The sequence below is a fragment of the Anomaloglossus baeobatrachus genome, chromosome 3 (genome assembly GCF_048569485.1).
Source record: "Anomaloglossus baeobatrachus isolate aAnoBae1 chromosome 3, aAnoBae1.hap1, whole genome shotgun sequence".
In the NCBI taxonomy this organism is placed as follows: Eukaryota; Metazoa; Chordata; class Amphibia; order Anura; family Aromobatidae; genus Anomaloglossus; species Anomaloglossus baeobatrachus.
Genome location: NC_134355.1, coordinates 98,469,050 through 98,540,642, shown reverse-complemented (window position 1 = coordinate 98,540,642; position 71,593 = coordinate 98,469,050). Strand labels below are relative to the sequence as shown.

Below are 71,593 nucleotides of genomic sequence, written 5' to 3'. Positions count from 1 at the left end.
TTAGTTTTGCCTAGTGTCAGCCTCCTGGCAACGGCAGCATACACCCATGGTCCTGTGTCTCCCATTGAAGGCTCAGAGAAAAAGATTTGACGGTGAGTACACAAAAATCTTCCTTTTCCCCACTGTACATTAAGATTCCTGTTGTCCTTTTGTGATCAGAGATAACATATGGTCTGCATTTTCCCCCTCGTCATAGTATGCCTGTTGTAGGAAAAAAGTGTTGTTGTCCACTACAGTAAATGTTCTTTTAACTCATCTTGAATATCTTGTTGTTTTTGCTTTGAAGAGCCAACAATTTATTTTTTTCAGAGCTGGAGTGGTACCACTAACCTAAGGTTGTTAAGCCAAGTATTATACTTACCAGCCTCCGTCTTCAGCTCTAATTGACGTCACTCCAGTCCCGCTCTGCCTTCTTGTAACTACAGCTTCTGATTGACCGGAAGTCAGAAGTAACGGTCACAAGCTCTCAATGCAAGTCTGAGAGCCTCGTTCTGGCCTCCTTCTGACTCTCATAGATTTATATTGAGTTGTGATTTGCGAATCGCTCAGCAACCCATGGAGCGATGCGGCAGCTCACACTGTTGAAAACTGACCAGAGCGGCGCCAATAAAAGATGAAGACGGCGGCTGGTAAGTATGAGACTAAGTGCAGGGAACTTAGATTAGTGGAACCAATCCAGAGGTAAAATGTAAAAAATGCTGGACTGGTTGGTGCTTTCAGAGTTCAGAGGTGTTTTCTATACATTGAATTTCCACTGATTTGGATTTCCATCATCAAGAGTTTTCAAATCTTTAAGGCTATGTGCGCACTAGCGTTTTTACTCACGGTTTTGCTGCGAAAATTTCTTGAGAAATGTTTGAAATCGTTCTGCAGACATTTCCCAGCAAAACCTATGAGGAAAAAAAAAATAGCTGTGCGCACACTGCGTTTTTTTCTCAAGAAAATTCTTTGTGAAGATTTTCTTGAGAAAATGTGCATGTCACTTCTTTTCCGCAGGTACCTGCGGTATACCCCCGGTATTTCACTCCATTCACTGTAATGTAATTGCGAAATTCCGGGGGTATACCGCAGGTAGCAAATGATGTGCGGTATACCCCCGGTATAGCCGCGATTTACCTGCGGTAATGTTCTTCGCTGCCTGCGGTTTTGCAGGAAGTGATGTCATTATGACAGAAGAGGAAGCGCAGCAGAGTAAACACACACGTCGCACTCCCTGGACGCCGCACAGAAGCACTTCCGTATGACCTCCAGGTGCCCGTGCAGTCTGTGTCCCGCTCCGACCCCGCGGCTGCCCGCCTTGCAGTGTCAGTGTCTGCCCGCAGTATCAGCAGCTTGTCACCCTGCAGCGCAGGCAGACACTGACACAGCAATGCGTGCAGCCGCGGGGATGACGGGTGCTGCTGTCAGGAGGTGAGATGAGATCTCCTGACGTCACCGCGGTCACTGCAGTCTATGCCCGCGGCCCGAGACTGTCACTACCAGTGACGTCACGTGCTCTCGTGATACTGCTGAGAACGCGGCGGGCATAGAAGGCAGTGACAGTGCTGATGGCAGGACAACAGGTAATGATCTCATCTAACCTCCTGAAGCAGTGCTCATCATCCCCTGCAGTGACCTAGGCTGACCTATTGATGTTAGCTCAGGTCACTGCATTACTCTCCCAGCCAATGGGGAACCTTCTGTTCTTCATTGACTGGGACAGTAACTATGGTATGGATCGTCGTGGGACACCCCCCCTTCCTTATTGGATTACGCCGGACCCGGATTTGATTGTTCTTGTCAATAAATTGGTGAAAGAGGGAATGTGGGGAGTGTTTTTTTCAAATAAAACTTTTTTTGTTGTCTATTTTTTATTTCTTACTGACTGGGTTTGTGATGTCGGGTATCTGATAGACGCGTGACATCACTAACCCCAGGGCTTGATGCCAGGTGACATTACACATCTGGCATCAACCCCATATATTACCCCGTTTGCCACCACACCAGGGCAACGGGATGAGTTGGGGAAAAGCGCCAGGATTGGCACGTCTAATGGATGCGCCACTTCTGGGGCGGCTGCAGCCTGCTATTTTTAGGCTCGGGAGTGTCCAATAACAGTGGACCTCCCTAGTCTGAGAATATCAGACCCCAGCTGTCTGCTTTACCTTGGCTGGTGATCCAATTTGGGGGGGACCCCCACGTTTTTTGTTTTAAATTATTTATTTAATGTAAAATAACAGCGTGGGGTGCCCTCTGTTTTGGATTACCAGCCAAGGTGAAGCTGCCAGCTGTGGTCTGCAGGCTGCAGCCATCTGCTTTACCCTAGCTGGCTACAAAAGATGGGGGGACCTCACTGCATTTTTTTTTTAATTATTTATTTTTTGGCTAAATACAAGGCTAGGCACCCTTTAGTGCCACATGAAAGTCACTAAAGGGTGTGGGACATTATATAGGTCTTTATCCATCTATCTATTCATCTATCCATCTTTCCCTCTATCCATTATCTGTCTATCTATCGATTATCTATTTATATTATTTATTGTAGTTCAGCATAAAAAAACCGCAGGGACCACCCTGCGGCAAAAACGCATGCGTTTTTCCTGTGGTTTTGGTACGTTTTTTTACCGCAGGTGCGGTAATCTTCAACTCCCAGAAGTTTCTCAAGAAATTTTCTTGAGAAAAATCACTTTTCTAGTGCGCACATAGCCTAAGATGTTTTAACCCCATTTACTTCTTTAAATATTAAGCCCCTTAAGAAAAGCTTTCATAGCCTCCCAAACTATTGACATTGAAGCTGACCCATTATTATTCCCTTGGAACCCATGCAGTAACTCAAGGATTTACTAATGCAGGGGTGGGGAACCTTAGGCTGTTTGCGGCCCGCGATGACTTTTTCTGCGGCCCCTGGGCACATTCTCGGGGACCACAGTACTTAGGCAACAGCCGCACTTTTGCTGTCTGCAGGGCCTTTAAATCCCACTGCATGATGCGAGGACGGGCACACACCATACATGCGCATACTGTTTGGTCCTCATGCTGGCCTGTGCCAGCATGCTCTGGGCTTACCTTGCGGGCGGGGTAAGCAGTGTGACATGCGCTATCCTCTCGCCCCACAGAAGAAGAGCAGCAGTTTTACCAGCCTCCCTGCTGCACATCCCTCCCGAACCTGTGCTGTGTGACTCCTACCCCTCATTGTGAGTCCGCAACCCAGTGCTGTGTGCGCCCTAGTACTGTGTGTAACCCCCTACTGCTATCCGTGCTCCCCCTGTCCTGTCTGTTCTCCCCTAGTTCTGCCACCTAATGCTGTCTGTGCCAGCGCCAGTGCTGTCCTTGTCCCCCTAGTGATGTCTGTGCCCCAGCATCTGGTGTGATATATTTGACCCCAGACCCTCCTGTGTTGTATATGCCCCCAGCCTCTCCAGACCGAGACAAAGCTGGAAAAGCAGTTGTGAGAAACCATATGATCAACATCACAGCCGCAACATAGAGAAGCAGATCCAGCCACCACAATAGGGGTGAGGTAATTAATTGTTTGACCAAATATAGCACGGTAGTTTTCAAGTTGATAATTTTGTGCGGCCCCCGAAGGATAGTAGAAAATTTCAAATGGCCCCGGCTGTAAAAGGGTTCCCCACCCCCTGAGCTAAAGGAAAAATATTCAACCATGAAGGATAAAACCTATATATCAGTCATGAAATAAAAAAGCTTCAGTGTCACCTTAAAGGGAACCTGTCAGCAGAAATTTCCCCTAAAACCTAACAGATTCCCCCTCTGCAGCTCCTGGGCTGCATTCTAGAAAGGTCCCTGTTATTATTGTGCCCCCTTTCTGACCAAAAAAAAGAGTTTATAAAGTGGTACCTTTTTGGCTTCGGATTCTATAAATGTGACACGGGGGCGGGCTGCCCGATGGCCGTTATTCTGCCCCCTGATCCTGTATGCCGCCCCCATCGCTGATTTCCATACTTGTGGACGCCGCCCACTGCTCCAGCCATCCCCGCGCATGCCCAGTGCCCATCTCTCGTGGATGAGCACTGTGCCCAGTGTCACCGCTGGTGACGTGCGCGCAGGGTTTAGATTATGGGCGGTGCTGTGATGTTTATTACCAAGCAACCGCCCATAATCGCGGGACTGCGCTTTCCCCCTCGGCCTGCTTCGTTCTGCGCAAGCGCGCTGCTGCTGACCTCACGTCACCTCCTTCCCATCTTGCCCTGAGGCAGGAAATAGATGGGAAGGAGGTGACGTGGGGTCAGCAGCACCGCGCTTGCGCAGAATTAAGGACGCCGAGGGGGAAAGCGCGGTCCCGCGGTTATGGGCGGTTGCTTGGTAATAAACATCACAGCACCGCCCATAATCTAAACCCTGCGCGCACGTCACCAGCGGTGACACTGGGCACAGTGCTCATCCACGAGAGATGGGCACTGGGCATGCGCGGGGATGGCTGGAGCAGTGGGCGGCGTCCACAAGTATGGAAATCAGCGATGGGGGCGGCATACAGGACCAGGGGGCAGAATAACGGCCATCAGGCAGCTCGCCCCCGTGTCACATTTATAGAATCCGAAGCCAAAAAGGTACCACTTTATAAACTCTTTTTTTTGGTCAGAAAGGGGGCACAATAATAACAGGGACCTTTCTAGAATGCAGCCCAGGAGCTGCAGAGGGGGAATCTGTTAGGTTTTAGGGGAAATTTCTGCTGACAGGTTCCCTTTAAGCGGTGAGTGATCAGAAAAGCGACCTGACAGATATTCTACATTACTGACCGTCTTTGCAGAAGCAGATTTCTCGACTTACAAGTCTATATAGGAAAGCAAAGCTGCTGAGTAACAGTAACTGCGGAATTCACTATTATTCCTTCACTTTCCAAAAGAGAATAAATCCTTCCTGAGATCCAACACATTCGGAGTATCTGATCACTTGCAGTTTGTCCTATGGTGCTCCCCAACTACGAGAGACGGAAACTTGTATATGGTAAATTACAGAATATTCTTTATTAATAACAGAAATCTATATATAAAAAACTACATCATGCAATAAAATGGGGAAAAGAAAAGAAAAAAGAAATATTTAAATTTAAATAAAAATGACAAAGGATTTAACGACCTTGCACCCCTGCAGCTTCCCCTCCCCTGGTCCAGTGCTCTGCTCCTAAACCTTCCCCTCCCCCAGTCCAGTGCTCTGCTCCTGCAGCTTCCCCTCCCCCGGTCCAGTACTCTGCTCCTGCAGCTTCCCCTCCCCCGGTCCAATGCTCTGCTCCTGGGGGTCTCCCTGTGCTGCGGCTTTATAACAGATCTCCTGATCCCCATAGATCAGTGCAGGATTCCTGAGAATAGATCCGGCCTCGTCTGTGTTTTCTGCTCCTCACATTCCCGGGATCACTCTGGGCTTTTCTTATGCTAAATCTTGAGAACATGTAAACCGGCCTCTGAATGATCCCTTTAATGGAGGAATGACTCCAAATCTCTACGGAAACCTTGTGCCCGCCTCCTGCCCTGATCTGCATATCTCCCAGGATGCACCTGACCCGTTCTCAGAGTTGTAATGTTTTCTGTTTGTTCTCGGTTGTGTTTGTAGTAAAGTTTAGTAACTGATCAGATACGTTGTGTCCGGGGAACAGAGAACGTGATCCAACTATAAGACCTCCAGCATCGTCCTCTCCGCGGGGGTGATGGGTGCAGCGCAGGCCCCGTGTGACGCCGGCTGTGCTCATCTTTATACTCTGGTTTCTCTTCAGATCGAATAAATCTTTCGCCTTTTACTAAAGATTTCCGTGGAGAGGAACAATTATGAGTTTCATATAATTTTTTGATGCCCGGCGCTCGCTGGGCTCCTGCACTGGTGACAAATAGACTGGATTATAGCACTGAATGCCAGAGAATAGCACTGTGCACAGGAGACTGCAGGGCTGATCTCTCCACTAGAGGGCAGCACTGTGCACAGGAGACTGCAGGGCTGATTATTCCACTAGAGGGCGGCACTGTGCACAGGAGACTGCAGGGCTGATCTCTCCACTAGAGGGCAGCACTGTGCACAGGAGACTGCAGGACTGATCTCTCCACTAGAGGGCAGCACTGTGCACAGGAGACTGCAGGGCTGATCTCTCCACTAGAGGGCAGCACTGTGCACAGGAGACTGCAGGACTGATCTCTCCACTAGAGGGCAGCACTGTGCACAGGAGACTGCAGGGCTGATCTCTCCACTAGAGGGCAGCACTGTGCACAGGAGACTGCAGGGCTGATTATTCCACTAGAGGGCAGCACTGTGCACAGGAGACTGCAGGGCTGATCTCTCCACTAGAGGGCAGCACTGTGCACAGGAGACTGCAGGGCTGATCTCTCCACTAGAGGGCAGCACTATGCACAGGCGACTGCAGCAGGACTGATCTCTCCACTAGAGGGCAGCACTGTGCACAGGAGACTGCAGGACTGATCTCTCCACTAGAGGGCAGCACTGTGCACAGGAGACTGCAGGGCTGATCTCTCCTCTAGAGGGCAGCACTGTGCACAGGAGACTGCAGGACTGATCTCTCCACTAGAGGGCAGCACTGTGCACAAGAGACTGCAGGGCTGATCTCTCCTCTAGAGGGCAGCACTGTGCACAGGAGACTGCAGGGCTGATCTCTCCACTAGAGGGCAGCACTGTGCACAGGAGACTGCAGGACTGATCTCTCCACTAGAGGGCAGCACTGTGCACAGGAGACTGCAGGGCTGATCTCTCCACTAGAGGGCAGCACTGTGCACAGGAGACTGCAGGGCTGATCTCTCCACTAGAGGGCAGCACTGTGCACAGGAGACTGCAGGACTGATCTCTCCACTAGAGGGCAGCACTGTGCACAAGAGACTGCAGGGCTGATCTCTCCTCTAGAGGGCAGCACTGTGCACAGGAGACTGCAGGGCTGATCTCTCCACTAGAGGGCAGCACTGTGCACAGGAGACTGCAGGACTGATCTCTCCACTAGAGGGCAGCACTGTGCACAGGAGACTGCAAGGCTGATCTCTCCACTAGAGGGCAGCACTGTGCACAGGAGACTGCAGGGCTGATCTCTCCACTAGAGGGCAGCACTGTGCACAGGAGACTGCAGTGCTGTGAGTCTCATCCGCAACCCTGTGCTGTGTACCTTCTAGTACAGTGTGCCACCCCCCCGTGCAGTGTAACCTTCACTATTGTCCATGCCCCCCCAGTGCTGTCCTTGCCACCCTAGTGATGTCCATGCTCCCTCTAGTACTGTCTATGCCCCCAGTCTTATCCGTGTCCCCCTATTTCTGTCTGTGCCCCCCTAGTGCTGTCTGTGCCTTCCCAGTGCTGTGTACCCCTCACGGTTGTCCGTGCCTCCAGTGCTGTCCCCATGGTGATGTCTATGCTTCTCGAGTACTGTGCTGTCTGTGCCACCTAGTGTTGTCCAGGACGCCTCCAGTGCTGCCTGTGCTCCAGCCTCTCCTGTGACATATATATTCCCCAGCCCCTCCTGTGATTTATATGCCCCAGCATCTCCTGTAATGTATATAGTTTCATAGTTTTTAAGGTTGAAGGGAGACTCTAAAGCGGGCTTTGCACACTACGACATCGCAGGTGCGATGTCGGTGGGGGTCAAATTGAAAATGACGTACTTCCGGCATCGCATGCGACATCGTAGTGTGTAAAGCCTAGATGATACGATTAACGAGCGCAAAATCGTCGTAATCGTATCATCGGTGCAGCGTCGGCGTAATCCATAATTACGCTGACGCGATGGTCCGATGTTGTTCCTCGCTCCTGCGGCAGCACACATCGCTGTGTGTGAAGTCGCAGGAGCGAGGAACATCTCCTACCGGCGTCACCGCGGCTTCCGTAGGATATGCGGAAGGAAGGAGGTGGGCGGGATGTTTACATCCTGCTCACCTCCGCCCCTCCGCCGCTATTGGCCGCCTGCCGTGTGACGTCGCTATGACGCCGCACGACCCGCCCCCTTGGGAAGGAGGCGGGTCACCGGCCAGAGCGACGGTCGCAGGGCAGGTGAGTGCATGTGAAGCTGGCGTAGCGATAATTTTCGCTACGCCAGCTATCACACGATATCGTACCTGTGACGGAGGCGGGGACTATCGCGTGCGACATCGCAGCATCGGCTTGCGATGTCGCAACGTGCAAAGCCGCCCTAAGTCCATCTAGTTCAACCTGTAGCCTAACATGTTGATCCAGAGGAAGGCAAAAAAACCCCAATGTGTCAAATAAGCTCCAATGGGGAAAAAAATTCCTTCCTGACTCCACATACGGCAATCAGACTAGTTCCCTGCATCAACACCCTGTCATAAAATCTAATATACATAACTGGTAATATTATATTTTATATGCCTCTAGTGTCTCCTGTAATGTATATGCCCACAGCCCCTCCTATGATGTATATGTCCCATCCCCTCCTTTGATGTATATGCCCCAAGAGTCTCCTGTAATTTATGTGCCCCACCGTCTTCTGTAATTTATGTACCCCCAGCATCTCCTGTGATGTATATGCCCCATCGTCTTCTGTAATTTATGCGCCCCAGCATCTCCTGTGATGTATATGCCCCATCGTCTTCTGTAATTTATGCGCCCCAGCATCTCCTGTGATGTTTATGCCCTCAGCCTCTCCAAACTAAGACAAGCCTGGAAAAGCAGTTGTAAGAAGCAACATGATTAATATCACCTAACTTCACAGCCGCAGCAAAAAGTAGCAGCTCCAGCCACCACAGTAGGAGTGCGTTAATTTTTTGACCAATTATAACAGTGTAATTTTCAAGTTGAAAATTTTGTGTGGGCTCCGAAGATTGGTAGAAAATTCGTAATGGCCCCCGGCAGAAAAAAAGGTTCCTCATCCATGCTCTACACTGTAGGACGGCATTGAACACTAGAGACTATGATCAGTTTAATGGAGTAATGATTCCACATCTCTATGGAAACCTTGTGCCCGCCTCCTGCCCTGATCTGCATATCTCCCAGAATGCACCTGACCCGTTCTCAACATTTTTAAATTTTTTGTTTGTTTCCATTTATTTTTGTAGTAAAGTTTAGTAACTGATCAGATACATTATGTCCGGTGGACGAGAACGTGACTGGTCATGTAATGTCCAGCATCGTCCTCTCCGCGGGGGTGATGGGCGCAGTGCAGGCCCCGTGTGACGCCGGCTGTGCTTATCTTTATACTCTGGTTTCTCTTCAGATCGAATAAATCTTTCGCCTTTTACTAAAGATTTCCGTGGAGAGGAACAATTATGAGTTTCATGTAATTTTTTGATGCCCAGCGCTCGCTGGGCTCCTGCACTGGTGACAAATAGATTGGATAGAATGATTGAATGCCAGAGAGTAGCACTGTGCACAGGAGACTGCAGGGCTGATGTCTCCACTAGAGGGCAGCACTGTGCACAGGAGACTGCAGGGCTGATGTCTCCACTAGAGGGCAGCACTGTGCACAGGAGACTGCAGAGCTGATGTCTCCACTAGAGGGCAGCACTGTGCACAGGAGACTGCAGGGCTGATGTCTCCACTAGAGGGCAGCACTGTGCACAGGAGACTGCAGAGCTGATGTCTCCACTAGAGGGCAGCACTGTGCACAGGAGACTGCAGGGCTGATGTCTCCACTAGAGGGCAGCACTGTGCACAGGAGACTGCAGGGCTGATGTCTCCACTAGAGGGCAGCACTGTGCACAGGAGACTGCAGGGCTGATGTCTCCACTAGAGGGCAGCACTGTGCACAGGAGACTGCAGGGCTGATGTCTCCACTAGAGGGCAGCACTGTGCACAGGAGACTGCAGGGCTGATGTCTCCACTAGAGGGCAGCACTGTGCACAGGAGACTGCAGGGCTGATGTCTCCACTAGAGGGCAGCACTGTGCACAGGAGACTGCAGGGCTGATGTCTCCACTAGAGGGCAGCACTGTGCACAGGAGACTGCAGGGCTGATGTCTCCACTAGAGGGCAGCACTGTGCACAAGGAGACTGCAGGACTTACCGCTACACCAGGGGTGCAGAACTTCCAGCCCCTGGGCCGTTTGTGGCCTGCAATTACTTTTTCTGTGGCCTCCGTGCACATTCTCTGGGACTGCAGTGCTTGCGTGTTAGCCGCACTATTGAACTTTAAATCCCAATGCCTGATGCATGCGCATACCATAAGATCCTCACGGTGGCTGCGCCAGCGTGCTCAGGCCTTACCTTGTGAGCAGGGTAAACACGAGATACGCTCCTGTCCCACAGAAGAGGAGCAGCATCTTTACCGACCTCCCTGCCGTACATACTGTACCTCCCGGACTGGTGCTGTGAGTCTCAGCCGCAACCCAGTGCTGTGTACCCCTCACGGTTGTCCGTGCCTCCAGTGCTGTCCCCATGGTGATGTCTATGCTTCTCGAGTACTGTGCTGTCTGTGCCACCTAGTGCTGTCCAGGACGCCTCCAGTGCTGCAGCCTCTCCTGTGACATATATATTCCCCAGCCCCTCCTGTGATGTATATGCCCCAGCATCTCCTGTAATGTATATGCCTCTAGTGTCTCCTGTAATGTATATGACCACAGCCCCTCCTATGATGTATATGCCCCAGCCCCTCCTGTGATGTATATGCCCCAAGAGTCTCCTGTAATTTGTGCCACACCGTCTTCTTTAATTTATGCACCCCCAGCATCTCCTGTGATGTATATGCCCCATCGTCTTCTGTAATTTATGCGCCCCAGCATCTCCTGTGATGTTTATGCCCTCAGCCTCTCCAAACTGAGACAAGCCTGGAAAAGCAGTTGTAAGAAGCAACATGATTAATATCATCTAACTTTACAGCCGCAGCAAAAAGTAGCAGCTCCAGCCACCACAGTAGGAGTGAGTTAATTGTTTGACCAATTATAACAGTGTAATTTTCAAGTTGATAATTTTGTGTGGGCTCCGAAGATTGGTAGAAAATTCGTAATGGCCCCCGGCAGAAAAAAAGGTTCCTCATCCATGATCTACACTGTAGGACGGCATTGAACATTAGAGACTATGATCAGTTTAATGGAGTAATGATTCCACATCTCTATGGAAACCTTGTGCCCGCCTCCTGCCCTGATCTGCATATCTCCCAGAATGCACCTGACCCGTTCTCAACATTTTAAAATTTTTTGTTTGTTTCCATTTATTTTTGTAGTAAAGTTTAGTAACTGATCAGATACATTATGTCCGGTGGACGAGAACGTGACCGGCCATGTAATGTCCAGCATCGTGCTCTCCGCGGGGGTGATGGGTGCAGTGCAGGCCCCGTGTGACGCCGGCTGTGCTCATCTTTATACTCTGGTTTCTCTTCAGATCGAATAAATCTTTCGCCTTTTACTAAAGATTTCCGTGGAGAGGAACAATTATGCGTTTCATATAATTTTTTGATGCCCGGCGCTCGCTGGGCTCCTGCACTGGTGACAAATAGACTGGATTAAGGCTATGTGCACACTTACCGGATTTTTCGCGGATTTTGCCGCGGATTTGCTGCATGTTTCGCTGCAGAAAATGTTCATAACATCTCTGCAGTGAATCACCAGCAAATCCTATGGAGAAAAAAAATCCTGTGCGCACTGGGCGGAATTTGACAGCTGCATGTTTTGCTGCGGGAATCCCGCAGCAAAAACAAGTGCATGTCACTTTTTTTCCGCACAGCGCTGCGGGATTTTACTCCATTGACTCAATGTTAATCAAGAAATCCCGCAGGGAATAACGCAGGCAGCAAATTCTGTGCGGTTCACTGCGTTTTCCTGCGTTATTCCCTGCGGTATTTTGCGGTTTACCTCCGGTAATGTGCATCACTTGCTTGCGGTTTTGCAGGGAAGTGATGTCATTACAGGAAGAGGAAGCGGAGCAGAGAATAAACACACACACACAGATCACAGACACAGACATCACAGACACATAGAACACACATAGAAAGAAAACGGAAATATAGAAAAAAAAGAACGTGGGCTCCGCTGCATATTTACCGTCCAGCCGAGGTAAGCACACAGCGGCGGCCCGGTATTCTCAGGCTGGGGAGGGAGAGGGGCAGGGTTAATGTCCCCCGCCTCACTCCCCCTCCGGCAGCCGAGAATATCAGCCGCAGCTGCCCCGGCACTGTCGCATGCAATATGCGACAATACCGGCGTGTCCTCGGCTCTTCTTGCCACCGTGTAGCAGTGGTGGCAAGGTAATACAAGGGGTTAATGGTGATGGGGGATCACCGCCATTAACCCCAGGCTTGATCATGGCAGCGTCTATGTGACAGCTGACATGATCAACCCGTAAGTAAAGTGAAAAAAAACAGACACCGAAAAATCCTTTATTTTAAATAAAACAAACAAGCCTCGTTCACCATTTTATTAACCCCTCCCAAACAAAGCTCCGGCGTAATCCAGGTCCGACGTCCAGCGCTGCTTCCATCCAGCCGCGACTGTCACAGACACAGGCTGAATGAAAGCAGCAGAGGTAATTACCGGTCATTTCCCACGGCCGGTAATGTGAACTCACTGCCGACCGTGGGAAATGCAGCGATCTGTCATCTATCTCTCTATCTATCTATCCCTCTGTCTGTCTATCTATCCCTCTATCTATTCTTCTGTCTATCTACTCTCAGAATTAAATGACTTTTTTTTTTTTTTCTTCAATGTGCTTTATTGCATTGAATGCAATAAAGCACATCCCAACCCGCACGCGGCAAAACCGCGGCAATACCGCGAATAATACCGCGGTAAAACCGCAGCAAACCGCATGCGGTTTTCGGGTGCGGTTTCCCGCGGTTTTTTACCGCGGGTGCGGTAATCTTTGAGGGCATGCGGAATTTTCTCAAGAAAATTCCACTTCCCAGTGCGCACAGAGCCTAAAGCATTGAATGCCAGATAGTAGCACTGTGCACAGGAGACTGCAGGGCTGATGTCTCCACTAGAGGACAGCACTCTGCACAGGAGACTGCAGGGCTGATGTCTCCACTAGAGGACAGCACTGTGCACAGGAGGCTGCAGGGCTGATCTCTCCACTAGAGGGCAGCACTGTGCACAGGAGACTGCAGGGCTGATCTCTCCACTAGAGGGCAGCACTGTGCACAGGAGACTGCAAGGATGATCTCTCCACTAGAGGGCAGCACTGTGCACAGGAGACTGCAGGGCTGATCTCTCCACTAGAGGGCAGCACTGTGCACAGGAGACTGCAGGGCTGATCTCTCCACTAGAGGGCAGCACTGTGCACAGGAGACTGCAAGGATGATCTCTCCACTAGAGGGCAGCACTGTGCACAGGAGACTGCAGGGCTGATCTCTCCACTAGAGGACAGCACTGTGCACAGGAGACTGCAGGGCTGATCTCTCCACTAGAGGACAGCACTGTGCACAGGAGACTGCAGGGCTGATCTCTCCACTAGAGGGCAGCACTGTGCACAGGAGACTGCAGGGCTGATCTCTCCACTAGAGGACAGCACTGTGCACAGGAGACTGCAGGGCTGATCTCTCCACTAGAGGGCAGCACTGTGCACAGGAGACTGCAGGGCTGATCTCTCCACTAGAGGGCAGCACTGTGCACAGGAGGCTGCAGGGCTGATCTCTCCACTAGAGGGCAGCACTGTGCACAGGAGACTGCAGGGCTGATCTCTCCACTAGAGGGCAGCACTGTGCACAGGAGACTGCAGGGCTGATCTCTCCACTAGAGGGCAGCACTGTGCACAGGAGACTGCAGGGCTGATCACTCCACTAGAGGGCAGCACTGCACAGGAGACTGCAGGGCTGATCTCTCCACTAGAGGGCAGCACTGTGCACAGGAGACTGCAGGGCTGATCTCTCCACTAGAGGGCAGCACTGTGCACAGGAGGCTGCAGGGCTGATCTCTCCACTAGAGGGCAGCACTGTGCACAGGCGACTGCAGGACTAGTGATGGGAAATCTAGTTCATTTTGGTGATTAGTTCACCATGAACTAGTTCACTGAAAAGATTAGTTCAAAAGATTAGCTCATTTTAGTTCATCTAGTTCAGTATTTCTCTGACCCTATCCTGTGAGGAGCTGACAGGAAATGCATCATGTGACCTGTGAACTAAATGAACTATATGAACTGCTGAACTAAATGTTCTACTGAGAATGACTCAGGACAGCCTAGTTCAATCTGATGCATCTCACTGAGCCCAGCAGTGCCCCCTGTGTAGAGTGTAGAGTACTGACCCATAATGAATGTGTATGAAGGAGCTGAGGAGCAGTTCAGCATTCACCATTTTGAGAACAGAACAGGAGCCAGTGGTAAAGTTTTTAGCAAGACTGATCTTCTAGACTACAGGAGGCTGATCCTCTACAGGAGGCTGATCCTCTACAGGAGGCTGATCCTCTACAGGAGGCTGATCCTATCACACAGACAGGTGAGGGGCATGAACCACACACAGAATAACTCTCTCTCATACACACATATGAGCTGTGTCTGTCTACTGTGCAATTTCAGTTTTTATTAATATTATTATTACTATTATATTTGTATTTGATGTGTGCTAGTGTTTTACTACCTTCAAGTGTGAGGGCAGGAGCCTCCTGGAGCTGTAGAGGATCACTCTCTGTCTCCTCACACTGCTGTTTAGTTCATAATGAACTAATCTCTGTTAGGATGGTGACTAGATGAACTAGTTCACTCTGAAGATTAGTTCATTTTGAACTACTCACTCACGAACTACCCATCACTATGCAGGACTGATCTCTCCACTAGAGAGCAGCACTGTGCACAGGAGACTGCAGGACTGATCTCTCCACTAGAGGGCAGCACTGTGCACAGGAGACTGCAGGACTGATCTCTCCACTAGAGGGCAGCACTTTGCACAGGAGACTGCAGGACTGATCTCTCCACTAGAGGGCAGCACTGTGCACAGGAGACTGCAGGGCTGATCTCTCCACTAGAGGGCAGCACTGTGCACAGGAGACTGCAGGGCTGATCTCTCCACTAGAGGGCAGCACTGTGCACAGGAGACTGTAGGGCTGATCACTCCACTAGAGGGCAGCACTGTGCACAGGAGACTGCAGGGCTGATCTCTCCACTAGAGGGCAGCACTGTGCACAGGAGACTGCAGGACTGATCTCTCCACTAGGAGGGCAGCACTGTGCACAGGAGACTGCAGGGCTGATCTCTCCACTAGAGGGCAGCACTGTGCACAGGAGACTGCAGGGCTGTGAGTCTCATCCGCAACCCAGTGCTGTGTACCTTCTAGTACAGTGTGCCACCCCCCCCGTGCAGTGTAACCTTCACTATTGTCCATGCCCCCCCAGTGCTGTCCTTGCCACCCTAGTGATGTCCATGCTCCCTCTAGTACTGTCTATGCCCCCAGTCTTATCCGTGTCCCCCTATTTCTGTCTGTGCCCCCCTAGTGCTGTCTGTGCCTTCCCAGTGCTGTGTACCCCTCACGGTTGTCAGTGCCTCCAGTGCTGTCCCCATGGTGATGTCTATGCTTCTCGAGTACTGTGCTGTCTGTGCCACCTAGTGCTGTCCAGGACGCCTCCAGTGCTGCCTGTGCTCCAGCCTCTCCTGTGACATTTATATTCCCCAGCCCCTCCTGTGATTTATATGCCCCAGCATCTCCTGTAATGTATATAGTTTCATAGTTTTTAAGGTTGAAGGGAGACTCTAAAGCGGGCTTTGCACACTACGACATCGCAGGTGCGACGTCGGTGGGGGTCAAATTGAAAATGACGTACTTCCGGCATCGCATGCGACATCGTAGTGTGTAAAGCCTAGATGATACGATTAACGAGCGCAAAATCGTCGTAATCGTATCATCGGTGCAGCGTCGGCGTAATCCATAATTACGCTGACGCGATGGTCCGATGTTGTTCCTCGCTCCTACGGCAGCACACATCGCTGTGTGTGAAGTCGCAGGAGCGAGGAACATCTCCTACCGGCGTCACCGCGGCTTCCGTAGGATATGCGGAAGGAAGGAGGTGGGCGGGATGTTTACATCCTGCTCACCTCCGCCCCTCCGCCGCTATTGGCCGCCTGCCGTGTGACGTCTCTATGACGCCGCACGACCCGCCCCCTTGGGAAGGAGGCGGGTCACCGGCCAGAGCGACGGTCGCAGGGCAGGTGAGTGCATGTGAAGCTGGCGTAGCGATAATTTTCGCTACGCCAGCTATCACTCGATATTGTACCTGTGACGGAGGCGGGGACTATCGCGTGCGGCATCGCAGCATCGGCTTGCGATGTAGCAACGTGCAAAGCCACCCTAAGTCCATCTAGTTCAACCTGTAGCCTAACATGTTGATCCAGAGGAAGGCAAAAAAACCCCAATGTGTCAAATAAGCTCCAATGGGGAAAAAAATTCCTTCCTGACTCCACATACGGCAATCAGACTAGTTCCCTGCATCAACACCCTGTCATAAAATCTAATATACATAACTGGTAATATTATATTTTATATGCCTCTAGTGTCTCCTGTAATGTATATGCCCACAGCCCCTCCTATGATGTATATGTCCCATCCCCTCCTGTGATGTATATGCCCCAAGAGTCTCCTGTAATTTATGTGCCCCACCGTCTTCTGTAATTTATGTACCCCCAGCATCTCCTGTGATGTATATGCCCCATCGTCTTCTGTAATTTATGCGCCCCAGCATCTCTTGTGATGTATATGCCCCATCGTCTTCTGTAATTTATGCGCCCCAGCATCTCCTGTGATGTTTATGCCCTCAGCCTCTCCAAACTAAGACAAGCCTGGAAAAGCAGTTGTAAGAAGCAACATGATTAATATCACCTAACTTCACAGCCGCAGCAAAAAGTAGCAGCTCCAGCCACCACAGTAGGAGTGCGTTAATTGTTTGACCAATTATAACAGTGTAATTTTCAAGTTGATAATTTTGTGTGGGCTCCGAAGATTGGTAGAAAATTCGTAATGGCCCCCGGCAGAAAAAAAGGTTCCTCATCCATGCTCTACACTGTAGGACGGCATTGAACACTAGAGACTATGATCAGTTTAATGGAGTAATGATTCCACATCTCTATGGAAACCTTGTGCCCGCCTCCTGCCCTGATCTGCATATCTCCCAGAATGCACCTGACCCGTTCTCAACATTTTTAAATTTTTTATTTGTTTCCATTTATTTTTGTAGTAAAGTTTAGTAACTGATCAGATACATTATGTCCGGTGGACGAGAACGTGACCGGTCATGTAATGTCCAGCATCGTCCTCTCTGCGGGGGTGATGGGCGCAGTGCAGGCCCCGTGTGACGCCGGCTGTGCTTATCTTTATACTCTGGTTTCTCTTCAGATCGAATAAATCTTTCGCCTTTTACTAAAGATTTCCGTGGAGAAGAACAATTATGAGTTTCATGTAATTTTTTGATGCCTGGCGCTCGCTGGGCTCCTGCACTGGTGACAAATAGATTGGATAGAATGATTGAATGCCAGAGAGTAGCACTGTGCACAGGAGACTGCAGGGCTGATGTCTCCACTAGAGAGCAGCACTGTGCACAGGAGACTGCAGGGCTGATGTCTCCACTAGAGGGCAGCACTGTGCACAGGAGACTGCAGGGCTGATGTCTCCACTAGAGAGCAGCACTGTGCACAGGAGACTGCAGGGCTGATGTCTCCACTAGAGGGCAGCACTGTGCACAGGAGACTGCAGGGCTGATGTCTCCACTAGAGGGCAGCACTGTGCACAGGAGACTCCAGGGCTGATGTCTCCACTAGAGGGCAGCACTGTGCACAGGAGACTGCAGGGCTGATGTCTCCACTAGAGGGCAGCACTGTGCAGAAGGAGACTGCAGGGCTGATGTCTCCACTAGAGGGCAGCACTGTGCAGAAGGAGACTGCAGGGCTGATGTCTCCACTAGAGGGCAGCACTGCACAGGAGACTGCAGGGCTGATGTCTCCACTAGAGGGCAGCACTGTGCACAGGAGACTGCAGGGCTGATGTCTCCACTAGAGGGCAGCACTGTGCACAGGAGACTGCAGGGCTGATGTCTCCACTAGAGAGCAGCACTGTGCACAGGAGACTGCAGGGCTGATGTCTCCACTAGAGGGCAGCACTGTGCACAGGAGACTGCAGGGCTGATGTCTCCACTAGAGGGCAGCACTGTGCACAAGGAGACTGCAGGACTTACCGCTACACCAGGGGTGCAGAACTTCCAGCCCCTGGGCCGTTTGTGGCCTGCAATTACTTTTTCTGTGGCCTCCGTGCACATTCTCTGGGACTGCAGTGCTTGCGTGTTAGCCGCACTATTGAACTATAAATCCCAATGCCTGATGCATGCGCATACCATAAGATCCTCACGGTGGCTGCGCCAGCGTGCTCAGGCCTTACCTTGTGAGCAGGGTAAACACGAGATACGCTCCTGTCCCACAGAAGAGGAGCAGCATCTTTACCGACCTCCCTGCCGTACATACTGTACCTCCCGGACTGGTGCTGTGAGTCTCAGCCGCAACCCAGTGCTGTGTACCTTCTAGTGCAGTGTGCCACCCCCCCGTGCAGTGTAACCATCACTATTGTCCATGCCCCCCCAGTGCTGTCCATGCCCCCGTGCTGTCCTTGCCACCCTAGTGATGTCTATGCTCCCTCTAGTACTGTCTATGCCCCCAGTCTTATCCGTGTCCCCCTAGTGCTGTCTGTGCCTCCCCAGTGCTGTGTACCCCTCACGGTTGTCCGTGCCTCCAGTGCTGTCCCCATGGTGATGTCTATGCTTCTCGAGTACTGTGCTGTCTGTGCCACCTAGTGCTGTCCAGGACGCCTCCAGTGCTGCAGCCTCTCCTGTGACATATATATTCCCCAGCCCCTCCTGTGATGTATATGCCCCAGCATCTCCTGTAATGTATATGCCTCTAGTGTCTCCTGTAATGTATATGACCACAGCCCCTCCTATGATGTATATGCCCCAGCCCCTCCTGTGATGTTTATGCCCCAAGAGTCTCCTGTAATTTGTGCCACACCGTCTTCTTTAATTTATGCACCCCCAGCATCTCCTGTGATGTATATGCCCCATCGTCTTCTGTAATTTATGCGCCCCAGCATCTCCTGTGATGTTTATGCCCTCAGCCTCTCCAAACTGAGACAAGCCTGGAAAAGCAGTTGTAAGAAGCAACATGATTAATATCACCTAACTTCACAGCCGCAGCAAAAAGTAGCAGCTCCAGCCACCACAGTAGGAGTGAGTTAATTGTTTGACCAATTATAACAGTGTAATTTTCAAGTTGATAATTTTGTGTGGGCTCCGAAGATTGGTAGAAAATTCGTAATGGCCCCCGGCAGAAAAAAAGGTTCCTCATCCATGATCTACACTGTAGGACGGCATTGAACATTAGAGACTATGATCAGTTTAATGGAGTAATGATTCCACATCTCTATGGAAACCTTGTGCCCGCCTCCTGCCCTGATCTGCATATCTCCCAGAATGCACCTGACCCGTTCTCAACATTTTTAAATTTTTTGTTTGTTTCCATTTATTTTTGTAGTAAAGTTTAGTAACTGATCAGATACATTATGTCCGGTGGACGAGAACGTGACCGGCCATGTAATGTCCAGCATCGTGCTCTCCGCGGGGGTGATGGGTGCAGCGCAGGCCCCGTGTGACGCCGGCTGTGCTCATCTTTACACTCTGGTTTCTCTTCAGATCGAATAAATCTTTCGCCTTTTACTAAAGATTTCCGTGGAGAGGAACAATTATGAGTTTCATATAATTTTTTGATGCCTGGCGCTCGCTGGGCTCCTGGCACTGGTGACAAATAGACTGGATTAAAGCATTGAATGCCAGAGAGTAGCACTGTGCACAGGAGACTGCAGGGCTGATCTCTCCACTAGAGGGCAGCGCTGTGCACAGGAGACTGCAGGGCTGATCTCTCCACTAGAGGGCAGCACTGTGCACAGGAGACTGCAGGGCTGATCTCTCCACTAGAGGGCAGCACTGTGCACAGGAGACTGCAGGACTGATCTCTCCACTACTAGAGGGCAGCACTGTGCACAGGAGACTACAGGGCTGATCTCTCCACTAGAGGGCAGCACTGTGCACAAGAGACTGCAGGGCTGATCTCTCCACTAGAGGGCAGCACTGTGCACAGGAGACTGCAGGACTGATCTCTCCACTACTAGAGGGCAGCACTGTGCACAGGAGACTACAGGGCTGATCTCCCCACTAGAGGGCAGCATGGTGCATGGTAGACTGCAGAGCTGATCTCCCACTAAAGGATGCCACTTTCAAACTCATGTACCAATAACCTACTCTTTTGGATCATTTGGCCGAAAATGAACAGCAAGTATTCTGTGATTTATTGTATTTCTTAACCATCATAGAGGTAGAAAACCCCCATCAACAAACATCTTCCGTCCTAGTCGTCTTCTTTGGGAATCTCACCTGCTATCCTAATGTTTTTTAAAATGATGCATGTAGCATCACTTTAAAAAACATTAGGATAGCAAGGTGAGATTTCCAAAGAAGAAGACTGGGACGGAAGACATGTCAGGAATCTCACCCTGAATAAAAGACATCTGAATAATCTCTCATCTTAACAAAGAGCGGCTATCACCTCGCTGAGTCGGAATAGGTCCTTTGTCATTAAGGATGTGGATAAAGGTGGGAACGTGGTACTCTGGCCTATCAATTTATATCTTGCAGAAGCAAAAAGACAACTTCATGATCCTAAATTGTATGTTATGCCCTCAGAACCTACAACCGCATTGAAAAAGAAGTTGAATTTATTATATTAGTGAACCTGGCATTCACAAATGGTATCATCTCTAAAAGGTGAGCGGGATTTTCTAATCATCCTTAAAACATGTTATTCCCATCTTCTACCTCTTGCCCAAAATCCACAAGTCCATGAACTTTTGTCCTTCATTTTACAACAGAACTATTTTGTTTTTGATTGGACTTTTTACAAACAGCTGTCCGGGACTGCTATGGGCGCACGATGTGCCCCCTCCTTTGCCAACCTTTTTTTTTGGGGTGGTGGGAAGGGCTACTGTTACGGGGGGCTGTCTGATAAAACCTAAAGGAATGTCAGACAGTCAGGGTCCACCGTGCAAAGACTCTGCTGCAGACTATGGCAGAGGATAAGGGGTATATAAGTGTGCCACTGTAAAAAAATAATAGCACAAGTGCAGAGTGCAATACCTCTGTTAAACTCACAGAGGAATATAATTAGAAAATAAAGCAATTCCTCCCTTACTTGGAGGGTGTGTGGAATGGTCTCTGTTAAAGATCACAGAGACAGAAGCAGTGAGTGGGAAATGGCACCTACCTAGGTCCGTTCCTCTAGTGGTGCCAGGAGACGGACAGCAGCGTAAGCCGCACAAAGCTCCTACCTGCGTTCGCTCCACTAGTGTGCGAGGACACGAACCACTAGATATGGCACCTGCCTAGGTCCGCTCTTCTAGTGGTGCAAAAGAGACGGACAGCAGCATAAGCTGCACAAAGCTCCTACCTCTGTTCGCTCCCCTAGTGTGCGAGGATACAAACAACTGCCAGACGCAGTATAAGGAACGTTACCCTAGCGGCAACGTCCACCTACGAGTAGAATCACAAGGCCCAGCCGGACCATGTGCCTCAGGCACCTGCCTATGTCCGCTCCACTAAGAGGTAAGGATACGGACTGCAGCCGAAGCTGTAAGGTATAAGAACTCTACCCTGCCGGTAGCGCTCACCTAACATAGACAGAGAGATGCCTAGAGGGACGCGCACAGGGCGTCTACCCTCATGCATGAACCAAGAGGACTGAGCGCCGGGCAGCGAGCGTCAGGGTCTTATATAGACTCTGTGCCTCATCCAAGATGGAGGACACCAGAGCTAATCCGCTGCCAGAATGACTGCAATGACGTCACGCTGGCCTATCACCGAGCAAAGCGTCACAAGCACATGACCAGCGACCAATCGGCATAGAAGGTGTCAGAGACATGTAACCACGTGTCACAAGCACATGACCAGTGGCCAATCAGCTTAGAAGGGTGTCAGAGACATGTGACCTCATGTCAGCGATGATGTCACCCGCACATGCGCAATGGCTCCAAGATAGGACTTAGTCTCCAGCGCTTGCACATGTGCAGTAGCAAGAAATCCGGACATAGTCTCCAGAGCCACAGCAACCGTAACAGGCTACATGTGTACCTGTCTAATCTGTTTAGACTCTATGCATTTAAATGGTACCGATATATTGATGATGTGCTCTTGTTGTAGTCCAGGTCCTTGGAGCTCTGTCAGGAACTAATTTCCAACTTAAACTCCTGCAATACGTTACTTACCGCTAACATTGTAACCATGGTAGAAATACTGGATGTACAACTTTCGGTACAAGGAGGAAAAAAAAAAAAATCATATCAACCATCTTCCGTAAGACCACCTCCACTAACAGTCTACTCCACTACTCGAGTTTTCACCCCTTACATTTAAAAAAAAAGCTATACCGCTCAGTCAATTTATCAGAGCCAAATGCAATTATTCTTATAATTGTAATTTTGAAACTCTCACAGATCCAGGACACGATAATAGCGTTCAGCCAGACATCCAAACACATGGGGTAATGTAATTTGATAAGTGCGCCCCCATGTGCACCGGGGTGGGAGCCTTAAATAACATTAGCTCCGCCCTAAACACTCACAGAACCGCCCCAAACGAGGGAGACAGTCATCGTCAGATGACCATGTCCAATAGCCCTGAAGGCGATCTTCCAGCGGCGACTCAAGAACTTACGTCAGCAGGGCAGCTGACGTAAGAGAGCCAGTCAGGACTCGCCACATCACAGACCTGCTCAGTGCAGTCCTTTCTGGACTTAGCCTCAACCAGAGTATAAACTTCCTGCACTTGCCCAGTAGCGGATTTTCCACATAGTCTCTGGAAGAGGAGACTTAGCCCGAGACGTTGTCTCTGACACAGAACTAAGCACCTGAGCATGCGCAGTAGAAGATTTTCAAGACTTAAGGGGGTATTACACGCAGTGATATCGCTAGCGATATCGCTAGTGAAAGCACCCGCCCCCGTCGTTTGTGCGTCACGGACAAAACGCTGCCCGTGGCACACAATATCGTTCGGAGCCGTCACACAGACTTACCTGCCTAGCGACGTAGCTGTTGCCGACGAACTGCCTCCTTTCTAAGGGGGCAGTTCGTGCGGCGTCACAGTGGCGTCACTAAGCGGCCGCCCAATAGAAGCGGAGATGAGCGGGACGTAACATCCCACCCACCTCCTTCCTTCCGCATTGCTGGCGGCCGCAGGTAATCTGCAGTTCGTCGTTCCCGAGGTTCACCCGTAGTGATGTGTGCTGCCTCGGGAACGACGAACAACCTGCGTGCTCAACAATCAACGATTTTTTAAAAAGGAACGACAACATGGATGATAAGGTGAGTATTTTCCATCGTTAATGGTCGTTCCTTGCTGTCACACGCAACGACGTTGCTAACTATGCTGATGTGCGTCACGGAATCCGTGACCCCGGCGATATATCGTTAGATACATCGCTGCGTGTGACGGGGCCTTTAGAACCCGAAATAGGCTGACCAGCCATAGCATTTAGGGACTCTGGCACAGGTAATTCAGGCTGCGCATGCTTAGTTTCCAAAATTCCACACTTATACGTAGAAGCAAGAACAGCAAGATTAACTACCCTACCCGATCCCTAAGCTCTGCAAATGACTTTCGACTAACATCCACACTAATCCGAAGCTCCCACTCCCGGATCCAAGACTTCTCCCGAGCTGCACTAATCCTCTGGAACGCTCTACCCCAAGAAGCTAGGACGAATCACAAGTTACTAAGCGTCAGACGCTCCCTAAAACACATCTTTTTAGGGTGGCCTATCACACTCCCTAGCCGAACTAAATTCACATCGTTTTTCCACGCCTTCTCAACATAACCCCACGTCAAACTCCACTGCACCCAAATGCTTCTCAAGGTTCTGGCCAACTGGTCCAGGCAGCCATTATCTATCCCCCATTTCCTTGAGATGGCTGGATTGTCATTGTAAATAAGCACTTGTACTTTGCCCCCCCATCTCATTGTAGATTGTAAGCTCTCACGAGCAGGGTTATCTTTTTCTTTTTCATTATTGTATTTTCTATAACTGTTATTTGTATATTAACCTCTGAATTGTAAAGCGCTACGAATATGTTTGTGCTATAGAAATAAAGATTTATTATTAACCACCCTTGGCACTGCCAGGATCTGAGGCCGGCGCTCAGGTGGATTAGAAAGTACAGCAGGTAGTGTCCGGCATCTGCGGCGCCGGTTTGTAACACCCATTTTTTATGTCCTGTCACCACTCTAAACAGGGGCTATAATCTTAAAGGCTCACATGCCGGTGATATAATATATAGAATAATATTTATTTATTTATATAGCGCTATTAATTCCACAGCGCTTTACATATATTAACAACACTGTCCCCATCAGGGTTCACAATCTAAATTCCCTATCTGTATGTCTTTGGAGTGTGGGAGGAAACCGGAGAACCCGGAGGAAACCCACGCAAACACGGGGAAAACATACAAACTCCTTGCAGATAGTGTCCTTAGTGGGTCTTGAACCCAGGACCCCAGCGCTGCAAGATTGCAGTGCTAACCACTGAGCCACCGTGCTGCCCATGATATAGTTACTCTGTTTGAAAAGTCATACCATCTATACACACCTTGGTTAACCCAATCAACCAACTTGAATATCCACTCTGCAACTTCATCAATTGTCAGTTTAAAAATGTGGTATATGCTCTAAATTTGCCCTTGCCCTATGCTTTATGCAAGTCAGGCCACTCAGAAACTACGCAAAAGGTTACAAAAAAAAATAAAATAAAATTTCCCAACATAGCTCTTGCTGAATAAGACCTTAAGTCAAAACAACTCTCTACAGAGGCATGGATGCAAGATCAGGGGCACCACAGCTATTGGTTTGGATATTCTCTCTACCAATATCAGAGGTGGCAACATTGTTCCAACATTATAGCGCTGGGAGTCCTGGTGGATTGTGTGTTTCCCAAAGGGATCGATGAGGTCCTTCTTTTTACAGCTTTCTACAAGGAAAAACCAAAAGCTGCAGCTGATAAAGATAAGGAGTACAATAATGCATATAAATCATAGAAAAAACCCACATAAAATAATAACCCACATAAACCCTCAATAATCAATGTAAAAGGTAAAATGCACCAAACAAAAACCTAACAGTTTATGGGGAAATACAAGAGCTAACACCAAAATTAGCAATGCCAAAAAGGGGGGAGAGAGGTAGAGATACAGATAGCCCTAATGAGCCCTACGTCTGTCCCTACCAAGCAATGGATGGTATGACACCCTAGGGTTGTGGCGCCCGCTATCACCGATGGGAAACCCTAATCGTCCCTAAATCACCCTACACTATACAAGCAAGTGAACACCCAAAAATGCAGTGAAAAAACAATAATCATTAAAAACCAGATTAATATGAGTGAGCACTAATAAGTAAAAAAAAAATATAATTGTCACTCATCTGGTAGGAGGTCCAGTGGTCAGGGTCCTCGAAAAAAACAAACCAAAAAATCAACGTCGTTCCGATGTGTTTTTCCCTTTGGGATCCACAGGGTTCATCAGGGGACAGTTTGATAGATGTCAACGACGACAAATGTCACATCCCCGGAGCAGCCAGAGTCAAGGTGCTTGAGGAGGATATCTGAGGACAACAGGGATCAGCCTGCCTTATATATCACATGGGGGTCGATAGAGATGCTTGGGTAGCAGACCAGCAGTGTTGATGCGGTGGCAGACAGAATAATAACCTATTCATAAGCGCCCAACATTGATAGAATTTAGTTAAAGCAGAGATATGTACCGTACCAAAATAAAATGTTACCAATACTTCCGGGATCGGGAACGCAGATGTGCTCCAAACAGCGGAAATGATCAATACAGGTGGTGGAACGCAGATGTGCTCCAGACAACGTCACCGGAAATGATGCAGGCAGGTCAGAATAAAATATTACCAATACTTTTGGAATCGGGCAGTGGAATGCAGTTGCGCACAAAAAAAACTCAAGGGCTCATTAGGGCCAACTGTATCCCTACCCCTCTCCCCAGCCTCCCCCCCCACACTTTTGGTATTGCTAGTTTTGGTATTACCTCTTGTATCTTCCCCTACACTATATTAGGTTTTTGTTTGTGGTATTTTACCTTTTAATTTGATTATTAAAGATTATATTTTATGTCGTTTTTTTCTTTGGTTTATATACAGCTTTCTACAAACATTAATTACGGTATCTAATTGGTTTAATATCAGCGCTGATGTATGGTGGTGTTGCAGTCTATTTTGACACACTACTAGCTTTATTGTATTCATCCTTTTTTATATTTTGGTATATCATACAAATCCGTTTTGGGCTAGGTATATCTTCTTCATGGACCTTTATTGGTACTTTTATATACTATACTTGTATTTTGCATAAAGACAACTTATTATACCCGTTAGGGCCTATGGCCACGATCAGTAATAGCAGCGTTCTGGGCGCAGCAGGTTTTCACTGTATCCAGAATGCTGTGTCTACAGACTGCACTCACTGTGGTTCTGTGCCGCACACCGTATAACACTGTGCACAGGGAGAAATGGAGGAAACAGAAGCCGCATGCAGGAAGACACAAGCGCTGGAGTCCAGGTCTGCCGCAGGGCTGATGGGACCCTGGTGAGGATCAATAACCCAGGCGCTGACATTGGGGATATTCTCTGAGCCGCCACATCGTGCACTTACTGATCTCTCATCTGTCATTGTACACAATCAGGGGTCGGGCAGATCACAGCTCCTGGGGGTCTGCAATGTAGGGAGATCCTCTACCAGTCAGTGACTTGTCTTGTTATAAGCATTTCCTTGTTTTTATTTTGTACACCCCTTTTCACATGTGAAGCATTATTGTGACTTCTAGCAGGTGACTGGTGAGCACAGGGGCTTGTTGTGGGGCCATTATTGTGGGGTCCTCTCCTCAGGTCATTCATATAGGTCTGCATACCCCAGTATTGCTGCACATGGCCACTTACAGTTAGGTCCAGAAATATTTGGACAGTGACACAAGTTTTGTTATTTTAGCTGTTTACAAAACATGTTCAGAAATACAATTATATATATAATATGGGCTGAAAGTGCACACTCCCAGCTGCAATATGAGAGTTTTCACATCCAAATCGGAGAAAGGGTTTAGGAATCATAGCTCTGTAATGCATAGCCACCTCTTTTTCAAGGGACCAAAAGTAATTGGACAAGGGACTCTAAGGGCTGCAATTAACTCTGAAGGCGTCTCCCTCGTTAACCTGTAATCAATGAAGTAGTTGAAAGTAGTTGGGGTTGATTGCAGGTGTGTGGTTTTGCATTTGGAAGCTGTTGCTGTGACCAGACAACATGCGGTCTAAGGAACTCTCAATTTAGGTGAAGCAGAACATCCTGAGGCTGAAAAAAAAGAAAAAATCCATCAGAGAGATAGCAGACATGCTTGGAGTAGCAAAATCAACAGTCGGGTACATTCTGAGAAAAAAGGAATTGACTGGTGAGCTTGGGAACTCAAAAAGGCCTGGGCGTCCACGGATGACAACAGTGGTGGATGATCGCCGCATACTTTCTTTGGTGAAGAAGAACCCGTTCACAACATCAACTGAAGTCCAGAACACTCTCAGTGAAGTAGGTGTATCTGTCTCTAAGTCAACAGTAAAGAGAAGACTCCATGAAAGTAAATACAAAGGGTTCACATCTAGATGCAAACCATTCATCAATTCCAAAAATAGACAGGCCAGAGTTAAATTTGCTGAAAAACACCTCATGAAGCCAGCTCAGTTCTGGAAAAGTATTCTATGGACAGATGAGACAAAGATCAACCTGTACCAGAATGATGGGAAGAAAAAAGTTTGGAGAAGAAAGGGAACGGCACATGATCCAAGGCACACCACATCCTCTGTACAACATGGTGGAGGCAACGTGATGGCATGGGCATGCATGGCTTTCAATGGCACTGGGTCACTTGTGTTTATTGATGACATAACAGCAGACAAGAGTAGCCGGATGAATTCTGAAGTGTACCGGGATATACTTTCAGCCCAGATTCAGCCAAATGCCGCAAAGTTCATCGGACGGCGCTTCATAGTACAGATGGACAATGACCCCAAGCATACAGCCAAAGCTACCCAGGAGTTCATGAGTGCAAAAAAGTGGAACATTCTGCAATGGCCAAGTCAATCACCAGATCTTAACCCAATTGAGCATGCATTTCACTTGCTCAAATCCAGACTTAAGACGGAAAGACCCACAAACAAGCAAGACCTGAAGGCTGCGGCTGTAAGGGCCTGGCAAAGCATTAAGAAGGAGGAAACCCAGCGTTTGGTGATGTCCATGGGTTCCAGACTTAAGGCAGTGATTGCCTCCAAAGGATTCGCAACAACATATTGCAAATAAAAATATTTTGTTTGGGTTTGGTTTATTTGTCCAATTACTTTTGACCTCCTAAAATGTGGAGTGTTTGTAAAGAAATGTGTACAATTCCTACAATTTCTATCAGATATTTTTGTTCAAACCTTCAAATTAAACGTTACAATCTGCACTTGAATTCTGTTGTAGAGGTTTCATTTCAAATCCAATGTGGTGGCATGCAGAGCCCAACTCGCGAAAATTGTGTCACTGTCCAAATATTTCTGGACCTAACTGTATATAGCACACGCCTTTGCACTATTTTTTGCCATCCTATGTGCGGGGGTCCTTGCCCCCTGCAGCTTCCGGTCCAGTGCTCTGCTTCTGCAGCTTCCCCTCCCCCGGTCCAGTGCTCTGCTCCTGGGGGTCTCCCTGTGCTGCGGCTTTATTACAGATCTCCTGATCCCCTAAGATCAGTGCAGGATTCCTGAGAATAGATCCGGCTCCGTCTGTATTTTCTGCTCCTCACATTCCCGGGATCACTCTGGGCTTTTCTTATGCTAAATCTTGAGAACATGTAAACCGGCCTCTGAATGATCCCTTTAAATGGAGGAATGACTCCGCATCTCTACAGAATACTTGTGCCCGCCTCCTACCCTGATCTGCATATCTCCCAGGATGCACCTGACCCGTTCTCATAGTTGTAATGTAGTTTTCTGTTTATTATCCTTTGTTTTTGTAGTAAAGTTTAGTAACTGATCAGATACGTTGTGTCCGGGGGACGGAGAACGTGATCCAAACATAAGATCTCCAGCACCGTCCTCTCCGCGGGGGTGATGGGTGCAGCGCAGGCCCCGTGTGACGCCGGCTGTGCTCATCTTTATACTCTGGTTTCTCTTCAGATCGAATAAATCTTTCGCCTTTTACTAAAGATTTCCGTGGAGAGGAACAATTATGAGTTTCATATAATTTTTTGATGCCCGGCGCTCGCTGGGCTCCTGCACTGGTGACAAATAAACTGGATTATAGCACTGAATGCCAGAGAATAGCACTGTGCACAGGAGACTGCAGGGCTGATCTCTCCACTAGAGGGCAGCACTGTGCACAGGAGACTGCAGGGCTGATCACTCCACTAGAGGACAGCACTGTGCACAGGAGACTGCAGGGCTGATCTCTCTACTAGAGGACAGCACTGTGCACAGGAGACTGCAGGACTGATCTCTCCACTAGAGGACAGCACTGTGCACAGGAGACTGCAGGACTGATCTCTCCACTAGAGGACAGCACTGTGCACAGGAGACTGCAGGACTGATTATTCCACTAGAGGGCAGCACTGTGCACAGGAGACTGCAGGGCTGATCTCTCCACTAGAGGGCAGCACTGTGCACAGGAGACTGCAGGGCTGATCACTCCACTAGAGGGCAGCACTGTGCACAGGAGACTGCAGGGCTGATCTCCCCACTAGAGGACAGCACTGTGCACAGGAGACTGCAGGGCTGATCTCTCCACTAGAGGGCAGCACTGTGCACAGGAGACTGCAGGGCTGATCACTCCACTAGAGGGCAGCACTGTGCACAGGAGACTGCAGGGCTGATCTCCCCACTAGAGGACAGCACTGTGCACAGGAGACTGCAGGACTGATCTCTCCACTAGAGGGCAGCACTGTGCACAGGAGACTGCAGGGCTGATCTCTCCACTAGAGGGCAGCACTGTGCACAAGAGACTGCAGGATAGTGATGGGAAATCTAGTTCATTTTGGTAACTAGTTCACTGAAAAGATTAGTTCAAAAGATTAGTTCATTTAGTTCATTTAGTTCAGTATTTCTCTCCTGTGAGGAGCTGACAGGAAATGCATCATGTGACCTGTGAACTAAATGAACTATATGAGCTGCTGAACTAAATGTTGTATTGAGAATGAATCAGGACAGTCTAGTTCAGTCTGATGCATCTCACTGAGCCCAGCAGCGCCCCCTGTGTAGAGTGTAGAGTACTGACCCATAATGAATGTGTATGAGGGAGCCCAGCAGTGCCCCCTGTGTAGAGTGTAGAGTACTGACTCATAATGAATGTGTATGAGGGAGCCCAGCAGCGCCCCCTGTGTAGAGTACTGACTCATAATGAATGTGTATGAGGGAGCCCAGCAGCGCCCCCTGTGGTAGTGTAGAGTACTGACTCATAATGAATGTGTATGAGGAGCCCAGCAGCGCCCCCTGTGGTAGTGTAGACTACTGACTCATAATGAATGTGTATGAGGAGCCCAGCAGCGCCCCCTGTGGTAGTGTAGAGTACTGACTCATAATGAATGTGTATGAGGAGCCCAGCAGCGCCCCCTGTGGTAGTGTAGAGTACTGACTCATAATGAATGTGTATGAGGGAGCCCAGCAGCGCCCCCTGTGGTAGTGTAGAGTACTGACTCATAATGAATGTGTATGAGGAAGCTGAGAAGCAGTTCAGCAGCCACCATTTTCAGAACACAACATGAGCCAGTGGTAAAGATTTTAGCAAGACTGATCTAGGCTACAGGAGGGTGATCCTCTACAAGAGGCTGATCTTATCACACAGACGGGTGAGGGGCATGAAACACACACAAACTTTCTCTCTCATACACACACATGAGCTGTGTCTGTCTACTGTGCAATTTCAGTTTTTATTAATATTATTATTACTATTATATTTGTATTTGATGTGTGGTCTAGTGTTTTACTACCTTCTTTTCCAGCATCAGGGGCTATAAAGAGCAAGTGTGAGAGCAGGAGCCTCCTAGAGCTGTAGAGGAGCACTGTCTCCTCACACTGCTGTTTAGTTCAAAAGATTAGTTCAGTTAGTTCAGTATCTCTCTGGAGGAGGTGACAGGAAATGCATCATGTGACCTGTGAACTAAATGAACTATATGAGCTGCTGAACTGAATGTTCTACTGAGAATGAATCAGAGCAGCCTAGTTCAGTCTGATGCATCTCACTGAGCCCAGAAACACACACAGAAACACGCTCTCTCATACACACATATGAGCAGTGTCTGTCTACTCTGCAATTTCAGTTTTTATTAATATTATTATTACTATTCTAATTGTATTTGATGTGTGGTCTAGTGTTTTACTACCTCCTTTTCCAGCATCAGGGGCTATAAAGAGCCAGTGTGAGGGCAGGAGCCTCCTAGAGCTGTAGAGGATCACTCTGTCTCCTCACACTGCTGTTTAGTTCATAATGAACTAATCTCTGTCAGGATGGTGACTAGATGAACTAGTTCACTCTGAAGATTAGTTCATTTTGAACTACTCACTCACGAACTACCCATCACTATGCAGGACTGATCTCTCCACTAGAGAGCAGCACTGTGCACAGGAGACTGCAGGACTGATCTCTCCACTAGAGGGCAGCACTGTGCACAGGAGACTGCAGGGCTGATCTCTCCACTAGAGGGCAGCACTGTGCACAGGAGACTGCAGGGCTGATCTCCCCACTAGAGGGCAGCACTGTGCACAGGAGACTGCAGGGCTGATCACTCCACTAGAGGGCAGCACTGTGCACAGGAGACTGCAGGGCTGATCTCTCCACTAGAGGGCAGCACTGTGCACAGGAGACTTCAGGGCTGATCTCTCCACTAGAGGACAGCACTGTGCACAGGAGACTGCAGGGCTGATCTCTCCACTAGAGGGCAGCACTGTGCACAGGAGACTGCAGGGCTGATCTCCCCACTAGAGGGCAGCACTGTGCACAAGAGACTGCAGGGCTGATCTCTCCACTAGAGGACAGCACTGTGCACAGGAGACTGCAGGGCTGATCTCCCCACTAGAGGGCAGCACTGTGCACAAGAGACTGCAGGGCTGATCTCTCCACTAGAGGGCAGCACTGTGCACAGGAGACTGCAGGGCTGATCTCTCCACTAGAGGACAGCACTGTGCACAGGAGACTGCAGGGCTGATCTCTCCACTAGAGGGCAGCACTGTGCACAGGAGACTGCAGGGCTGATCTCCCCACTAGAGGGCAGCACTGTGCACAAGAGACTGCAGGGCTGATCTCTCCACTAGAGGGCAGCACTGTGCACAGGAGACTGCAGGGCTGATCTCCCCACTAGAGGGCAGCACTGTGCACAAGAGACTGCAGGGCTGATCTCTCCACTAGAGGGCAGCACTGTGCACAGGAGACTGCAGGGCTGATCTCTCCACTAGAGGGCAGCACTGTGCACAGGAGACTGCAGGGCTGATCTCCCCACTAGAGGGCAGCACTGTGCACAAGAGACTGCAGGGCTGATCTCTCCACTAGAGGGCAGCACTGTGCACAAGAGACTGCAGGGCTGATCTCCCCACTAGAGGGCAGCACTGTGCACAGGAGACTGCAGGGCTGATCTCTCCACTAGAGGGCAGCACTGTGCACAGGAGACTGCAGGGCTGATCTCCCCACTAGAGGGCAGCACTGTGCACAAGAGACTGCAGGGCTGATCTCTCCACTAGAGGGCAGCACTGTGCACAGGACACTGCAGGGCTGATCACTCCACTAGAGGGCAGCACTGTGCACAGGAGACTGCAGGGCTGATCTCTCCACTAGAGGGCAGCAGTGTGCACTAGTGATGGGCAGTCCGGCTCTTTTTGGTGATCCGTTTCCTATGGCTCCGTTCACCAAAAAGAGCCGTATCTTTCAGATCGTTCTCGGCTCCTTATTAAATATGTGTTTACCCCAGGTGAACACATATTTAAGATTATAGTGATGCCGCCAAAGCCCCGCCCAATTACAAGCGACCAATTAGATTGCTGAGTAGGCGGAGTTTAGCCGCGAGTGGGCGGGGTTTTGACGGCGAAAAGAGCCATTTAGATATTTCAGCGGCTCACACTGGTGATCCGGCTCCTGTCGTTCACAGCAGGGAGCCGGATCTTTGTGTCGGATCGTTCGCGACCGACAGATCACTACTGTGCACAGGAGACTGCAGGGCTGATCTCCCCACTAGAGGGCAGCACTGTGCACAGGAGACTGCAGGGCTGATCTCCCCACTAGAGGGCAGCACTGTGCACAGGAGACTGCAGGGCTGATCTCCCCACTAGAGGGCAGCACTGTGCACAGGAGACTGCAGGGCTGATCTCCCCACTAGAGGACAGCACTGTGCACAGGAGACTGCAGGGCTGATCTCCCCACTAGAGGGCAGCACTGTGCACATGAGACTGCAGGGCTGATCTCCCCACTAGAGGGCAGCACTGTGCACAGGAGACTGCAGGGCTGATCTCCCCACTAGAGGGCAGCACTGTGCACAGGAGACTGCAGGGCTGATCTCTCCACTAGAGGGCAGCACTGTGCACAGGAGACTGCAGGGCTGATCTCCCCACTAGAGGGCAGCACTGTGCACAGGAGACTGCAGGGCTGATCTCCCCACTAGAGGGCAGCACTGTGCACAGGAGACTGCAGGGCTGATCTCTTCACTTGAGGGTGTTTATTTAGCATACTGCAATGGTGAATGAAAAAAAGAGAAGGAAGTGTCCTATGTACAAGTGCATCTCAAATTAGAATATCCTCAAAAAGTTATTTTAGTTCAGTAATTTAATACAAAAAGGAAAACACATTTATTATATAGAGTCATTACACACAGCGTGATCTATTTCAAGTGTTTATTTTTCTGTTAATATTGATTATGACTTACAAAGAGTGAAAAACCAAAAGTCATCTCAGAAAATTAGAATAATTACCACAAAACACCTGAAAAGGCTTCCTAAGGATTTAAAATAGTCCCTTAGTCTGGTTCAGTAGGCTACACAATCATGGGGAAGACTGCTGACTAGACAAATGTCCAGAAGGCAGTCACTGACACACTCCACTCCATGGAAAGTTGAGTGGAAGGAAAGAGTGTGGTAGAAAAAGGTGCACAAGCAACTGGGATAACCGCAGCCCTGATAGGCTTGTAAAGAACAAGCCATTCAAAAAATTGGGAGAGACCCACAAGGGGTGGACTACTGCTGGAGTCAGTTCTTCAAGGGCCACCACACACAGACTTATCCAGAACATGGGCTGCAACTGTCTCATTCCTTGTGTCCAGCCACTCATGACAAATAGACAACGCCAGAAGCGTCTTAGGGTGCTTTCTCATCAGCGTTTTGTTTTTTTTATTTTTTTTTTTTTTAACTGCGGCACGAATGGATTTTTTGCCGCAAAGCTGGATCCATTACAAATGCGTTGTCATTTCAATGCATTTGCAATGGAATCGCGGCAATATGCGGTCACATGCGGCACACACTGGATTCGTTACTTTGCTGTATTTTACCTTTTTCCAAAACCGCTACTTGCAGCGTTTTTGTCCTCGGGCAAAATACTGCATGTCAATGGAAACATTAGATTGCGGCGGTACCTGCAGTGTATTCCAATGGGCGCCGGATCCTGATAGACAGGATCCTGTTGTTTGTACTGAGCATGCCCAGAAAGCAGCCTGGCATGGTCCGTACAGAAATCTCTCTCTCTGGCTAGTTTCAGACGTCCGTGTTTTATCAGGTACAAGCCACACGCATGGTTATGGTCTTACATGTGACAGTACCAGAGAAAACACGGGTCCTTGAAATAAAAAGATGTTCTATATTCACCTGTATCCAGTGCTGCTTTCTTCGGCTCTGCTGCCTCTCGCTCCTGACCGCCACTTATTATACTCATTGATTCACTGCCCGAGGATCTGGAAGCAGGAGCATCGCAGGGACAGGTTAGTATACAGCAAGCAGTGTGTGTGCAGTGACGTCCAGAAGGTAATCGGAGTTCCCAATGAACTCTGATAACATCCTGATGACACCCCAGCGACATCTGTGCTACAGCGAGTGTCAGGAGGGTGACTTCACGGGTTCATCAGAGTTCATTGGGAACTCCGATGCTTCCTCAATGCTGTCCCCACAATGCTCCGGATTCCAGGTCCTCACCACACACACACACGCACACACACACACACACACACGTGGCGTCCCTAATGTGTGTGTGTATTTATTTCTAATATAGTATTTTTTCTCTGTGTGGTGTCTTTTGTTTAACCCTTCATTGGAGATTCTTAATGGCCGGGTCAAACTTGGCCTGACATTAAGAATCTCGGGCTTTATACCAGCTAGTAAAACAAAGCTGGTATTAACCCCTTATTATCCAGCATTGTTGGAAGAGTAGGATACAGCGCCAGAAGATGGCGCTTCTATGAAAGCGCCATTTTCTGGGGAGGCTGCGGACTGCAATTTGCAGCGGGGGGGGGTGTCTCTCAGAAAGCTTGGGCCACCCTGCGCTGTGGATTCCAATCCACAGCTGCCTAGTTGTACCTGGCCAGACACAAAAATTGGGCGAAGCCCACGTCGTCTTTTTTATTTATTTATTTTTTTTTAATTATTTCATGAAATAATTAAAAAAAAAAGGGTTTCCCTATATTTTTGGTTCCCAGCCACGTACAAATAGGCAGCTGGGGGTTGGGGGCAGCCCGTACCTGCCTGCTGTACCTGGCTAGCATACAAAAATATGGCGAAGACCACTTTTTTTTATATATATTATATATATATATATATATATATATAGTTTTTGGACAAAAATAAAATTTAAAGAAAAAAAAAAAAAAAAAAGAGGGGGCTTCCCTGGATTTTCCATTGCCAGTGAAGGTAACAACAAGCAGTGGGAGTTAGCAGCCATTAGCTGCTTGGGTTACCCTTAGCAATAGAAAATGCAGCGGGAGCCCACGCAAAAAAAAAAAAAACAAAAAAAAAAAACATGGGCTTTGCCCTTCAAGCACCCGAACATTTTACTGCTCACTCATCCCTACTGCTGACCACACAGCTAGCAGAACAAGTACAGTAGAACCTTGGTTTACGAGAACAATCCATTCTGGGGGTGTGCTTGTAAACCAAGTTACTCGTCTAGCAAAGCAAAATTTCCCATAGAGCAAATTGTGGAACAAATTGTCTGAGCTTGCATTATTTCCCATGTCCCATCCTGGTCCCCTATTGTGCCATTCCACACGTGCTCAAATACGCACAAACACATATTATGCTCACCTTACCTTCCGTTCCCTCGCTGGCCTCCTGGTTCTTGTAGTTCGCCAGTACAGGATGTGTATCGGGTAACCATAGCAACCGATGCTGGAACTTCCGCTTCCAGAGGGCTGATGTCAAAGGCAGGAGCCGCTTGCCTCTGATTGGCTAGCACCCTGCCTTTGAGAAGCGGCTGACAGCGGAAGTTCCTACATCGTCACTATGGTTACCTGATACACATCCTGTACCGGCGAACTACAAGAACCAGGAGGCCGGCGAGGGAACGAAAGGTAAGGTGAGCATAATATGTGTGTTTGTGCGGACTGCAAGAGCGGGTCAGAGCGCAGTTAAAGTACGGAACCGGAAGTGTGTGCGGTGAATATTGGCTCGTACGGCAAAGCTTGCTCGTAAACTAAGTTACAAATTTACAGCAAGCTTTGCTCGTATAGCAAAACACTCCCAAACTGGGTTACTCGTAAACTGAGGTTCCACTGTAATCAGATCAGCTGACTCCAGTGTCGGCCAATTACTTGTTCTGTGTCCCCCTGCATCCATCACAGTGTGTGCGGGCTGTGAGGTCAGCTGAGTTCAGCCGGCACTGGAGTCAGCTAATCTGATTACTTTTTCTGTTGGCTATGAGGTCAGGAGTTCAGATCAGCTGACTCCAGTGCCGGCTGAACTCAGCTGAATACTACACCCCCCCCTCCCCCCCACTGCGATGGATGCAGCGGGACATAGAACAAGTAATTTGTCAACAGTGGATTCAGCTGATCTGAACTCAGCTGAACTCCTGACCACACAGGCCGCACACGGTCACACGTGATCGGCAGCAGCCAATAACTGCTGTTAACCTGCATCCATCGCAGCATGTGCGGGCTGTGAGATCAGGAGTTCAGCTGACTCCCGATAAGCTGATTCCAGTGCCGGACGATAAATTCTGTGTCCCGCTGCTGAAGGTAAAATAACAATTGCGGTTGCATGCGTTGCACATTCAATCCACAGGATCCGGTCACTTGCGGTTTGCAGTTTTTTGCCTACAGGCAAAAAAACAAAAACACTGATGTGAAAGCAGCCTTACTTGGGTCAAGGAGAAAAAGAACTGGACTGTTGCTCAGTGGTCCAAGGTGTTATTTTGAGATGAAAGGAAATTTTTCATTTCATTTGGAAATCGAGGTTCCAGAGTCTGGAGGAAGTGGAGAGGCCACAATCCAAGCTGCTTGAGGTCTAGTGTGAAGTTTCCACAATCAGTAATGGTTTAGGGAGCCATGTCATTTGCTGGTGTTTTATCAAGACCGAGGTCAGTGCAGCCGTCTAGCAGGAAATTTCCGAGCATTTCATGCTTCCCTCTTTTTGGAGATGCTAGAGATGAGGAAACAAAAGGCGCAAATAGGGTCTTACCCGGCAATAACCGTTTAGAAAAACACGAATGAGAACACTCACCTGATGAGGTTGTGCCAGTCACAACCCCTTGAAAAGCCTGTGAGTGTCAGCGTGGTTCCAAGCAGCGGCCCCGAGATGATCGTGACAAAGATTTTTATATATGTATATACATATATGAGAAACGGGTTTATGCCGCGCTCAAGAATCACTGTATCCAAGGAATTTACTTTAAATCTCTTTTTTTATTTCAGTTCCAACGCGTTTCAGAGACATATACCGTCTCCTTCTTCAGGGAAAAGAGAAAATGTATCCACAGTATGCAGACCAGATGGTTATATAGGAGTCCATTAAAGACACGTTAATCCTAATGACGTCAATGCTCTCATGGTAACAGAGTGACTCATGAGCACGTGGAGACTGCAGAAAAACTGTGTTAACATTTAAAAAAATTTTATATATACAAGCATCTGAACTTTTTCAAACCATAAATAACTGAAAAATAAAAATGAATAAAAATGATAAATAAACCGTATATAAAAAGATGTTTGGTTTATTTCCCAAGGCGTATAAATGTAATGATGGACATAAAATTGTTAAGTGTGGTGCTAGAACCCCAAAGGAGGGAGTATTTCCTTGAGTTCTGACTCAGAATGGCTTGTAAGCATCCATTGTTCCATGGCTGGCTGCTTATTTGAGATGGCGCAATCAAGCAGCTACTGAATAAACCCACAATAAAGGGAATCATAAAGGTGTACATTTATAACGTGCAAAAGTGCTGATGTGAAAAATGTGCATGTAGATGCCAGAGATATTTATGTGTAAAATAAAATGTGTCAGTTTAATGAAAGAATGTGCATTTGAAATTGATGCTTGAATGACTAGTGTGTCAATGTTATAAAGGACTGTGCATATGGAACCAGAACATGTGCATATAGATACTGAAGAAACAAGAGACTTCCGAGAGATTCCTAGAAAGCAGAAGCCGTGAACTTAAGGAGAAAGAAAAGCGCCTGCGCAGAGACACTAAGCTAGTTCTCAATGAAAAACAGGGTGAAATGAGTTCAACCCGTGGGAAAAAAAGAGACAGCGCATGCGTGAAAAATACAATGAAAGTGACTCGGGTGCAAATGCCCCACCAACATTCTGGGTGCAAAAACGGGCATGCAACACATATTGGAGCAGTGGATATATGGATAGGATGAAAATATAGTACAAGATTATTGCTCAACAAATATAAAAAAAAAAAAAAAAAAAATGTAATTAAATATGAATAAAAATGAATAAAAATGTAAATAAAAAGCACCTCATACTATTGTAGATGACTTTGATGAAAGATATATATATCATAATGAATGTACACATTTATATGAAACATATTAAAAATGTTTGGTTAATTTCCAAAGCGTATAAATGTGGTGATGGACATAAAATTGTTAACAATTTTATGTCCATCACCACATTTATACGCTTTGGAAATTAACCAAACATTTTTAATATGTTTCATATAAATGTGTACATTCATTATGATATATATATCTTTCATCAAAGTCATCTACAATAGTATGAGGTGCTTTTTATTTACATTTTTATTCATTTTTATTCATATTTATTTACATTTTTTTTTTTTTTTTTATATTTGTTGAGCAATAATCTTGTACTATATTTTCATCCTATCCATATATCCACTGCTCCAATATGTGTTGCATGCCCGTTTTTGCACCCAGAATGTTGGTGGGGCATTTGCACCCGAGTCACTTTCATTGTATTTTTCACGCATGCGCTGTCTCTTTTTTTCCCACGGGTTGAACTCATTTCACCCTGTTTTTCATTGAGAACTAGCTTAGTGTCTCTGCGCAGGCGCTTTTCTTTCTCCTTAAGTTCACGGCTTCTGCTTTCTAGGAATCTCTCGGAAGTCTCTTGTTTCTTCAGTATCTATATGCACATGTTCTGGTTCCATATGCACAGTCCTTTATAACATTGACACACTAGTCATTCAAGCATCAATTTCAAATGCACATTCTTTCATTAAACTGACACATTTTATTTTACACATAAATATCTCTGGCATCTACATGCACATTTTTCACATCAGCACTTTTGCACGTTATAAATGTACACCTTTATGATTCCCTTTATTGTGGGTTTATTCAGTAGCTGCTTGATTGCGCCATCTCAAATAAGCAGCCAGCCATGGAACAATGGATGCTTACAAGCCATTCTGAGTCAGAACTCAAGGAAATACTCCCTCCTTTGGGGTTCTAGCACCACACTTAACAATTTTATGTCCATCATTACATTTATACGCCTTGGGAAATAAACCAAACATCTTTTTATATACGGTTTATTTATCATTTTTATTCATTTTTATTTTTCAGTTATTTATGGTTTGAAAAAGTTCAGATGCTTGTATATATAAAATTTTTTTAAATGTTAACACAGTTTTTCTGCAGTCTCCACGTGCTCATGAGTCACTCTGTTACCATGAGAGCATTGACGTCATTAGGATTAACGTGTCTTTAATGGACTCCTATATAACCATCTGGTCTGCATACTGTGGATACATTTTCTCTTTTCCCTGAAGAAGGAGACGGTATATGTCTCTGAAACGCGTTGGAACTGAAATAAAAAAAGAGATTTAAAGTAAATTCCTTGGATACAGTGATTCTTGAGCGCGGCATAAACCCGTTTCTCATATATGTATATACATATATAAAAATCTTTGTCTTTTTGGAGATGGAAATTTAATTTTCCAGCAGGACATGGCACCTGTCCACACTGCCTAAAGTACCAATACCTGGTTTAAATAACCATAGTATCACTGTACTTGATTGACCAGTAAATTCGCCTGACCTAAACCCCATAGAGAATCTATAGGGTATTGTCAAGAGGAAGATGGGAGACACCAGACCCACCAATGCAGACGAACAGAAGACTACTCTCAAAGCAACCTGGGCTTCCATAACACCTCAGCAGTGCCACAGGCTGATCGCCTCCATGCCACGCCGCATTGATGCAGTAATTCATGCAAAAGGAGCCACGACCAAGTATTGAGTGCATTTACTGTTCAGTAGGTGCCAACATTTCTGAGTTTAAAGTCATTTTTTCAGTTGGTCTTATTTAATATTCTAATTTTCTGAGATGACTTTTGGGTTTTCATTGGCTGTAAGCCATAATCATCAACATGAACAGAAATAAACACTTGAAATAGATCCCTCTGTGTGTAATGACTCTATATAATATATGGGTTTCTCTTTTTGTATTGAATTACTGAAATAAATTAACTTTTTGATGATATTTTAATTTATTGAGATGCACTTGTATAATAGGAATGTAGTAACTATGGTTACCCACCCCACCCCAACCTGTGTGGGGGTCGAGGTGTGTCCGGCGTCTCGCAGTGATTGGGGCTGTGGTGGTTTCTTTGGCTTTTTGCCTGAAAACCTAAATGTTAATTTGAACAAAGTCATTGATTTAAATTAAGGAAGCTGAATGTAAAGTTGAATATTTTTGCCTCTGCCTCAGTGAAGAGGTCACTGTCGGGAAAACATCTTAATTCAATGCTAATGGTGTTGTGTATAATAAAATGTGCTGCTCTGTTGAGATTTTGTTTTGCAGATGTCAGATACAACCCCCCGCAGGCTCTATCAGTTGTCGGACGTGAGTGGCGCACCGAGGGGGAACATCAGAAGCTGCTGTTCTAAGTATCCGACAATACGGCACTCACTGTGGTTCTGTGCCGCACACCGTATAATACTGTGCACAGGGAGAAATGGAAGAAACAGAAGCCGCATGCAGTAAGAAACAAGCGCTGGAGTCCAGCGTCTGCCGCAGAGCTGATGGGACCCTGGTGAGGAACCATAACCCAGGCGCCCACATTGGGGATATTCTCTGAGCCGCCACATCGTGCACTTACTGATCTCCTCAGAGCTGTATGTCCCCCACCCCAGTGCTGTATGTCCCCAACAACTCCAGTGCTCTATACCCCCCAGAGCTGTATGTCCCCCACCCCAGTGCTGTATACCCCCCAGAGCTGTATGTCCCCCACCCCAGAGCTTTATATCCCCCAGAGCTGTATGTCCCCCACCCCAGAGCTGTATGTCCCCCACCCCAGAGCTGTATACCCCCCATTAGCTGTATGTCCCCCACCCCAGAGCTGTATGTTCCCCAACTCCTCCAGTGCTGTATACCCCCCAGAGCTGTATGTTCTCCAACTCCAGTGCTGTATACCCCCCAGAGCTGTATGTTACCCAACTCCAGTGCTGTATGCCCCCAAGAGCTGTTTTTCCCCTCACCCCAGTTCTGTATACCCCCTTCTGGAGCTGTATATCCCCTCAGTAATATGTACGCCCCCAGTAATGTGTATGCAAAAAAAACATGTTATTTGCAGCACATCAATTGGATTCTTTTCAAAAGAAAAAGGTAAAAAAAAACAAGGGACCCTCTTAGCATTGTTATGTCGCGGGCGGGGAGGACGCCGCTGCGCTGCACTCGCTAACGCTCGGGTCCGGCGCTGCTGCGATGGCTGCTCGGTGGCTCGAGCGGTGGGCCGGATCCGGGGGCTCGAGCGGCGCTCCTCGCCCGTGAGTGAAAGGGGGGTAGTTTGGTTTGGGGATTTGGTCCGTGACACCACCCACGGGTTGTGGTGTGGTTGGACACCACCGCTGCTGGTGACAGGGATCCCGGGAGCGATTGTAGGGAGCAGCTGGGATGTTGTTCCCCCCTCCGTGGGTAGGGGTTGGTGGTCCCGGGGCCCGGTGAGGTGACGGGGATGCAGGGTTGGCAAGGTGCAGGGTTGCCTGGACTGCGCAGCGCGGTGCCGGACGGCACGGTTGTACTCACTCAGCCACAAATGTACGCAAAGTCTCTAATAAACCAAACGGCTGGATGGACGGGTCCCGCAGCCGGCCGCCGTGACTTCTCCCGGACAGTTGGTGGTGGCTGCCTTTCCCTGCACCTTTGTGTATGTTCGGTCCCGATGGATTCCCACTGGTAACCTGCTCCCCAGCGTGTATATGTGCCGGAGGAGCCCTTTTGCCCGCAGGCTCTGGCCCTTGGAACTCTAGCTGTGGCGGTAGCTGTATTTCCTTTTGCTGGTCGGACGGTTGCCTTCAAATCGGGTCTTGGCTGTTAGGAAACCCCTGGGGTTCCGGTCACTGACGGATTTGACCTCTAATGGCGACTCCAAGCCTGGTCGGGGGCCGCAGGCCCTGCCTGTGTGTGCTGGCTTTACTTCGCTCCCCAGGCCACCGCCCGTCCCCGGTCCTACGGTTCCGTGTTGATCTGCCTCTCCTGCAGACGGCCACCACCGTCTGCCAACCTTGCTCTTGGTGCCCGGACCACACACCCGGACACGGTCAGTTTACTCCTCACTTCTCACCCTCTCTCTTCCACTTCCCTAACTGTTCTTACTTCCTTTTCCCGCCTCCAGGACTGTGAACTCCTCAGTGGGTGGGGCCAACCGCCTGGCTCCACCCCACCTGGTGTGGACATCAGCCACTGGAGGGAGGCAACAAGGATTTTGTGTCTGGCTGATGTGCCTGTCTCAGGGTGGGGGTGTGTGTTGTAGTACCTGTGACGACCTGGCTAGTCCAGGGCGCCACAGTTACCAAACCTTAACCCCTTCCTGACCATGGACGGAAAGATCCGTCATGGTGCCCTGGGGCTTAAAGACCAAGGACGGATCTTTCCGTCATGGCGGAATCGCGGCACCGGAGCCTCCGGTGATTGCAATCGGGTAACACAAACCGCAGATTCGGGGAGGAGGGGACCTGTACCTGACCTCAGCAGGGGTGGTGCCTCCTCCCTGGACCTACGGAGGCTGTGATTGGCTGACGAACATCGCTCAACCAATCATAGCCACTGTAATGTTCCAGCCATTTAAAGTGACTGAAACATTGAAATCCAGCCCTGGCCAGTGCAGCTATAGCACTGGCCATTGGCTGGAGCTGGGTGACCTCACTGGATCACCCTCCCCCAGCTCCAGTAGCTCTAATTGGAGAGATCGGCCTTGTGACTGATCTCTCCAATCACAGTGGACCTGTTGCCGGTGACCACCCCATCAGCTTCACTTGTCAGCCCTGCAGCACGCCAGCACAGTGAGTGTATACAGTGCAATGGCAGGGCGACAAGATCCGGTCCCATCCTGTGACCGGAGCATGGGACCCGGAAGTTGCCGCGCTGCCATTGCACTATATGAAACCGGCGAAAAGCCTCCCGATCCGCCGCCACCGCTGCCCTCTGCAATCTGCCACCTGTCTCCCCGATCTGCTGCCCGCACCCCCCGTATCTGCTGCCCGCACCCTCACCCCCACACCTCCAGATCCGCCGCCACCGCCCTCCATCTGCCACAGTGCCACCGCTCCCCCCGATCTGCTGCCTGGCCCCTTTCACTCGTGATCGGCTGCTCGTCCCCTCACCTCCGTGATGTGCTGCCAGCCCCCTCCACTCGAGATCGACTCCCCGCTTCCTCCTCCCTTATGTGCTGCCCGGCCCCGCCCCCTCTCCTCCGTTATGTGCTGCCCGGCCCCGCCCCCTCTCCTCCGTTATGTGCTGCGTGCCCCCTCTCCTCCGTTATATGCTGCACGCCCCCTCTCCTCCGTTATGTGCTGCTCGCCCCCTCACCTCCGTGATGTGCTGCCCGCTCCTCCCCACCTCTCACCCCCGTGATCGGCTACCCGACCCCTCCCCTGTCACCCCAGTGATGTGCGCTCCCTCCCCTGTCACCCCCGTGATGTGTGTGCCCTCCCCTGTCAACCCCGTGATCTGTGCTCCCTCACCTGTCACCCCCGTGATCTGTGCTCCCTCACCTGTCACCCCCGTGATCTGTGCTCCCTCACCTGTCACCCCCGTGATCTGTGCTCCCTTACCTGTCATTCCCGTGATCTGTGCTCCCTCACCTGTCACCCCCATGATCTGCTGTCCGCTCTCCCTCACCTCTCACCCCCGTGATCTGTGCTCTGCTCACCTGTCTCCTCCGTGATCTGCGCTGCGCTCCCTCTGCCACCTCTCACCCTCCTCGATCTGCTGCGATCCAGCTGCCTAGATCCATCCTGTAGGGTAACTATCCCCAATCTCACCTCCCACTCCCCTTCCCACCCATCCCCCCCATCCCCCCTTCCCCCCCATCCTCTGCCGCTCCTGCATCCACTGCGCCCTCTCCCATCCGCCCCCACCCTATCCCAGCCGCCTCCACCCTATCCCAGCCGCCTCCGTCTCACAATCACAGATGCTCCCTTTATATGCCGCTGCCCCCCAATTTGCCGCCCCCCCCCCCCCATCTGCCGCTGTTCTGATCCATCCTGTAAGTATTGTTCGTGGCTCTTTTCTAACTATCCCAAATCGCATCTCCCACTCCCTCTCCCCCCCCTCCTCCCCCACCTGCTTGCCGCCAAGTGCTGATCAGGTACGTAATTGTTGCTCTAGTTTTTGCTTTTTTTGTGCACCCCAAATAAAAAAACAAAACAAAACATAACTTGAACAATTAGGTACCTGATCAGCAATCGTCCTGCAGTCGTACTCGACTTTGGACAGGACTTCTTTTTTCCATACCTAGTCCCCCCCCCCCTTTTTTTTGCAGAACATTCGTGCGTGCGCCCTGTTTTTTTTTTTCTATGCCATGGGGGTCTATTTCCAAAATGGGATCACATGTGGGGGAGCTCCACTGTTTCGGCACCTCAGGGGGTCTCCAAACACAGCATGGAATACGCTAATTATCCCAGACAATTTTGTGTTTGAAACGTCAAATGACGCTCCTTGCATTCCGAGCCCTGCTGCGCGCCCAAACATTTGATTTCCACCACATATGAGGTGTCTGTGTACTCAGGAGAAATTGCATAATATATTTTATTGTGCAATTTTTCCTGATACCCTTGTGAAAAAAAAAGCTACCTGGTTGAAGTAACAATTTTGTGGTAAAATTTTTATTTTTTATTTTCACGGCTCAACTCTATTAACTTTTGTAAAGCCCCCAGAGGCTCAAAGTGCTCAATAAACATCTAGATAAATTACATGAGGGGTCTAGTTTCCAAAATGGGGTCACATGTGGGGGAGCTCCACTGTTTCGGCACCTCAGGGGCTCTCCAAACGCAACATGGTGCGGCTAACGATTCCAGCTAATTTTCTGTTCAAAAAAGTCAAATGGCGCTCCTTCCCTTCCGAGTCCTGCCGTGCGCCCAAACAGTGGTTTTTCGCCACATATGAGGTATCTGCGTGCTCAGTAGAAATTGCCCAACAAATTTTGGGGGTTCATTTAATCCTGCTACCCTTGTGAATATGCGATATTTGAGGCTAAATTAACATTTTTGTTGCAAAAAGTAAAATGTTAATTTTTTCCTTCCACATTGCTTTAGTCACTGTGAAGCACATGAAGGGTTAATAACCTTCTTGAATGTGGTTTTGAGTAGCCTGAGGGGTGCCGTTTTTTTAATGGTGTCACTTTTGGTTGTTTTGTGTCATGTAGACCTTTCAAAATCGCTTCAAATGTGATGTGGTCCCTAAAAAAAGTGGGTTTGTAAATTTTGTTGTAAAAATGAGAAATTGCTCATAAACTTTGAACCCCTATAACTTCCTTAAATTTTTTTTTTTTCCCCCAAAATTGTTCTGATGTAAAGTAGACATGTGGGAAATGTTATTTATTAATTATTTTGTGTCATATGTCTCGTTGGTTTTAGAGCATAAAAATTAAAAGTTTGAAAATTACTAAATTTTCAAAATTTTCGCGAAATTTCCATTTTTTTCACAAAGAAACGCAAAAAATATTGGCCTAAATTTACCACTAACATGAAGCCCAATATGTCACGAAAAAAAAAATCTCAGAATCACCGGGATCCGCTGAAGCGTTCCAGAGTTATAACCTCATAAAGTGACACTGGTCAGAATTGCAAAAAATGGCCTGGTCTTTAGGGTCAAAATAGGCTTGGGGCTGAAGGGGTTAATAATAGACAGCGTCTCAGGGGAAATCTTCAGAATATCTTCTTTATTTCATCCCAACAGGCAGCAGCTACATTTCACCCTACATTAGGGCTTTATCCAGCATGTCTGAAATGCTCCCACACCCAGGTATAAATACATCCTGCTCATACCAAATCACCAATCCAAAGCTCTCCCACCCTCACAGTAATTAACCAATCACAGCATCGTTACGATACACAAGTTATAAAACATCAGCAAAAAATTGCAGTGATCCGACTATAATACATAGACAGTGGTCGCATATACATTATCACAAATAATCAAACAGTAGAAACATTGATAAGAAGTATAGAATCCACTCCATATGAAGAATCTGGATCAGCAGCGTTCCTGTATCCATGGCAACTGCCGGCCAATAATACGCCCACAAAGGAGCACATGATCCAATAATCCAATTGCATGCAAGCTCTAGGTCCTTGCAGACAGAACAGGCATGAAAGCGCTACTTGTCATGCTCCAACATTTTGATTACATTGGACCGTCGGGGGCAATACATTCAAGCTGTTGGAGCATGAGCAGTAGCACTGGGGGGTATACAGCAAGGGACATAGAGCTCTGGGGGTATAGAAGTATGCAGCCCTCACATTCCTCCATATAACATAATGCATCAACATTGCTCCACATAATTTAATGCAGCCCAATATTACTCTATATAATGCACCCGCAAATTCCTCCATATAGTGTTATGCAGCCCCCATGTGGCAGCACTATGTAGCCCCATAGTCGTTTGGCAACAGTGAATACATACACTCACTTCTCCCCGTTCCCCCGCTGCTCCAGTCTCAGCGTGTCCCCTGTCCTGCAGCTCTGACAGCTCAGGCCACAGGTTTGCACAGTAATGATGTGCCACCCCCGCGTCAGCAGCCGGGCTGCTCGGATCCGGGTCCGCAGTGGCTCGAGGGGTCTCCAGACCCGGGGGTTGTGCAGCCACTCGAATCAAGGGGGGCTATGTACAGGGGACAGTGTGAAAAGTTTGTGACGCCACCTGTGGCGTGTGGTAAGGGTGAAGTACCACCGCTGCGGCTGGGAGTACCCGGTGGCGATGGTGTAGGCATCCAGGTGTTTAACCCCTCCACGGGTAGGGGGGATGCCCCGGGACTTGGTGATGGTGTTGGGGAGGTGCCGTCGGACCAGTAAGGGTTAATTTTTGTACTCAGTCAAATAACGCTGACGCTAACAACCGTGGTAAACCAAAGTTCTTGATGCCTCTGCAGCAGGGAGGGAGCACGCCTTGATCCCGTGCCCTACGGTGTTGCTTGTTAGCCTGTGACCTTGACCTTGGCACCTCTTTCTGTAGTTGGTCCCTTTCAGCTTGAAACTAAACGGGTCCCGCTCACCCGTATGGCTAATGGAGTGAGCTTGCTCTCAGAGTTCACGCTTGGGATTTTCTGGACTATGCAGTGGGAAAGTCCTATCCCCCTCGTTGCGCTAGTACCCCAATTTTGGAGCGGGTAGAGAATAGATCTTGAAGGCTCAGTCCTCATCGGGTGAATTACCAGGACGCCTGAAGCTACTTCCTGGCCTGGGTTCCACGTACCCCGTCGTGCCCTGGCCCCTGCCCGGTGATGGCACAAGGCCGCCGGCTGTCCTCCTCGACAGTCTGTGCCCCTTGTCACGATCCCCTGCGACCGGGGCCAGCTCCTACCAGGCCCAGACCAATGTCTGCCACCTAGCATACGAGGAGCCTAGCTCCTGACCTTTCTTCTCGAGAGTCACGCTACAACTCACTTGTGACCTCTCGTCTTGAGAGTCACTCCTCAATTAACTGTCTCCTAACACTCCTGACATCCCCTTAACCAACCCCCCAAGTGGCCAGCCTTATTCCCTTCAGGCTGTCCACTGGTGGGTGTGGTACAGAATGTTCCTAGGGTTTTTCATTAGCTTGTTCTTAGCAACACCAAAGGTCAGGGACCCGTAACCAAGGAGGAGGTGGATATCATGCAGAAGGGCAGATTGCACAATACCCTGTGACGACCTGATAGGCCTGGGCGTCACAATGACGTCATCTAGGTAAGGCTAGGTTCAGATTTCTGTTGTTTATGATCAATCACAATCCGCCGCTCTGATAAACAATGAAATCCGTTTGGCGGGTTCCGTTGTTCCCATAGACTTGTATGAGCGGCGGATTGTGACTGATGCCCTTGCGTTGCATTCGCCGCCCGACTGATCAGTCGTGGAACGACTGATTGTTGGGCGGCAGGAACACAGCATGTAGCGTTTTTTAAGCAGTGGAATCCTTTTGATTTCGCTGCGCATGCTCTCTCGGCGGCTGAACGATCAGCTGATCGCCCGGTGGCCGACTTCGGTGAGCGATCAGCTGATCACCCGGCGGCCGGCTAATGAGAGCAATCAGCTGATCACCCGGCGGCCGGCTAATGAGAGCGATCAGCTGATCACCCGGCAGCCGGCTAATGAGAGCGATCAGCTGATCACCCGGCGGCCGGCTAATGAGAGCGATCAGCTGATCACCCGGCAGCCGGCTAATGAGAGCAATCAGCTGATCACCCGGCAGCCGGCTAATGAGAGCAATCAGCTGATCACCCGGCGGCCGGCTAATGAGAGCGATCAGCTGATCGCGCTCATTAGCCGGCCACCAGGAGATCATCTGATCGCTCTCAAAAGCCAGCGGCCGGCTATTGTGAATGATCAGCTGATCGCTCTCTCACGTTTTACAACGTAATCCGCTTTATGATGACAATGAATTCCAATTCTTGTCATCCGTTGTACAACGCATCAGTCACAAGCGTCAAGCAACGCATGTGACTGATGCAAAACAACGGAAATGTGAACCTAGCCTTACCAATACAATTGAAAGTGCGATCCTCAGTGGGGGGGTTGAAGAGCGCAGACGCCAGAGAACAGACTGTGCGTGGGCGAGAGAACTGGATTGCGGCTCTGGGATCTTCCTGATTGGGGAATTGGCTGCTATTTTAACAACTGGTTCCACCGAACTGGGGAGAACAGGCTGAATCCCACCCCTGCCAGTACTGCTGCACATGCCCACTTACAGTATATAGCACATGCCTTTGCAGTATTTTTGGCCATCCTTTGTGCAGGGTCCTTGCCCCCTGCAGCTTCCCCTCCCCAGGTCCAGTGCTCTGCTCCTAAACCTTCCCCTCCCCCGGTCCAGTGCTCTGCTCCTGCAGCTTCCCCTCCCCCGGTCCAGTGCTCTGCTCCTGGGGGTCTCCCTGTGCTGCGGCTTTATAACAGATCTCCTGATCCCCATAGATCAGTGCAGGATTACTGAGAATAGATCCGGCCCCGTCTGTGTTTTCTGCTCCTCACATTCCCGGGATCTCTCTGGGCTTTTCTTATGCTAAATCTTGAGAACATGTAAACCGGCCTCTGAACAATCCCTTTAATGGAATGACTCCGAATCTCTACGGAAACCTTGTGCCCGCCTCCTGCCCTGATCTGCATATCTCCCAGAATGCACCTGACCCGTTCTCAGAGTTGTAATGTTTTCTGTTTGTATCCATTGTTTTTGTAGTAAAGTTTAGTAACTGATCAGATACATTGTGTCCGGGGGACGGAGAACGTGATCCAACCATAAGACCTCCAGCACCGTCCTCTCCGCGAGGGTGATGGGCGCAGCGCAGGCCCCATGTGACGCCGGCTGTGCTCATCTTTATACTCTGGTTTCTCTTCAGATCGAATAAATCTTTCGCCTTTTACTAAAGATTTCCGTGGAGAGGAGCAATTATGAGTTTCATATAATTTTTTGATGCCCGGCGCTCGCTGGGCTCCTGCACTGGTGACAAATAGATTGGATTAAACTTGGGAGGCTAGGGCCACATGAGCATTACTACAAGTGCATCACCTGATACTTAGTAGTGATGGGAAATCTAGTTCATTTTGGTGATTAGTTCACCATGAACTAGTTCACTGAAAAGATTAGTTCATTTAGTTCATTTAGTTCAGTATTTCTCTCCTGTGAGGAGCTGACAGGAAATGCATCATGTGACCTGTGAACTAAATGAACTATATGAGCTGCTGAACTAAATGTTGTATTGAGAATGAATCAGGACAGCCTAGTTCAGTCTGATGCATCTCACTGAGCCCAGCAGCGCCCCCTGTGGTAGTGTAGAGTACTGACTCATAATGAATGTGTATGAGGGAGCCCAGCAGCGCCCCCTGTGGTAGTGTAGAGTACTGACTCATAATGAATGTGTATGAGGAGCCCAGCAGCGCCCCCTGTGGTAGTGTAGAGTACTGACTCATAATGAATGTGTATGAGGGAGCCCAGCAGCGCCCCCTGTGGTAGTGTAGAGTACTGACTCATAATGAATGTGTATGAGGAGCCCAGCAGCGCCCCCTGTGGTAGTGTAGACTACTGACTCATAATGAATGTGTATGAGGAGCCCAGCAGCGCCCCCTGTGGTAGTGTAGAGTACTGACTCATAATGAATGTGTATGAGGGAGCCCAGCAGCGCCCCCTGTGGTAGTGTAGAGTACTGACTCATAATGAATGTGTATGAGGAGCCCAGCAGCGCCCCCTGTGGTAGTGTAGAGTACTGAGTCATAAGGAATGTGTATGAGGGAGCTGAGGAGCAGTTCAGCAGCCACCATTTTCAGAACACAACATGAGCCAGTGGTAAAGATTTTAGCAAGACTGATCTAGGCTACAGGAGGCTGCTCCTCTACAAGAGGCTGATCTTATCACACAGACAGGTGAGGGGCATGAAACACACAGAAACACTCTCTCTCATACACACATATGAGCTGTGTCTGTCTACTCTGCAATTTCAGTTATTATTATTATTATTATTATTATTATTCTCTTTGTATTTGATGTGGTCTAGTGTTTTACTACCTCCTTTTCCAGCATCAGGAGCTATAAGGAGCCAGTGTGAGAGCAGGAGCCTCCTGGAGCTGTAGAGGAGCACTGTCTCCTCACACTGCTGTTTAGTTCAAAAGATTAGTTCATTTAGTTCAGTATCTCTCTGGAGGAGCTGACAGGAAATGCATCATGTGACCTGTGAACTAAATGAACTATATGAGCTGCTGAACTAAATGTATTGAGAATGAATCAGAGCAGCCTAGTTCAGTCTGATGCATCTCACTGAGCCCAGAAACACACACAGAAACACGCTCTCTCATACACACATATGAGCAGTGTCTTGTCTACTCTGCAATTTCAGTTTTTATTATTACTATTTGTATTTGATGTGTGGTCTAGTGTTTTACTACCTCCTTTTCCAGCATCAGGGGCTATAAAGAGCCAGTGTGAGAGCAGGAGCCTCCTGGAGCTGTAGAGGATCACTCTCTGTCTCCTCCCACTTTCTGTTTAGTTCATAATGAACTAATCTCTGTCAGGATGGTGACTAGATGAACTAGTTCACTCTGAGGAGTAGTTCATTTTGAACTACTCACTCATGAACTACCCATCACTAATACTTAGCTCCAACTCTGCTGGAGTGTAAGCAGAAAGTTATGCCACTGTGATCCGATCCTTGTATGGGTGAATGGATTCCAAATCGCTCAAGGTAGCGGGCACATAGAGTAACATGGGTCTGGATGGAATGTGTTTTTTATTGCATTCCACTCGCTCTGTTTTAGGCTATGTGCGCACTTACCGGATTTTGCCGCAGATTTTTTGCGGATTTGCTGCAGAAAATGTTCATAACATCTCTGCAGTGAATCACCAGCAAAACCTATGGGCAAAAAAAATCCTGTGCGCACCAGACGGAATTTGACAGCTGCATGTTTTGCTGCGGGATTCCCGCAGCAAAAACAATTGCATGTCAATTCTTTTTCGCACGTCGCTGCGGGATTTCACTACATTGACTCCAATGTTAATCGTGAAATCCCGCAGGGAATAACGCAGGCAGAAAATTCTGTGCGGTTCACTGCGTTTTCCTGCGTTATTCCCTGCGGTATTTCACGGTTTACCTCCGGTAATGTACATCGCTTGTCTGCGGTTTTGCAGGGAAGTGATGTCATTACAGGAAGAGGAAGCAGAGCAGAGAGTAAACATACACAGATCACAGACATAGAACACAGACACATAGAAGACACATAGAACACACATAGAAATCAAACGGACATATAGAAAACAAAGAACGTGGGCTCCGCTGTATATTTACCGTCCAGCCGAGGTAAGCACACAGCGGCGGCCCGGTATTCTCAGGCTGGGGAGGGAGAGGGGCAGGGTTAATGTCCCCCGCCTCACTCCCACCTCCCGCAGCCGAGAATATCAGCCGCAGCTGCCCCGGGACTGTCGCATGCATTATGCGGCAGCACCGGCGTGTCCCCGGCTCTTCCTGCCGCCGTGTAGCAGTGGCGGTCAGGGTAATATAAGGGGTTAATGGTGGCGGATCGCCGCCATTAACTCCAGGCTTGATCATGGCAGCGTCTATGTGACAGCTGACATGATCAACCCTTAAGTAAAGTGAAAAAACACAGACACCGAAAAATCCTTTATTCTAAATAAAACACAAACAAGCCTCGTTCACCCTTTTATTAACCCCTCCCGAAACAAAGCTCCGACGTAATCCACAGGTGCTGCGCTGCTGACATTCAGCCGCCACTGTCACAGCGCTGAATGAATGCAGCAGACAGCAGAGGTAATTACCGGTCATTTCCCACGGCCGGTAATGTGAACTCACTGCCGACCGTGGGAAATGCAGCGATCTGTCCTCTGTCTATCTATCCCTCTATCTATTCTTCTGTCTCTTTATCTATCTATCTCAGAGTGAAATTACTTTTTTTTTTTTTCAATGTGCTTTATTGCATTGTATGCAATAAAGCACATCCCAACCCGCACGCGGCAAAACCGTGGCAATACCGCGAACAATACCGCGGTAAAACCGCAGCAAACCGCGGCAAACCGCATGCGGTTTTTGGGTGCGGTTTGCCGCGTTTTTTTACCGCGGGTGCGGTAATCTTTGAATACCTGCGGAATTTTCTTGAGAAAATTCCATTTTCCAGTGCGCACATAGCCTTAGGCTGGTTTCACATTAGCGTTTTTTTGAAGGACATCTAAAAGACGCAAACCGCATGTTAGTGGATCCTGTTGATTAAGTGTTTAACAAATGCAAATGCAAGTATGATTTTACAGGATCCTTTCACTTGCAGTTAATGGGCGGGCATTGGAGTCATGTGATGGATGGATGGATTTGATGATGATGATGATTCACACTCCAGATGGTTTCTGAGCATGCTCACTAGAGGAAACAGGATCCTTTCTATATCCATACCACCGTTCACATGCGGTTGCATGCGCTACAGTCAGGATCCAGTAACATGCAGTATTTGGACGCAGATAAAAAAAGGCTACAAGTTGCGTTTTTGAAAGAAGGTAAAAAACTGCAAAAGAACGGATCCGGTATATAATGTATGCAAGTGCATGTGAATGCATCTTAACGCGATTCCATTGAAAATGCATTGCAATGCGAACGCAGTTGTCAAGGATCCAGTGTTACGGAACTGCCCAAGGCTATGTGCGCACGTTGCGTTCTGTCCCTGCAGAAATTTCTGCAGCGATTTGAACAGCACACGTGCGCTTCAAATCGCTGCAGAAAGAGTCCGTAATGAAAACCAAAAAAGCAGATTTCATGCGCTCTGCCTGCAGCTCCTCCCATAGACAGAGCGGGGTCTGCAGGCAGAGCGCAGGAAAGAAGTGACATGTCACTTCTTAGAACGCGCGCTTCGGGCAGCAGCCGAAGCACTGCGCTCTAAGACGCCACGTGCGCACGTCTCCTGCATAATCTTCATAGATTATGCAGGGGATGCAGGACGCATGCAGTTACGCTGTGGTGCAGATCGTAGCGTAACTGCATGCAAATACGCAACGTGCGCACATAGCCTTATAAAGGTTGATGGAAATCTATCAGACAGTCAGGGTCCACCGTGCAGAGAAATTAACTTGCTACTGGTGATGAACAGTGAGCGTGCAGAAATTAAATAGCACACCAAGGGTGTAAACTCTACACACTATCTGTACCACAAAAGCGGGACTTGCTGGTGTTACCTCCCAGCGGCACAAGGACCAAGTGCGCACTCTCCGTTAACTCACGGAAACTAACCAATTAGCATGTGTGTAAATGAGAGAAACGTAATTGAACTAATGGCGACTAAGGCTACTTTCACATATCCGGCTGTAGCAGTGCGGCACAATCTGGCGCTCTGCTGAAAAAACGAAACCGTTTTACTTTGCCGCCGGTTTTGTTTTTTCCAGCATTGACTTGCATTGGCGCCGCATTGTGCCGCATGGGCTTGCGTTCCATCCGTTTTTTGCCGCATGCGGCAGATTTAGCCGATGCGGCGGCCGGATGGAACGTTCCCTGGCACGTTTTTTGCTCCTGCAAGAAAAACGCATCGCGCCACATCCGGCCGCTGCGGCGCATTTTTCAATGCATGCTTATGGACGCCGGATGTGGCGCGATGCGGCAAAAAACGCATCCGGCCGCCGCATGTGGTTTCTTCCACTACGCATGCTCAGTAGCGTGCCGCAACCGGAAAAAAACGGACGGGCCGCATGTAAAAACTTCTGCAAAGGATGCGGTGTTTTCGCCGCATCCGTTGCATAGGTTTCACAGCCGGATTGAGCCGCAGTGCTCAAACCGGATGTGTGAAAGTAGCCTAACTAAATAATAATGCTATAGGGAGAAATGCAGTACGGTTAGTTCACAGATTCACTAACAGTGTGCGATGGGTATAGCAGCTGTGACCCACAAACTAATACCCTTGTTGCATCACACAGGTCAACATAAATGTGGTAATACGTGTGTTAGTATTCACACACGCAGAAGCTATAAAGAGGAAGCCCGTTACAGGTCATGGAGATCCTAGAGCCATTGTGGCACCCTGGACAAGCCAGGTCGTCACAGAACAACACCAACACATCCCACACTCCCGGTCAGGCACACCGAAGTCAGACAAAAACCCTTGTTGCCTCCCTCCAGGGGCTGTTGTTCACACCAGGGGGTGGGCCAGGCGGTTGGTCCCGCCCACTGAGGAGTTCACAGTCCTGGAGGCGGGAAAAGAGACAGATAGAGTTTGGAAGTGAAAGTGAGAGGAGGGAAGTAGCAGTTGAGTAGCCTGAAAGTGGTCCGGGTGTGTGGCCCGGACGGATCAGCAAGGTTGGCAGACGGTGGTGACCGTCTGCAGGAGAGGCCTATTGGAGCTAGCCGTAAGGACCGTGGACGGGCGGTGGCCCGGCGGTACCGGACCGGTACGCAAAGAGAAGCCAGCACCATTCGGCAGGGGCTTACGGACCCCGGCAAGGCTAGGAGTCGCCGTGAATTTGTCAAATCTGTTAGCGAAGGGAACCTCCTGGGTTTCCCAGCAGCCAAGTCCCGACAGAAGGCAACCGTCCAACCGAGAGAGGGAAACACAGTCACCGCAAAGGCTAAAGTTCCCAGGGCCAGAGCCTGCGGGCAAAAAGGGCTCCTTCAGCAACCTTCAAGCTGGGGAGCGGGTTACCGGTGGGAACCCATTGGAACCGTTACACTACACAGGTGTAGGGAAAGGCAGTCACCATCAACCTGCCGGGAGGAGAAACACCGCAGCCGTCTGTGGGACCCGTCCATCCAGCAGTTTGTTTTACCGGAGACTCTGTGTACATCATTGGCTGAGTGAGTACCACCGTGACGTGCGGCACAGCGCTGCCCCCGCGACCCTGCACCTCGCCAGGCCCCGTAACTCACCTGCAATCCATCCCTACCCCATCACCGGGCCCCGGGACAACCAACCCCCTACCCACGGAGGGGAGAACTAACATCCAGGCTGCTCCCTGTCATCGTTCCCGGGATCCCCGTCCAGAGCAGCGGTGGTGTCACCGATCTCACCACAACCGTGGGTGGCGTCACGGACAATATCCAATCCCCACAATCAATCCCCACCCTTTTCACTCACGGGCGAGGAACGCCGCTCGAGTCCCCGGGATCCGGCCCACCGCTCGAGCCACCACCGAGCAGCAGCCGCAGCAGCAGCGGCCGGACCCGAGCAGTGGGAGAGTGCAGCGTCCCCTCCTCCGCCCGCGACAACTTGGCGTCACGAACAGGATCTTACCGCTCTGCCATCTGGTAGAGGTGCGCCTTGTAACCGCCGGAAGTGTCCGGCCGAAAATTTGGAGAAGCCGCCATCTTGGGCGCGAAAAATTCCCGCTTGAGCGTCTCCTCAAGCAGTGGAGGCGCGAAGGCCAAAACCCCGCTTCTGTAGAGGAGGAGCCGGAAAGAGACTAAGGGGGACTGATGGTGTCTGGCCGCATGTGAACAGCGGCTGTGGAAGCGGGGACGCCAGGACTCTGCAGCGATACCGCGTTCCTGGAAAACCTCATTGCCGAGATGCACAGTCTGACTACCAACGAAGAAGCCCCCGCACCCGGCATGCCGACGTGGCTGAGAGACCAGACCGCCCCGCTGAATAACAGTCTGCAGGCCCACATGCAGCTCCTCCTGGAGGAGTGGGAGACCGACATGGCGGACGTGGTGGCTGCTATGCGGAGACGCGAGGTGGAGGAGGATTTGGAGGAGCGGGTAAGAGACCCACGCCCCTGTGTTCCCGAGGGATCGGCCACTGCGGCTGAGGGGCCCGGCCTGCGCCCGCTCACCCTGCTGCCTCCCCCGCTACCCGTGTTAGCCGCTGCCGCCCCGCCACTAGGCCCGCTACCTGTCCAACCGGTAGCAATACCCTGCCAACCCGCCCCGGCAGACCAGCCGGCTGCAGACGCTCAGGACCCCCCTGAACCGCTTCTGTGGGAGCCGCTGGGACCGCGACCCCTTAACGAAAATGTGCCAGAAGTCCCGGCAGTGATTGCGCCAGACCCCGAGCCCGGGACCGTGGCATGGATGAAGGCCCGAGTGATGGAGTTCCACCAACGCCAGCAAAGTCAAATATACCTCATGATGGAGCAGTGGACCAATGAAGTGGAAACCCTGGTTACAACTGCCCCAATGTATGGGAAGGGAGTAGATGTGACGGAGACGATGGGTAGCCCACGTCCCCATGTCCGACCAGGACCGGCCACTGCGGCTGGGGGGCCCGGCCCTATCTCGGCCCTCGTATCATCCCTACCATTATTCTTGGGGCGCCTCAGCGTTAACCAACCTGACCTACTACCCCACGCTACCGCAGAAGAATCTGATGTGCTGGATACTGGGAGCTGGGAGGCTGCGGCAGCTGGCGGCAACCCGCCTGACGCAGAGACAAGCGATAGTGATTCCAGCTCCGGTGCTGAGCCCACCCCTGAAATTGAGGAGGCGAGTGAGCGTCTCCGCTACGTGGGAGAGCCAGTGGTTTATTACACCCCGCGCACTGGTGGAAACGGATACCGGGCACCCCTTTCTCAGCAGGCCTGTCACTGCATGTTCGATATGTTGGTGGCAGAGGATGAAGCCACCTCAGCGGGAAGCAAGCAGTGATGGCAGCGGAGTCCCATTGCAAGTTGTCCCCGTTGGGACCACCAGAGTACCGTTTACAAGTTTTTAAAATGATAAGTAAATAATTACCGAGAAGTTACCTGATTGAAACCTGATTGAACCGGTCGTTGCCAGCAGCTGTTGTCCCCGTGGGGACTGTTTACATGTCTGCGTAGAAACTGCTACGGACAAGCCCGAGAACTGGCAGGGTAACCACGAACTTGTGGTCTGTAAATAAAAATGTTTTTATGGTTTTACCGTAACCACCTCTGGAAAGGCTGATTTGGAGGATGGGCCTGGAGGGAAGTGATGGCCCAGGCCCGCCACTACCGCAACCGGTGGCGATCCTCTGGGGGTTTCAGGGGCTCCCCATGGACGTGGGTCCCCTGAAAAGGACAGAACCCGCTCGGGTAACTTGTGCTGGACTGGGGTCAAGGGGTGCTGCCCATTTGCTTAGGGGCAGCATCAGGGCCAGGTTGCTTGGGTGGGAGAGAGCGGAAGCCGAAACCGTTTAGTAACGTTTAAGTATGTGCCTCCCGATGTGGGAAGAAGTTAATATACTTGTAACCTGTTTTACCGTTTATCTTTTCAGTTGTGAAAATAAAACCGGTGATGGACGGGCAGCCCGCAGACGGTCTGCATTTTACTAAGGGGGAATGTGGCGCCCTGGACAAGCCAGGTCGTCACAGAACAACACCAACACACCCCACACTCCCGGTCAGGCACACCGAAGTCAGACAAAAACCCTTGTTGCCTCCCTCTAGGGGCTGATGTTCACACCAGGGGGTGGGCCAGGCGGTTGGTCCCGCCCACCGAGGACTTCACAGTCCTGGAGGCAGGAAAAGAGACAGATAGAGTTTGGAAGTGAAAGGAGGGACGTAGCAGTTGAGTAGCCTGAAAGTGGTCCGGGTGTGTGGCCCGGACGGATCAGCAAGGTTGGCAGACGGTGGTGACCGTCTGCAGGAGAGGCCTATTGGAGCTAGCCGTAAGGACCGTGGACGGGCAGTGGCTAACGTCGTAGACTAACTAAGGAACTCACTGTGCTTGCCGCACAATATGGAACCAGGGCACTCTCTGTGCATGCCGCACCATAGGAGAACTAGAGAGTCACTGGTAGCACCTAGCCTGTGTGTATCCCTACCTAACCTCTCTTCCAGTAAGGAACGTAGCTACCTAGAACTAGCGGTACACTAGACGTGTAAGGAGCGCTTAACCAGCGGGTACACACTGATTTGTAACTGTATAGTATCAGCTAGGCAGGAGGAGTGCTCACACATGTGGCGGCCACCATATGAATGCATGCACTAATATGGTTGAGCAGCGTGCTGCAGGATCCTAAATAGACAAGGCACCTCCTACAAGATGGAGGCGCCCAGGAAACAGCCGAATCCCAGCCAATCGCGGTAGTGAACGTCAGCGGTGACGTAACCGTGACCAATCAGCAACAAGCGTTTCACAGTCAGGTGATCCCTCATCAGCGGTGACGTCACTCGCGGCCAATCACCGGCTACCACGTGGTAGACATGCGTAGATCACGTCCAAGCTGACTTAGCGCAAAATCAGCTTGTCTACTCGCGCATGCGCAAAAGCCACAGTTCTGGACTTAGCCTCAGCCGCTAAGGAGTAAGCAGACGAGTTGAACGCCTTAGGCCAGAACCAGATGGAGAAGGGGATGAATGAAGGCCAGCAGACCCACGACCCGTAACATCCAGTCAAATGCATTTTGCGTTTTGTTGACGTCCTTCAAAAAAACGCTGATGTGCAAGCTGCCTTAGCCTTAGATGGAGCCACTGTGCACAGGAATCTGCAGGGGTGATGTCGCCACAAAAGGGCAGCACTGTGCACAGGAGACTGCAGGGGTGATCTCCCTGTGCCGCCCCCGTGTCAGCAGCCGGGCTGCTCGGATCCGGATCCGCGGTGGCTCGAGGGGTGTCCTGACCCGGGGTCGTGCGGCCACTCAAATGAAGGGGAGTATTTACAGGGGGATTGTGTTTAGAGTTAGTGACGCCACCCGTGGTGTGTGGTAATGTGGAGTACCACCGCTGCAGTTGGGAGTACCCGGGGGCGATGGAGCGGGGCAGCCAGATGTTAGAACCCACCATGGGTAGGGGGGATGCCCCGGGACTCGGTGATGGTGTTCGGGGAGTGCCGTGAGGAGCGAAGGGGGTCTTGCATACTCACTCAGTCCATAAAGCTGACACCGACAACTGGATAAACCAAAGTTCTTGATACCGCTGCCGCTGAGGGGAGCTAGTTCGAGTCCCGTCCCCAATGGTGCTGCCTGGTGATCCATGACCTGGCTCCTGGCACTAAATTTACTTCTCTGTTGGTCCCGGTAGTACTGAACTAGTCGGGTCCCGCTCCCCACTATGGCTAAGTGTGGCAGCTTGCTCTCAGGGTTCATGCTTGGGATTTCCTGTACCGTTTTAGTGGAAAGTCCTATCCCCCTCGTTGTGCTAGTACCCAGATTTTGGAGCAGGTGGAGAGCGGATCTTGAAGGCTCCGTTTTCATCGGGTAAATTGTCAGGTTGCCTGACACTACTCCCTGCTCTAGGGTCCACGTACCCCGTTGTGCCCTGGTCCCAGCCCGGTGATGGTGCAAGGCCGCCGGCTGTCCTCCGACAGTTCCATGCCCCTTGACACGATCCCCTGCGACCGGGGGTCCAGCTCCTCTAGGCCCAGACTACTGTCTGCTACCTAGATGGCTTCCTAGGAGCCCTGCTCCTGAGCTCCTCTCTCCTTCACTTACAACACACTTCCTCCTTCTGACACTCCTGACCTTCCCTAACCAACCCCCTAAGTGGGCGACTCTATTCCACTCAGGTCAGCCACTGGTGTGTCTGGTGGGTGTGGTGCAGAGTGTACCTAGGATTTTAATTAGCTGTTGTAGGCAACACCATGTACTTGGGGACCCATAACCAAGAAGGAGGTGGATATTGCACGGGAGGGCAGATTGCACAATACCCTGTGACGACCTGATAGTCCAGGGGCGTCACATCCCCACTAGAGGGCAGAATTGTGCACAGGAGATTGCAAAACTGATCTCCCCACTAGGGGGCGCTTGCTTGGCTTACTGTAATGGTGAATGAAAGAAGTGAAGGAAGTGTCCTATGTATAACTATAGTAATCCAATAGCAGCGCGGTATGTGAGCGAATGTCATAGACTTCGTGAAAGAGAACTATGATAAGCCCCCAGCCTAGATGTGCCCCCACAGTCCCCAGCCTAGATGTGCCCCCACAGTCCCCAGCCTAGATGTGCCCCCACAGTCCCCAGCCTAGATGTGCCCCCACAGTCCCCAGCCTAGATGTGCCCCCACAGTCCCCAGCCTAGATGTGCCCCCACAGTCCCCAGCCTAGATGTGCCCCACCCATCCTTCCTACAGTCCCACCATCCACACAGTCCCAGTCTCTAGTGTACACTTGCTTTGGCAATACTAATTTGTATTTGGTCCTGCCAACAGAGCTTATTTGATTTGATCTACCCCACCCTACCCTGTGTGGGGGTTGAGGTGTGTCCGGCGTCTCGCAGTGATCGGGGCTGTGGTGGTTTCTTTGGGTTTTTCCAGAACATCTAAAAGTTAATGTGAACAAAGTCATTGATTTAAATTAAGGAAGCTGAATGTAAAGTTGAATATTTCGGCCTCTGCCTCAGTGAAGAGGTCACTCCGTCTGGTGTTGTGTATATGGCACTAATAAAATGTGCTGCGCTGTGGAGATTTTGTTTTGGAGACGTCAGATATAAACCACTGCAGGCTCCATCAGTTGTTGGACGGGAGTGGTGCACTGAGGGAAACACATATTCAGTACATCAGAAGCTGCTGTTCTAAGTATCCGGTAATATGGCGCTCACTGTGGTTCTGTGCCGCACACCGTATAACACTGTGCACAGGGAGAAATGCAGGAAACAGAAGCCGCTGCAGGAAGACACAAGCGCTGGAATACAGCATCTGCCGCAGAGCTGATGGGACCCTGGTGAGGATCAATAACCCAGGCGCTGACATTGGGGATATTCTCGGAGCCGCCACATCGTGCACTTACTGATCTCTCATCTGTCATTGTACACAATCAGGGGTCGGGCAGATCACAGCTCCTGGGGGTCTGCAATGTAGGGAGATCCTCTACCAGTCAGTGACTTGTCTTGTTATAAGCATTGTCCTCTTTTCACATGTGAAGCATTATTGTGACTTCTCGCAGGTGACTGGTGAGCACAGGGGCTTGTTGTGGGGCCATTATTGTGGGGTCCTCTCCTCAGATCATTCATATAGGTCTGCAACACCGCGGTACTGCTGCACATGGCCACTTATATAGCACACGCCTTTGCACTATTTTTGCCATCCTATGTGCGGGGGTCCTTGCACCCTGTAGCTTCCCCTCCCCCGGTCCAGTGCTCTGCTCCTGCAGCTTCCCCTCCCCCGGTCCAATGCTCTGCTCCTGGGGGTCTCCCTGTGCTGCGGCTTTATAACAGATCTCCTGATCCCCATAGATCAGTGCAGGATTCCTGAGAATAGATCCGGCTCCGTCTGTATTTTCTGCTCCTCACATTCCCGGGATCACTCTGGGCTTTTCTTATGCTAAATCTTGAGAACATGTAAACCGGCCTCTGAATGATCACTTTATGAGGAATGACTCTGCATATTTACGGAAACCTTGTGCCCGCCTCCTGCCCTGATCTGCATATCTCCCAGGATGCACCTGACCCGTTCTCAGAGTTGTAATGTTTTCTGTTTGTTCTCGGTTGTGTTTGTAGTAAAGTTTAGTAACTGATCAGATACGTTGTGTCCGGGGGACGGAGAACGTGATCCAACCATAAGACCTCCAGCACCGTCCTCTCCGCGGGGGTGATGGGTGCAGCGCAGGCCCCATGTGACGCCGGCTGTGCTCATCTTTATACTCTGGTTTCTCTTCAGATCGAATAAATCTTTCGCCTTTTACTAAAGATTTCCGTGGAGAGGAACAATTATGAGTTTCATATAATTTTTTGATGCCCGGCGCTCGCTGGGCTCCTGCACTGGTGACAAATAGACTGGATTTAAACAACTGTGGTAACTCAAACACTACTGCAAATGCATTGCATGATACTCGCCTCCTGCTGTGTTGGAGAGTAAGCAGAATGTTATGCCACTGTGATCCGATGTTTGCATGGGTGAAGGATGCCACCTGCAGCATGCTATGATTGTTTTCTCGGTGTAAGGCTATGTGCCCACGCCGCGGATTTGCCGAAAATCTGCAGCAGCGGCACTTCCAAGCCATTTCACTGGCATTTTGGAAATGCTGTGCCCATGCTGCGGATTTTTCCACGGCGGATTTGCCGCGGATTTTGATCCGGAAAAATCTGCAGCATGTCAATTATTGTTGCGGATTTTTCCCATGCAAGTCAATGCAAGGTGTAAAATCCGCAAGAAATCCGCAGGTCTGTTCCCACAGGCTCTTTTTCCTGCGGATTTGGTGCGGATTTCGCAAACAAATCCGCAGGAAGTGATGTAGGATAGTTCAGGAAGAGGAAGTTTCACCATTTTGTAGTGTAGAGTAGTGGCAGTGTAGTCGTGTTGGGTCCGGACTCTGGATTGCCAGCTAAAAGCAGCTAGTTACAGGCTGCTTGCTTTTAGCTGGCAAAACAGGATCCCAGGTCTTTTTTCACAATTCTTTTTAAAAAAAAAAAAAAAAAAAGTGCTCCGCTGTATTTTCACTGTCCAGCCCGATGCAAGCAAGCAACTGAGGGCTGTGCTTCTCAGCGGGATAAGGCTGAAGCATTCTCTGCCCCTCCCGCTGAGAAAAACAGTCCTCAGCTGCCCCTGAAAATGGTGGCTCCGTTGTGAAGCGCCATTCACAGGTGCTGTACCGAGGCTCATCCAGCTGCCCTGATGCATTTGGCTGGCTGGGTAATATATTACGGGGTTAATGCCAGTTTTCTGCAAACTGGCACTAAGCCCGAGGTTCATAATGTCATGCCTGTGTAGACACGGCCATTATGAACCTCCGTTTGGTAATAAAGAAAAGAAAACACTTTTTTAAAAAATTTATTTGAAAGAAAAACACACACACATCCCTGATTGCCATCTTTATTACTCCCTGAATCCCCGACGATAATCCATGACAGCTCCGATGTGCACCCGGCTGACCCGGGCACTGACGTCAGCCGGTCACAGCAGCCGTCAGTGTATTATTAAATGCTGCACAGCTCTTTTCCGGCAGCTGGGAACATCTGATATCAGAGCCCTGGTCAGCTGACTTAATTCGCGAGCGCAGGCGGGTCAGCTGACTGCACACCGACAGCTGACGATGTGCACTCATGTGACCCGGGCACGGACGTCAGCCGGTCCCAGCAGCCGTCAGTGTTCGAGATGCTGCAAAGTTCTCTTCCGTCTGCTGGTACCGGCTGACGTCCGTGCCCGGGTCACATGAGTGCACATCAGAGCCCGGCACATCAGCTGGTCGGTGTGCAGTCAGCTGACCCGCCTGCGCTCGCGAATTAAGTCAGCTGACGATGTGCAGTCATGTGACCCGGGCACGGACGTCAGCCGGTCCCAGCAGCCGTCAGTGTACGAGATGCTGCAAAGCTCTCTTCCGTCTGCTGGGACCGGCTGACGTCCGTGCCCGGGTCAGATGAGTGCACATCGGCCGACTATTCAGCTGTCGATGTGCACTCAGCTGACCCGCCCGCGCTCGCGAATTAAGTCAGCTGACCGGCTGACGTCTGTGCCCGGGTCAGCTGATGCTCTGAAGTCAGCTGACCCGAGCTCAGCTATGAACTGAGCTGACCCGGCCAGTGAGTTCTGCCGCTCCCAGCAGCCGGCAGAGAGCTTTCCTGTGATATTGTCCTGGATTAACCTCTGAGGCTTGGGAGTAATAAAGATGGCAATCAGGGATGTGTGTGTGTGTTTTTCTTTCAATTAAAATTGTTAATAAAGGTGTTGTGTTTTCTTTATTACCAAACGGAGGTTCATAATGGCCGTGTCTACACAGGCATGACATTATGAACCTCGGGCTTAGTGCCAGTTTGCAGAAAACTGGCATTAACCCCGTATTACCCAGCCAGCCAAATGCATCAGGGCAGCTGGATGAGCCTCGATACAGCACCTGAGAATGGCGCTTCACAACGGAGCCGCCATTTTCAGGGGCAGCTGAGGACTGTTTTTCTCAGTGGGAGGGGCAGAGAATGCTTCAGCCTTATCCCGCTGAGAAGCACAGCCCTCAGTTGCTCGCTTGCATCGGGCTGGACAGTGAAAATACAGCGGAGCACATTTTTTTTTTTTTTTTAAATAACAGTGAAAGGGAACATGGGACCACATTTTTTGGCTATAAGCTGCGGCCACCACCACTGGGTTATTATATACAGCCTGTTAGAATGTAAGAGCCCAGTGGTGTTGGCCACAGCTTTTCTGTATAAGCACACTGTGAGACTGCTAACAAAATGGATAATGGAGAAGAAAGGAGGGTTGGGACAGGAAATGACATAGAGACTTTTTTTTGCCTTCAAAACAGTCAAAGCTTTATTCAGAAACACATTAGACAAAATCCGCATCAAAATTTGCATCGAATTCCGCGTCAAATCCGCAGCTATGCTAAGGTGCGGATTCTGGGGGAAAGCTGCGGATTTTGAGGCAGAAAAATCCGCAGCAACATTCTCTCGTGGACACATAGCCTAAGGGCTCGTGCGCACGCTGCGTAGTTGCATGCATTTATGCTGCGTATTGCACTGCAGCGTAAATGCATACGTCCTGCTTCCCCTGCACAGTCTATGAAGATTGTGCATGAGACATGCGCACGTTTCCTTTACGAACGCAGCGATTTGGGTGCTAAAATTTTGATCCAAATCCGTACGTTCATAAAATGAGCATGTCAATAATTCCGTGTGCTTTGGATGCAGCTCCCACTCTCTCTATGGTGGGGGCAGCATCCCGAGCGCATGATATCAGGATTTATTCTGCTGAAACACTGCATCAATTATGCAGTGTTTCTGCAGCGATTTGAAGCGCACATGTGCTGTCAAATCGCTGCAGAAAATTCAGCAGTTACGTGCACATGAGCCCTAAGGCTGCTTTCACACTATGTTTTTTTAACATGCGTCCTGAACGTTTTTGCTGCAAAAGCGGATCCAGTACAAATGCGTTTTCATTTCAAAGCATTTGCAATGGACTCGCGTCAACATGCGTTCACATGCGTTTGCGTGCTGTTTAGTCAGGATCCAGCAACTTGCAGTTTTTTAACTTTTTTCAAAAACACTACTTGTAGCGTTTTTGAGTTGCGTCCAAATACTGCAAGTCGCTGGATCCTGACTAAACAGCACGCAAATGTATGTGAACGGTGGCATGCTGATAGACAGCATCCTGTTTGGCCAGAAACCAGCCTGGCGTGATCACAGTCCCTCTGCTCTCTCCTCCTCTGCTCTCTCCTCTCTCCTCCTCTCCTCTCTCCTCCTCTCCTCTCTCCTCCTCTCCTCTCTCCTCCTCTCCTCTCTCCTCCTCTCCTCTCTCCTCCTCTCCTCTCTCCTCCTCTCCTCTCTCCTCTCTCCTCTCTCCTCCTCTCCTCCTCTCCTCCTCTCTCCTCCTCTCCTCCTCTCCTCCTCTGCTCTCTCCTCCTCTGCTCTCTCCTCCTCTCTCCTCCTCTGTTCTCTTCTCTCCTCCTCTGTTCTCTTCTCTCCTCCTCTGTTCTCCTCTCTCCTCCTCTGTTCTCCTCTCTCCTCCTCTGTTCTCCTCTCTCCTCCTCTGTTCTCCTCTCTCCTCCTCTCCTCCTCCTCTTCTCCTCTCTCCTCCTCTCCTCCTCCTCTCTCCTCCTCTTCTCCTCTCTCCTCCTCTGCTCCTCTGCTCTGCTCCTCTCTCCTCCTCCTCTGCTCTCTCCTCCTCTGCTCTCTCTTTTGCCCCCATCTGCGTCTGAATTTCCAGTCTGTCACGTTCAGTTCCCCTCACTCCCGATCACATGACTCCAATGTCCGCCCATAAACTTCAAGTGACAGGATCCTGTAAAATAATGTGCCGCCCCCGTGCCAGCAGCCGGGGAATTTAGAGTTTGTGACGCCACCCACGGTGCATGGTAAGTTAGAGGGGTACCACCACTGCTGTTGGGGACGCCCGGTGGCAGTGGTATGGCAGCAACGATGTTTTAACCCTCCGTGGCTATGGGGTTTTTGCCCTGGGAGCCCGCTGATAGAGAAGTAGGGGTGCCGTTGGGGTAGAAGGGTTTTTCTGTGTACTCACTCAGTCCATAAATAATCACACCGACAGCTTGCAAACCAGAGTTCTGAGCACCGCTGCAGCTGGGAGGGAGTACGCTTGGGTCCGTGTCCTTGGTGTTGCAGTTAGTCTGTGACCCTTTTCCTTGGCACCAGTGTTTTCCTCTTTGGACCCTCAAGTTTGAAACGTTTCGGGTCCAGCTCACCTGTGTGGCTAACGGAGTGAGCTTGCTCTCAGGGTTCCCGTGTAGGATTTCTTTGGACTGTATTGGGAAAGTCCTATTTCATCGATGCACTAGTACCCCGATTTTGGAGCGGGTTGGGGATGACACGAAGTCTTCACCCCCGTCGGGTAAATTACCAGGACGCATAAAGCTACTTCCCAGCCTAGGGTCCACGTACCCCGTCGTGCCCTGGCCCCTGCCCAGTGATAGCTCATGGCCGTCGGCCGCCCTCCTCGGCAGTCGGTGCCCCCTGACACTATCCCCTGCGACCAAAGTTCCAGCTCCTACCAGGCCCAGACCAACGTCTGCCACCTAGTAACTACAGGAGCCCTGCTCAGTGACCTCTCCTCTCGAGAGTCACTTCCTTCCCCTTCCACTGCTACTTCACTTCTCCTCTCACTTTTTCACTCTCCCCTACCAACCCCCAATGTGGGCGGCCCTATTCCCTTCAGGCCCCCAATGGTGTGTCTGGTGGGTACAGTGCAAAGTGTTCTTAGGGTTTTGATTTGGTGTTGCCAAGAGCTAAGCCAAGGACCAGGACCTGTGACCAAGGAGGGTGGATACTGTGCTGAAGGGCAGAGTGCACAATACCCTGTGACGACACCCAGTGACGACCTGATAGGCCAGGTCGTCACAATAACACATGCGTTACTCTTTGCAAAAACAGGATCCGCTTTTGCAGCCAAAAAACGTTCATGAAGCATGTTAAAAAACCGTAGTGTGAAAGCAGCGGGCCGAGAAAAGAGTGGAATGCGTTTTTTAATTGCATTCCACTCACTCCGTTTTACTTGTTATGTGTCCTTAGCCTTAAGGCAGCTTTACACACTACGACATCGCTCAAGCGATGTCGTCGGGGTCACGGAATTTGTGACGCACATCCGGCCGTGTTAGCGATGTCGTTGCGTGTGACACCTATGAGCGATTTTGAATCGTCGCAAAAACATTCAAAGTCACTAATCGGTGACATCCCCCCCTATTCACAATTATCGTTGCTGCTGCAGTAACGATGTAATTCGTTGTTCCTGCGGCAGCACACATCACTACGTGTGACACCGCAGGAACGAGGAACCTCACCTCACCTGCGGCCGCCCGCAATGAGGAAGGAAGGAGGTGGGCGGCATGTTACGTCCCGCTCATCTCCGCCCCTCCGCTTCTATTGGTCGCCCGCTTAGTGACGTCTCTGTGACGCCGCACGAACCGCCCCCTTAGAAAGGAGGCAGTTCTCCAGTCACAGCGACGTTGCTAGGCAGGTAAGTAGTGTGACGGGTCTGAGCGATATTGTGTGCCACGGGCAGCGATTTGCCTGTGACACACAAACGACGGGGGCGGGTACGCACGCTAGCGATATCGGTAACGATATTGCAGCGTGTAAAGCGGCCTTTAGAGGACAGCACTGTGAACAGGAAACTGCAGGACTGATGTCTCCACTATAGGATGATACTGTGCACAGGAGACTGCAGGGCTGATCTCTCCACTAGAGGGCAGCACTGTGCACAGGAGACTGCAGGGCTGATCTCTCCACTAGAGGGCAGCACTGTGCACAGGAGACTGCAGGGCTGATCTCTCCACTAGAGGGCAGCACTGTGCACAGGAGACTGCAGGGCTGATCTCTCCACTAGAGGGCAGCACTGTGCACAGGAGACTGCAGGGCTGATCTCCCCACTAGAGGGCAGCACTGTGCACAGGAGACTGCAGGACTGATCTCTCCACTAGAGGGCAGCACTGTGCACAGGAGACTGCAGGACTGATCTCTCCACTAGAGGACAGCACTGTGCACAGGAGACTGCAGGACTGATCTCTCCACTAGAGGACAGCACTGTGCACAGGAGACTGCAGGGCTGATCTCTCCACTAGAGGGCAGCACTGTGCACAGGAGACTGCAGGGCTGATCACTCCACTAGAGGGCAGCACTGTGCACAGGAGACTGCAGGGCTGATCACTCAACTAGAGGGCAGCACTGTGCACAGGAGACTGCAGGACTGATGGGACCCTGGTGAGGATCAATAACCCAGGCGCTGACATTGGGGATATTCTCTGAGCCGCCACATCGTGCACTTACTGATCTCTCATCTGTCATTGTACACAATCAGGGGTCGGGCAGATCACAGCTCCTGGGGGTCTGCAATGTAGGGAGATCCTCTACCAGTCAGTGACTTGTCTTGTTATAAGCATTGTCCTCTTTTCACATGTGAAGCATTATTGTGACTTCTCGCAGGTGACTGGTGAGCACAGGGGCTTGTTGTGGGGCCATTATTGTGGGGTCCTCTCCTCAGATCATTCATATAGGTCTGCATACCCCAGTACTGCTGCACATGGCCACTTATATAGCACAAGCCTTTGCAGTATTTTGGCCATCCTTTGTGCGGGGTCCTTGCCCCCTGCAGCTTCCCCTCCCCCGGTCCAATGCTCTGCTCCTGGGGGTCTCCCTGTGATGCGGCTTTATTACAGATCTCCTGATCCCCATAGATCAGTGCAGGATTCCTGAGAATAGATCCGGCCTCGTCTGTGTTTTCTGCTCCTCACATTCCCAGGATCTCTCTGGGCTTTTCTTATGTGAAATGATCCCTTTAATGGAGGAATGACTCCGCATATCTACGGAAACCTTGTGCCCGCCTCCTGCCCTGATCTGCATATCTCCCAGGATGCACCTGACCCGTTCTCAGAGTTGTAATGTTTTCTGTTTGTTCTCGTTTGTGTTTGTAGTAAAGTTTAGTAACTGATCAGATACGTTGTGTCCGGGGGACGGAGAACGTGATCCAACCATAAGACCTCCAGCACCGTCCTCTCCGCGGGGGTGATGGGTGCAGCGCAGGCCCCGTGTGACGCCGGCTGTGCTCATCTTTATACTCTGGTTTCTCTTCAGATTGAATAAATCTTTCGCCTTTTACTAAAGATTTCCGTGGAGAGGAACAATTATGAGTTTCATATAATTTTTTGATGCCCGGCGCTCGCTGGGCTCCTGCACTGGTGACAAATAGACTGGATTAAAGTACTGAATGCCAGAGAATAGCACTGTGCACAGGAGACTGCAGGACTGATCTCTCCACTAGAGGGCAGCACTGTGCACAGGAGACTGCAGGGCTGATCTCTCCACTAGAGGGCAGCACTGTGCACAGGAGACTGCAGGGCTGATCTCTCCACTAGAGGGCAGCACTGTGCACAGGAGACTGCAGGACTGATTATTCCACTAGAGGGCAGCACTGTGCACAGGAGACTGCAGGACTGATCTCTCCACTAGAGGACAGCACTGTGCACAGGAGACTGCAGGGCTGATCTCTCCACTAGAGGACAGCACTGTGCACAGGAGACTGCAGGGCTGATCTCTCCACTAGAGGACAGCACTGTGCACAGGAGACTGCAGGGCTGATCTCTCCACTAGAGGGCAGCACTGTGCACAGGAGACTGCAGAGCTGATCTCTCCACTAGAGGGCAGCACTGTGCACAGGAGACTGCAGGACTGATCTCTCCACTAGAGGGCAGCACTGTGCACAGGAGACTGCAGGGCTGATCTCTCCACTAAAGGGCAGCACTGTGCACAGGAGACTGCAGGACTGATCTCTCCACTAGAGGGCAGCACTGTGCACAGGAGACTGCAGGGCTGATCTCTCCACTAAAGGGCAGCACTGTGCACAGGAGACTGCAGGACTGATCTCTCCACTAAAGGGCAGCACTGTGCACAGGAGACTGCAGGGCTGATCTCTCCACTAGAGGACAGCACTGTGCAGAGGAGACTGCAGGGCTGATCTCTCCACTAGAGGGCAGCACTGTGCACATGAGACTGCAGGGCTGATCTCTCCACTAGAGGGCAGCACTGTGCACAGGAGACTGCAGGACTGATCTCTCCACTAGAGGACAGCACTGTGCACAGGAGACTGCAGAGCTGATCTCTCCACTAGAGGGCAGCACTGTGCACAGGAGACTGCAGGACTGATCTCTCCACTAGAGGGCAGCACTGTGCACAGGAGACTGCAGGGCTGATCACTCCACTAAAGGGCAGCACTGTGCACAGGAGACTGCAGGACTGATCTCTCCACTAGAGGGCAGCACTGTGCACAGGAGACTGCAGAGCTGATCTCTCCACTAGAGGGCAGCACTGTGCACAGGAGACTGCAGGACTGATCTCTCCACTAGAGGGCAGCACTGTGCACAGGAGACTGCAGAGCTGATCTCTCCACTAGAGGGCAGCACTGTGCACAGGAGACTGCAGGACTGATCTCTCCACTAGAGGGCAGCACTGTGCACAGGAGACTGCAGGGCTGATCTCTCCACTAAAGGGCAGCACTGTGCACAGGAGACT

At 50.0% G+C, this 71,593-nt stretch overlaps 9 non-coding genes across 9 annotated transcripts; all 9 read left to right on the top strand.

Moving 5' to 3' along the window:
• The first annotated feature begins 5,687 nt into the window (after window positions 1-5,687).
• Window positions 5,688-5,802, top strand: LOC142298252 (U5 spliceosomal RNA). The gene has a single exon (XR_012752461.1). It is a non-coding gene; the product is annotated as a U5 spliceosomal RNA (small nuclear RNA).
• Window positions 5,803-9,125: 3,323 nt separating this feature from the next.
• On the top strand, window positions 9,126-9,240 carry LOC142298217 (U5 spliceosomal RNA). Its single transcript, XR_012752428.1, has one exon. It is a non-coding gene; the product is annotated as a U5 spliceosomal RNA (small nuclear RNA).
• Window positions 9,241-11,226: 1,986 nt separating this feature from the next.
• Window positions 11,227-11,341, top strand: LOC142298309 (U5 spliceosomal RNA). The gene has a single exon (XR_012752516.1). It is a non-coding gene; the product is annotated as a U5 spliceosomal RNA (small nuclear RNA).
• Window positions 11,342-17,155: 5,814 nt separating this feature from the next.
• On the top strand, window positions 17,156-17,270 carry LOC142297663 (U5 spliceosomal RNA). Its single transcript, XR_012751940.1, has one exon. It is a non-coding gene; the product is annotated as a U5 spliceosomal RNA (small nuclear RNA).
• Window positions 17,271-19,493: 2,223 nt separating this feature from the next.
• LOC142298286 (U5 spliceosomal RNA) lies at window positions 19,494-19,608 on the top strand. Its single transcript, XR_012752494.1, has one exon. It is a non-coding gene; the product is annotated as a U5 spliceosomal RNA (small nuclear RNA).
• A 9,503-nt stretch (window positions 19,609-29,111) lies between these two features.
• Window positions 29,112-29,226, top strand: LOC142298241 (U5 spliceosomal RNA). The gene has a single exon (XR_012752450.1). It is a non-coding gene; the product is annotated as a U5 spliceosomal RNA (small nuclear RNA).
• A 20,944-nt stretch (window positions 29,227-50,170) lies between these two features.
• On the top strand, window positions 50,171-50,285 carry LOC142298263 (U5 spliceosomal RNA). The gene has a single exon (XR_012752472.1). It is a non-coding gene; the product is annotated as a U5 spliceosomal RNA (small nuclear RNA).
• Window positions 50,286-62,790: 12,505 nt separating this feature from the next.
• Window positions 62,791-62,905, top strand: LOC142298229 (U5 spliceosomal RNA). The gene has a single exon (XR_012752439.1). It is a non-coding gene; the product is annotated as a U5 spliceosomal RNA (small nuclear RNA).
• Window positions 62,906-70,139: 7,234 nt separating this feature from the next.
• Window positions 70,140-70,254, top strand: LOC142298275 (U5 spliceosomal RNA). The gene has a single exon (XR_012752483.1). It is a non-coding gene; the product is annotated as a U5 spliceosomal RNA (small nuclear RNA).
• Window positions 70,255-71,593: the final 1,339 nt, after the last annotated feature.